This window comes from Astatotilapia calliptera, chromosome 13 (genome assembly GCF_964374335.1).
Source record: "Astatotilapia calliptera chromosome 13, fAstCal68.1, whole genome shotgun sequence".
In the NCBI taxonomy this organism is placed as follows: Eukaryota; Metazoa; Chordata; class Actinopteri; order Cichliformes; family Cichlidae; genus Astatotilapia; species Astatotilapia calliptera.
In genome coordinates, this window is record NC_137434.1 from 32,915,912 (window position 1) to 32,985,368 (window position 69,457).

The 69,457-nt window shown below is 44.6% G+C and overlaps 5 protein-coding genes and 1 long non-coding RNA gene across 12 annotated transcripts in view; 4 read left to right on the plus strand and 2 right to left on the minus strand.

The window, feature by feature from the left end:
* Nucleotides 1–9,022: 9,022 nt before the first annotated feature.
* On the plus strand, nt 9,023–34,070 carry nt5c2a (5'-nucleotidase, cytosolic IIa). 3 transcript variants are annotated; one of them, XM_026189538.2, is made up of 18 exons: nt 9,023–9,163; nt 9,657–9,778; nt 16,213–16,286; nt 17,570–17,687; nt 17,786–17,881; nt 18,634–18,725; nt 21,539–21,596; nt 21,743–21,836; nt 21,922–21,975; nt 22,090–22,173; nt 25,799–25,840; nt 25,926–26,033; nt 26,502–26,568; nt 27,107–27,277; nt 28,503–28,554; nt 28,987–29,047; nt 32,350–32,526; nt 32,767–34,070. In XM_026189538.2, the coding sequence occupies exons 2-18, from the start codon at nt 9,678–9,680 to the stop codon at nt 32,992–32,994; spliced, it is 1,677 nt and encodes a 558-aa protein (XP_026045323.2). In that variant the 5' UTR covers nt 9,023–9,163; nt 9,657–9,677; the 3' UTR covers nt 32,995–34,070. The 3 variants fall into 3 exon arrangements, with proteins under 3 accessions (XP_026045323.2, XP_080143784.1, XP_080143783.1); XM_080287658.1 differs by lacking the exon at nt 9,023–9,163 and adding an exon at nt 9,202–9,342; XM_080287657.1 differs by lacking the exon at nt 9,023–9,163 and having other exon boundaries at nt 9,469–9,778.
* A 2,643-nt stretch (nt 34,071–36,713) lies between these two features.
* On the minus strand, nt 36,714–39,414 carry borcs7 (BLOC-1 related complex subunit 7). 2 transcript variants are annotated; one of them, XM_026189540.2, is made up of 5 exons: nt 39,033–39,414; nt 37,420–37,482; nt 37,224–37,267; nt 37,113–37,133; nt 36,714–37,024 (listed from the first exon to the last, which is right to left on the minus strand). In XM_026189540.2, exons 1-5 carry the CDS (start codon nt 39,162–39,164, stop codon nt 36,973–36,975), a joined length of 312 nt encoding a protein of 103 aa, XP_026045325.1. In that variant the 5' UTR covers nt 39,165–39,414; the 3' UTR covers nt 36,714–36,972. The 2 variants fall into 2 exon arrangements, with proteins under 2 accessions (XP_026045325.1, XP_026045326.1); XM_026189541.2 differs by lacking the exon at nt 37,113–37,133.
* Nucleotides 39,415–43,237: 3,823 nt separating this feature from the next.
* On the plus strand, nt 43,238–48,677 carry cyp17a1 (cytochrome P450, family 17, subfamily A, polypeptide 1). The gene is made up of 8 exons (XM_026190832.2): nt 43,238–43,629; nt 43,713–43,851; nt 44,353–44,588; nt 44,881–44,967; nt 45,285–45,503; nt 46,046–46,215; nt 46,488–46,591; nt 47,326–48,677. Exons 1-8 carry the CDS (start codon nt 43,315–43,317, stop codon nt 47,604–47,606), a joined length of 1,551 nt encoding a protein of 516 aa, XP_026046617.1. The 5' UTR covers nt 43,238–43,314; the 3' UTR covers nt 47,607–48,677.
* Nucleotides 48,678–54,652: 5,975 nt separating this feature from the next.
* rnf166 (ring finger protein 166) lies at nt 54,653–65,448 on the minus strand. Of its 3 annotated transcripts, XM_026190402.2 has the most exons (7): nt 65,270–65,448; nt 61,834–61,990; nt 61,609–61,725; nt 61,385–61,497; nt 60,051–60,165; nt 59,273–59,380; nt 54,653–55,815 (listed from the first exon to the last, which is right to left on the minus strand). In XM_026190402.2, the coding sequence occupies exons 1-7, from the start codon at nt 65,446–65,448 to the stop codon at nt 55,750–55,752; spliced, it is 855 nt and encodes a 284-aa protein (XP_026046187.1). In that variant the 3' UTR covers nt 54,653–55,749. The 3 variants fall into 3 exon arrangements, with proteins under 3 accessions (XP_026046187.1, XP_026046188.1, XP_026046189.1); XM_026190403.2 differs by lacking the exon at nt 61,609–61,725; XM_026190404.2 differs by lacking the exon at nt 60,051–60,165.
* Nucleotides 65,449–66,398: 950 nt separating this feature from the next.
* On the plus strand, nt 66,399–66,957 carry LOC113035106 (uncharacterized). Its single transcript, XR_003274283.2, has 2 exons — nt 66,399–66,748; nt 66,856–66,957. It is a non-coding gene; the product is annotated as an uncharacterized LOC113035106 (long non-coding RNA).
* Nucleotides 66,958–68,067: 1,110 nt separating this feature from the next.
* ctu2 (cytosolic thiouridylase subunit 2 homolog (S. pombe)) overlaps nt 68,068–69,457 on the plus strand; it is an 11,742-nt gene continuing 10,352 nt past the window's right edge. For both annotated transcript variants that reach the window (XM_026190543.2, XM_080287659.1), the window contains exon 1: nt 68,068–68,267. In XM_026190543.2, the coding sequence (XP_026046328.1) occupies nt 68,212–68,267 (56 nt within the window). In that variant the 5' untranslated portion in view covers nt 68,068–68,211. The remainder of the gene's footprint in view (nt 68,268–69,457) is intronic.

Below are 69,457 nucleotides of genomic sequence, written 5' to 3' on the forward strand. Positions count from 1 at the left end.
CATGCTGTTTTAGTGCTTAAACAGAACTAAAAGTACACGTTAGGTGTGTTTGTAGGACAACACACATCCAGAACAGCATTACCACTTTTTGCTTTTGGCAGATTAGTCCTACATGAAAATCATTTTTAGAAGACAAATATAGAAGAAGACATAAAGTCTGCATTCATTTTTGACTCCTCCTGGAAACTTTTTTCATGACACGTGGAAATTCATTTAGTATTTTTAGCCCATTATTTATTTTATTTTATTTATTTCAGGTTTAGCTGGCCACACTGTCAGGTACTAAAACTACTTGAACAGTGTTAGCTAAGGGACTGTAGTTTTAGCTAAAACACACCTTTTCACCGTGGTAACCACTAAGATTACCACAGTGATTAGAAACTCATTTTCAACCCTTTCAGTACCAACTGTGACTCCTCCAGCTGACACACAACTTCACACCTCACCAACTGCTGAGTATTTAACATTCATTCAATTTTAGTTAACACTACACAGAACTTTAGGTTGAAAAGGTCAGTAAGGCTCCTGTTTCAAAAACACTGAAGTATTAAACAGTTGCCATAAATGTTAACCTGCTAGCACACATGGTAACATGAGCTATTACCTGACGATAGCAGCCATCTGTTGTAAGTAGCAGCTAAGAGACCGTAGAGAGATGAATAATTATGGCGGACTGAGCAGGTGGCAGATGTAATATTGAGTACATTGTGGACACACAGAGAACAGACGGTTGCTTGCTGCACACAGCAGCAGAGGAACTCCAGTTGAACCGAGCAGAGAGTCCAGACTGTGGGAACGACACTCTGGGCGAGTAAATCTGGAGCAGACGAATCAGATGGCTTTCGGGCCTGAAGAGCTGAGTACGTGGAGGGGTGCAGACTAAGCAGAATGCAGCTGAATGCAGGATGAGAGAGAGGCTCCAGTCATTTTTGATTTTGTTGTAACCACCTGTGTGTTTATCATAACTAATACAACACTTTATCCAAAGTTCATTTTTAGCTTTTCCAAAATGCTCTTCTTCGATCATCAATCAATTTCAATTTATTTATAAGCACATTTAAAAACAACAGGTTGACCAAAGTGCTGTACAAAGTAGAACAAACAAACAAAAAGAAAACCTCAGCCACAATAATTAATTTGAATCCATAATTGAATTATGTAGCCGTGTTAGATACCGTGCTCTTTGTTTAGGTTTTACTTTCACAAACTGTAATGACATTACCCAAATATTTTGTAAAATCAATAAAACCATTAAACTTCATTTTCATTACTTATTTCATCCAATCGAACTCATAATTGGAAAAGAGAAATGTTGAAATTTAACAAGTTACCTTTTGCACTTCTTTGCCATTACTTCTGTTGTTTTAGGACAGGGTCAGATCTTCCCCGTGTGTGTGTGTAGATTGCTTTCCTGGGTTTAGAGTCTCAGCATTACTATAACGACCCCGGTAAGCACAAATTAGAAGGACATTTTTAGTAAACTAGGAAAACCCTCCAGCAAAGCTTTTGCAAGCAGTTGACATGGGAACATTTTTTATTTAAAAAGTCAGACATGCTAGGAGGATTAATACTAACAATCTACCAAGAAATCAAAGTCTCTCAAATTTCACTAGCAATTAAATTCCTTGAGAAAAGCATTAAAGCAGCTGTGTTTGCCTCTGTATGTGAAAAATACAAAAACACTTCAGAAAGGACCGTAAGTCATAAAAACTACTGATGCAGTGAATAATAACCAAAACGGGATGACAGGCACATGCTCCAAGCTGTGCTAGGCATGTGACACTTATCTAAACCAGAGAGACTGCAAACATCAATCGAGACCAGATAACACTCGATAAGGACAACAGAGCTGTGTGAGGGAAAGCACAACAGACTAAATAAACTGTGAAAAGCAGTAAGACTCTCAATTCAGTATTTTAATTCCTAATTTGAAATTTGAGTTCATGCAAATTAAAAAATGAATGAAATGAAGTTTTTTTAATAAAATGTTGGGCTACTTTAACTCAACAAAGACACAAAGTCTCCAGAACTCCAGAAGCAAGAAATGTCAAACTAATTTTACACTGTGGACACAAACAGCCTGCTTTGATCTGAAGTGGGCCAAACTAGTGAAACTAGTGAAAAACAACAACAACTTTAGTGTTGAGAAGTAATGACACATTTAATGTCAGGGTGTGGTGTGTGGCAAGCAGAATAGGGCCCAAGTGCAGGACTCGCAGACAACAACATAATGAAATGAATCAAAGGTGACGGCTTTAATGCTGTCACTCTGAAACCTGAAAAGAAATACAAAAACACTGAAACTAAGATCTACGAACTGGGAAACTATTCATAGGATCATTGTAATACATAAAACAAATTTAACAAACTTTCAAGTCAATTTTATTTATACAGCAGCAAGTCACTCAGAGACAGGATATTTCTAACTTTAGAGATGCTGCACAAATGGAAGAAAGCGGTCTGACATATTTGTTTAATATGTGCGTTGAAGGACATGTCCTGGTCAAACATGACTCCAAGGTTGATAAGGTGGGGCCAGGTTTCACAATGAGCTCACCCGAAACTCTGGCTGATTGGGACCCACACCCAGTTTCACACCTTGGCTCAGGGGATTAGAGGATTATCAGGGGGTCCTTTTGTCCCTCTTTGGGGGGAAACTCCCACTGAGTTTATATCTGGGACTCTCCACCATTTGACCTTAGAAATGAAGAAGCTTCTCGGATGAGAGGTGAAACGTCTTCAAGTAACTTAAAGAAGTCCAGACGCTTTTCTTTGCAAGCTCCTTTGATTGTAGCCAATGCAATTTACCCAACAGTCGCTTACTCGCTTTCTTGTTATGATGGAAACGACTGCTTTTCACTTGGCTTGTAGGATCTGCTTTTATCTGATTTTATGTACTAATGGTTTATCTCTAGGTAAGCTAATTTCAAACTGATATTACTTTTGCCTGGAATAATAAAAGGGAACACTGTTTAACACAGTCGTTTGACACACGTAAGTTCTGCCACACAATCATCTCCATCACAGCACAGTTTTAGGTAAAATTCATCAAACATCACTATCTGTATTTATATGTTTCTACATTCACCATGTTGCCAAACGTATTCGCTTGTTGTCCTTCAAACGCGTTTGAGCTTGAGTGACATCCCATTCTTAACCAACAGGGTTTCATATGATGCTGGTCCACCTTTTGCAGCTTGAACCCTTCTAGGAAGCTTTTCCACGAGGATTAGTGTGTGTGTTTATGGAAATATTTGACCACTCTTCCAGAAGCACATTTTGTGAGCTCAGACACTGGATGACCTGACTTGCAGTCTCCAGCCCTAATTCATCCCAAAGATGTGCTGTCGGGTTGAGGGGGGGACTCTGCAGGCCTCTGCAGTTCTTCCACTACAGGCTCGGTCATCCCTGTGATCTTTATGACCTTGCTTTGTGCAATGGTGGTCACTGGAACAGGAAGAAGCCGTCACCAAACTGTTCCCACAAAGTGAGGCGCATCAAGCGTTAATAGCAGGTTTCACAGGAACTAATGGCCTGAGCTCAACTCACTAAAAATGACACCAGACCATAATCACCTCTCCACCAAACTTTACACTTGGCACAGTGCAGTTAGACATGCGCCTTTCTCTCAGCAACTGTCAAACCCAGACTCATCTATCGGCTTTCCAGTCAAAGAAGCATCATTACTCACTCCAGAGAACATGTCTCCACTTCTGCATCCAACATTTTGCATCATTCTTGGTGATTCAAGGCTTGGATGCAGATGATTGGCCATGAAAACTCATTCCACGAGGCTCTCTGTGCACTGTTCAGAAGCTAAGTTTGGAGGTCTGTAGTGATTGACTCTGCAGAAAGTTGGCAACCTCTGCAGACTATGCACCTCAGCATCCACTGACCCTGCTGTGGCTGAGTTGTTGACATCCAGTGTGTTATAATACCACTAACAATTGTCTGCTGAATATTTAGTAATAAGGAAATTTCACGATTAGACTTGTTGCACAGGTGGCATTGTCACGGCGGGGTACGCCGATGTGTTGTGAGCAGGACCCAGAAGCAGATACTGAGAGAAGAGTTGCAGGTGAACAAAAGGCGAGGCTTTATTTTGGCTGAAAGCAGCAAAAACCATGAAAACTAGACAAACTATGAAGAAAAGTGTGAATGCAATGAGAAACTATGAAAACTGTGGCAAGAATAACAGACGACCTGACAATGAAACACAAAAAACAGAGGACTTAAATACACAGGAGGTGATCAGGGGAAGTGGGAACACATGGGGAAACAGCTGACACACGTGGATGTACATGGCTGACAACTATACTTAAGTACGCTGATGTATTTAAAAGATTCTCATTTGGTAGTCAGAGGCTCAAAGGTACAGTGGACACGTGTGACCTTCGTCACTCATCCAAGTGACGAAACGTTTCTCCCACAAAACGCTACGTCCAGATGAACACAATCAACATGTAGCCTCGGGGGGCTGGCCAGGCAGACACAGGGAGCATGACAGATGTCTTTAATGATGGTGACATTGTCGACATGTCATCTGATGTACACGAGTACAGTAGTTTTGTGAATTTAAGGAGCTTGGAAAAAAAGGTGACTGGTATTCTTCTAGGTCCTGAGATGAAAACTGATTCCAGTTTGTGCACTGGAAGCGGTCCTATAGGTGTGAAGTTGCTTTTCAGGACGTTTGCTGTTTGCTGGATTGGAGTTAGAAAGGTGACAGGTGCTCTAAAGGTTTGAGCTCCAGATGTTTTTTTTAGGTGACCGTGGCTCAGGGGGTTGGGAATCGCAGGTTCAATCCCGGTTCGATCCCTGGGCTCTCTGTCCTGGTCATTGTGTCCTTGGGCAAGACACTTCACCTACTGGTGTTGGCCAGAGGGGCCGATGGCGCGATATGGCAGCCTGGCTTCTGTCAGTCTGCCCCAGGGCAGCTGTGGCTACACCTGTAGCTGCCTCCACCAGTGTGTGAATGTGAGAGTGAATGAATAGTGGCATTGTAAAGCGCTTTGGGTGCCTTGAAAAGCGCTATATAAATCCACTCCATTATTATTATTATTTTTGAATAGCCCCAAGTCTCATAAGATAATTGTTTAGCTTTACTCATGCATCTGCTTATGACAGGCCTGGTCACACGTGACACACTCCCATCTGTGTCTGACCAAACTACCCGAATCATATCAGCACAGCCGATCATCCCTCTGGTACGTCCAACCTAATATCAGCATCTGAGCTCATGGTTCAACAAACTGAACTGAACAGTGTTTGTGCTGCTGATCTAGTGATGATTAGTTAGCAAAACGTTCAACAATGGACAGAAGAAGTCTCCTTAAAAGCAAATGAGAATAGGTGAGGTGGAGAAGGACCTGCCTTTGTTTGTTGTTGCAGCAGACACAGGGCATGAGATGTGTCTCGGATACAAACTCAGCTCAGTGAATCGGAGGCCTTCAGTGCTTTTAAACAGATTATTGTTACAGGTCACACACACGTCCATTTTGTCATGTTTGCCTAATCAAAATATTCATCACTCATAACAAAGTTGTTAAGAACATCAGGGGGACAAGCGATCACTAAAGGGTAAGGTTGTTCAGGCTACGGGAGTCCTTGCATCTGCTGTTGTGGTGTGTAACATCACATCGCCTGCTAGTTTGATAGCTGCGTCTCTGTCATGGCTCCATGTGATGCTGTCCCCACCATCCTCCACTGTAGTCACAGCATAGGCCTTAGTTCCCTCAGACCATGTCCTGAGAGTCCTTCAGGTGCCTTTTTGCAAAACTCCTGGTGGGCTGTAATGTGCTTTTTACTGAGGAGTGACCAGGCCTGACTGGTGTTGCAGAAATAGATGTCTTTCTGGAAGGTTGTCCTCTTGCCACAGAGTAATGCTCATCAGAATTACTACCTGGTTCACTTTGCCCTTCCACCCTGATCCAGACCTACAGGCTCTTCTACTTCAGTCACTTGAGCTGGTCGTGTGGCCACTGAGGTTTGGCCATGAATAATCCTTTTGATTCCAAACGTCTTGCATTTACAGATGAAGAAGGCCACTGCGTCATACTGTAGAACTGTTTCTGTATCATTACCAAGATCTGTGCTTTGATAAGATCATATCTGATGTTGTGTTGGGCTCTTGAATAAAACTCCCACTCAAGCGATAACATGGAGCAACAACAATCTTTCTTTAATACAGCTTACTCTCGTGCTGTTTTACATGCCACACACTTCCCGTTGAGTGGGTAAGTACTGCCACCTAGTGGCGCATGATGTACATCAGTATCGATTACACCACATCCCCCTTACTGAAGTTAGGCTGGTACATTCGTTTGCTCTTCAAACAAAACATAACTGCATAATATTTTTTTTCAATACAGACATACCCCAGCATTTCAGGAAACATAAACTTTGGTATTTTCATAAACACTTTCTCTTACACTCTTAACACAAGTTAAACCTTGTCCTTTTAAACATGCTATTCTCAAAAATGAAACTTAGCGTTTCGAAATACAACTTTTCCCTTTCCAAACAATCAGCTTCACAGATCAAGTCTTTTCGGTTTAATCACTTCTCTACAGACCAGGTTCTAACCACACCTGCTGTATGGGGTGCGCTTGGCTCAGAAACAGCCTCTATAGGGGTGGACTGGATCTGTTTTGCGTCGATTTGAGTCTCTGTTTGGGGGATCGGCACAAGATGAACGCAGTTCCTTCTGATTGTCCCTTGGGGTCCACTGATGATGTACGATGTATGATGAGAAGTTGAGCCGGGCTGTAGCCATTCACCAGTGCTGTTGTTCTGCATGCCAGCAATGCCTTGTATGGATCGCTGGCTTTCTTGAGGAGATTTTTGATGGTCTGGACGCCTCTCTCCACCTCGCCGTTGCTCTGCGGGTACCTGGGACTACTGGTGACATGCTCAAAACAGTAGTCCTTTGCAAAGTCTTTCATTTCTTGACATGCAAATCGTGGGCCATTATCGGTAATCAATGCTTCAGGTATTCCATGGCGTGCAAATATTAACTTTAAATGCACAATCACATTGGCTGAACGAGTTGGGCTGAATTGAGCAATCTCGACATATCTCGAGAAATAATCTACTACCAACAGATAGTTTTTGTCTTTTAGTGTGAACAAATCAGCTCCTACGTTCTGCCATGGCCTCTCAGGTAAACGTGTGGGCACAAGAGGTTCCCTCACGTTGACTCTCTCCTGTATGCACAGCCTGCACTTAAGGACAAGTTCACGGATCTGATTACTTAAGCCTGGCCACCACACTGCTTGTCGGGCACGTTCTCAGCACTTAACTACCCCTTGGTGACCCTCGTGTATTTTGTCCAAAACTGCATTTCGCATGTTTGCAGGTATGACCAACCTTGTGCCTCGCAGTAGTAGTCCATTGTGTACACTCAAAACTGCTCTTTCTGACCAGTAGTGTTTTACCACTCCCTGCAGCTGGTTCCTGTCAGGCCAGCCCTCTGCACAGAACTTCAGACTGTAGCTGCTCGCGGAGATCTGCAAGGTATTTGCTGCTAGTAGGAAGGCCCTCCAGCACTGCATCCACGTAAATATTGGTGTCCTCCATAAGATCATTGTCTCTGGGCATCACGCTGCCTGCCAGCGGTACCCGTGACAGCTTGTCGGCTGTGGTGAGGCTTTTGCCTGGAATGTGCCTTATAGTGTAAGAATACCTCATCAGGCGCATGCGGAATCTCTGTATCCGCGGTGGAAGCAAATCCAAGGCTTGCCCTCCAAGTAGGCTCACAAGTGGCTTATGGTCGGTCTCAGGCTCAAAGTGTAGCCCTAGAATAAAGTCACTGAATCTTTCACAGGCCCAGGTGAGCGCCAGCGCTTCTTTTTCCAGCTGAGCGTAGCGCTGCTCTGTGGCTGTCAATGATCGTGAGGCACACGCGACTGGTGACCACACGTCATTGTCTTTCTGTAGCAAAACTGCCCCCAACCCGTATGAAGAGGCATCTGTGGAGATCTTTTGGGGTTTGTTTGGGTCGTAAAGCTGCAGTACTGGAGCGGATGACAGTTCTCCTTTTAAACTGCTAAACGTGTTTTGTTGCTCGTGCCCTCAGTACCACGTTTTTATTTGAAAGCAAGTCTTTCAGTGGTTTGTCTTTTTTTCAGAGAGGTTTGGGCTGAATTTCCCCAGCTGGTTCACCATTCCTAAGAAGCTCCTAAGCTCACTCACAGTGCTTGGCTCTTTCATATTCTGCGCCGCACTATATTTGTCAGGGTCAGGACTCATGCCTTCAGATGACACAATGAGTCCTAATAATTTCACTGCTCTTTTGCCAAACTCACATTTTGACATGTTCAGGGTGACGCCCGCCTTCTCTGCACGGACGAGGACAGCGTGGAGTCTCATGTCGTGCTCCTCTCTCGTGGATCCCCAGACAGGGATGTCGTCCATGTGGCACACGACTCCCGCGAGGCCGGCTGTCACTTCCGTCACCACCATGTTTTGGAAATGCTCCGGTGCACTGGAAATACCAAATGGCAAACGACTGAAATTGTACCTACCAAAAGGCGTAATAAACGTGGTGAGGAGAGCAGATTCTTTGGCCAGCGGTATTTGCCAAAAGCCCGTGTTAGCATCGAGCTTGGAGAAATACTGCGCACCTGTGAGCATGCCTAGTGTTTGGTCTACAGAGGGGAGGATCTTTCACGACACACTGACTCATTTAACGGTGTCATGTCCACGCAGATGCGAACTTTCGCTTTGTCCTTTTTGGGGGCTACGTCCATGCCGCAACACCAGTCTGTTGCTCTTCCACAGGACTGCGTGTTTGAGAGAAACAGATAAAAAAGAACAATGTTTTTTAAAATGCAGAAATGTTTAAGCAGGCTTTTCAAGGCTTAATATCCTGAAAGTAATTTTCTTTGATCATTTTAAAAAGGGCTCAAGTTGGTTCAGTGATTTATGAAAAAAGCAGAAAAACATTGTCGTTTGTGGATTTTACGGCAGATTTTGTGCGTGTACATTTCTGTCCACGGAGGTGTCGAGGCGGGCACACGGGCCAAGTATTCAGAAGCTCCAGGAGAGGGCGGTGAAGTCATTCGGTGCAAAAGGAAACTGCAATAACAACAGAGAAGACCAGGAAGCAGCTGCAAAGATTTGCGCATGCGCCATACACTGTACCAAGTTAAAACTAGAAACGACGGTGAGTTGTTTGTCATTCTCTGCATAAAGTGTAAAACTGCGTTTTAGCTTAACAGCGTCTGGTCTGTGAAGTTGTTGCGACTTGTGACTTTGTTCGAGGGCAGCTGGAGCTCTCAGTGCGTGGGCGCTCGGAGTGTGGTTACACGCCGTGCTGTCAGCTGCAGCATCGGAACTTACTCTGTAAGATGAAGCTGAACTTTACCGGAACCTGCCTTCTGCTCTTGTTTAAAATACGCATGTGCCGTTAACAGTCCAATCCACATGGCCTTAATAAACAGAGGAAGCCCCTAAACCCGAGTGGGTGATAGTGGAAAAGGGCTGTGTGAGAGGGTGTGGGTCATCATCAAAAAGTGAGATTTGAGGCGTTACGACGTTAAAGGACGTGAGGGGCCGTGGGTGTAACAGGGAGACGCCGAAGCGTCCTCGTTAATGCTCTCGGTGCGACGCAAAGAGCCAGCTGGGCTGTTTCAACGATTCGGTGTCTTTTCTTACAGAAACGTCAGTAACGGTTAAAGATGACGACCTCGTGGAGCGACCGTCTGCAGAACTTCGCTGCTCTTCCAGCCAACATGGACGGTGTGGCCATGAAGAAGTATCGTCGTGAAGCCCACCACAGGTAGATGGTAGTCTGTCCGCTGATGCTCATAAAATGTGCAGTTACACAGTGCTGCGTGAAAGTCTTGAGCCGCCTCTCCTTTAGCATAGTTTGCATGGAGAATGTGTGCAGTTGTAACAAGCTTGGAAGTCCACGTTGGAGTGAGCACCTGCATGCTTTCAGCTTTCCGGGCTTCGTTCCCGAGCTGTTCTCCTGATCCTGGCCGTCTTTGTTGTGTTCTGTCAGCATCACTCTGCTACAGGATGCTGTGTGTTGTTCTGTGCAGGTCTGCTTTTACCTCATTGTCCAGTGTTTTGGGACTGTGCTGAATGTATGTGTGAATTTTAAGATTGTTTGTGAGTGCTCTAAAGTTGCACACATTTGTTTGTGGAGCATATATTACACAACTGTAACCAGTATTCCAACCAGCGATGCTGGGGATGTTGATCACTTGCGAGTTATGAATGCAGAAAATCCACCCTCTGGCAACAGCTGCAGTTTTTAGCCGCCAACCTTCTGATTAGTTGATGATCTGCTGCCCCTCCTGAACTACAGCCACCCAACCCCAGGCCAGTTCTTGTATATATAGAATCCACAGCATGAACACAGTGTTTTAAACTATTCACAAAATGTGCTGACATCCACACATAAATTCAATACAGTTTGACTACATGTAAAAGTATTTTGCAAAGACCAGTTCTGCATTCCATGAGGGTACATCTGTCACCATCTTACAATATTGGGATTGTAGCCGTCCCCAACTCTCTGTGAATGGGACTCATGGCCATTGATTCAATTCAACTTTATTTACACAGCGCCAAATCACAACAACAGTCGCCTCAAGGAGCTTTATATCGTACAGTAGACCCTACTGTAATACATACAGAGGAAACCCAACAATCATATGACCCCCTATGAGCAGCACTTTGGCGACAGTGGGAAGGAAAAACTCCCTTTGAACAGGAAGAAACCTCCAGCAGAACCAGGTTCAGGGAGGGGCGGGGCCATCTGCTGTGATTGGTTGGGGTGAGAGAAGGAAGACAGGATAAAGACGTGCTGTGGAAGAGAGACAGAGGTTAATAACAAGTATGATTAAATGCAGAGAGGTCTGTTAATACATAGTGAGTGAAGAAGAAACACCCAGTGCATCATGGGAATCCCCGGCAGCCTACGTCTATTGCAGCGTGCATCGAGATATCGGGTCGTTAGTACGCTGCTGCCCTTTTTATGTGTTTCATGCAGCTTTAGTGCCTGCAGACCAACAGACCAGATTTAGAAGATGGCGCCTGTGTTTGGCTTTGCTGACCTTTGACTTTGTTATTTTTACTCTGTTGTGTCATGACTTTAGCCATTTTTCTCTGTACCCAAATATTCAAGTTCGTACTTGCATGTTTGCTCAGAAGGCTGTGGACTGGGAGGATGCAGTGTCATCATTCTTTAATGACATCACATCGGGTCACATGGGTTTTAGACCTGCCCCTTCTTCTTTTGTCCAGTTTCCTCAAATATTTTGAAGATGGACACAGTGTCAAGTTACACTAAGTTTTAGCTGACTGGCTGAAACGTTCCTGTGAGAATGCTGGATGGAGTGAAATGGGTGAAAAGTGTTGTTCAAAATCACATTTAAGAAATGATCAAGTTGGGCTCCTTGGAAATAAAACGTAACGAAACTAGCACCGGCTCAAGACTTTTGCACAGTACAGTATTTCAGATTGGATATGTGATCAAAAAAAAAATGGACGTACATTTAAGCAGCTTAAAGAAACATGGCACATGAATTTTACGAGTGTACGGTGTCTTGGATGGGAATCCATTAGAGTTTAGTGATTCTGATTCCCTGATCAATATCACGCTCTCTCATTGGGTTCTTATTGGCTCTGCTTGGAGAGCCGCCGCCATTTCTGCAGCATATCAAAGACTTGAGTTGCATGCTGCGTGGTCAAATGTTTGTGCACGTTGGAGGTCTTTCCCGTCTTTGTTGTGCTCGGTGTTGGGTTTATTACGCAGAACACTAAAACGTAATGCAGCACATTGTTTAATTACTCCCAGGAGAAATGAATCCATTACACTGTCTCCCTAAAATGACACGAAACACGTAACATAATTACCACTGAACAGTACAAACCCCCCCCCAATTTTTGCACATGTCAAGGAGCTTGTCAGGCTACATTTCACTGTGTGTTATACTTGTATAACTATGCATGTGACAAATAATAAAGAACCTTGAACCTAAGGCATGAACACAAAGCCAACAACAGTTTAAAGTGATCGTCACAGTGATTCTACATAAGAAACACGAACAGTAGAAACGAAGGTTGCAGCCTCATCCATTTGTTTCCCGTTCAAATTCAGGGCTGGTCGCTGGGCTGGGGCCACCGTCGCTCTCGGGTCCTTTTGTGTAATGGTCACATCCACACTGTGTCGCTGCTCTCTTCCTCTGGCACAAGAACTGAAATCAGCCGATTGTAACAGAGAGCACAGAGCAGCAGGGCGACAGCAGGGCCAGCCTGGCTCTTGTAATAAGGGGTTCTGTCTGACTTCAGGTTGTGCACTGCCCTACCAATCGTTACTCTGTCATTCATACCCAGTGCATACCATTCAGACATGTTCATGAAGAAAAAACACACCAGTGCTGTAACAGAGGCCTCGTCCTGTTGGCTGCGGTCAGCTGTGAGCTAATACAGGAAGGATCTAGTCTTTGCAAAAGAGGAAAAAAGGGAAACAGAAGTGGACGTCTTACAGAAATCTACGGCTGCAGCAGTTCTCTTGACTCATTCTTTAAATATCCAAAGCATCAAAGTGACAGTATTACTGCAGGGTCTACCTTACAATATAAAGCACCTTGAGGCGACTGTTGTATAAATAACATTGAATTGAATAGTTATGGTTAATTATTCAAATAAATAATGGTTGAGCATAATAACTATGATTTTTAAGGCCTTTAAAAATCATAATTATAACTTATACATATGGACTATTAACCTTACTGTAGATTCACAGTTCAATTACTGTCACCTCAGATTAAAAACATGCATATCGGTCTGATCAGTTTGTCATTATCCTGAGTCTCTGTCTCCTAGCACAGCTGCTGTAGCATCGGGGGTTTGCTAGAGTTGGTGTCGGTTTTGTTGAGGCGCTCTCAGCCAGGCAGGAACTCGGATGGAAAACGTACAAGTTCAAAGGAAAGTCCTTAATCAGCTCTTGTTTTCCACTTTATCATTTAGTCAAAGCTCAACCTGTGATATCACTCTGGCATGACCGAAGGATAAGAACAAGCAACCAAAATGAAATAAGACTGTTTCTTCTCATTCATTCTAACCAAACAAAACACTGACTCGTCTCAGATGTGTCACTTATAAAGCCACAGACCCGGGCTTTGTTATATTGCTACTCAGATGTATTCAGAACTGTATTAAAATGTCAGCTGTGCCTGTTTCTTGTATGTTCATAATTTTAAACGAATAGTAGGTAATGAAGGCAGATCTAATTACTTTTGTTAAGAGATAAAAAGACTGTCTGCAGTCAGAGAGCAGCAGGAGTGGTAATATTAGCACTTCTGTGGTAATACTGCGTGTATTTTCTATTACAAAGCTTTCCAAAGGATCTGGCTCAAAACCATCCTGCAATGAGGTATGCCGTCCTATTGTTACTGAAACTGTGAATGGTGACGACGTTACTTTTGAGTTGTGATGTCTGTGATGTGGTTTGACCTTCCATGAAGCTCTCAGCTCATGGAGCTCCATAATATTAATGATTGGGATTTCTCACTGTGAAGAGAGCAGCTCTCATTGTGGGTTCTTGGATTTGCATTTCTCTTCTTTCTCCATCTGCCCTTTTATCCTTTTATTCCATTATTATACATCAGATGAACTAAAATCCAAAATTACAGGTTATTGTCAGTTCCAAAATTGTCTTCTGTCGTTATTTCGCAGTGTGCCAAATGTTTTTAGCAGATGAAACGTCTCGACTGCAGAGAGGCCAGTTCTGTACTTTCTGCTGCCGTGCTGGTATAGCTGTACTTTGCAATTTAGCATTGTCATGTCTAAATATGCGACACCTGAAGAAGATGTCTACTTCAATAAATCACTTAAAGCACTTATCGAAGTAGACATCTTCTTCAGTAGACATCATCTTCGAAGTAGACATCTTCTTCAGGTGTCACTTAATCACTTAAAGCACTTTCTACTACAAGTAGAATCCAGTCACACATTGGTACGGCCCTTCATCTGTGCTTTTTTTAAAGATTTGTTTTGGCTTTATTGGACAGAGAAAGTTAAGACTGAGGAAGACATGAGGCAAAGGGCCGCAGGTCGAATTCGAAGCCGGCCGCGCTCAGCCATGCGGCATGTTCATCCAACTGAGCTAAACTGGTGCCCTGCTTAAGCACTTTTAACTTGAATCTACATGCGCACTAATAAATTGTGGGTTCAGTAGTTTTATTTCAGTAGATTTGCATGTTATTGCATTCTGTTTTCTCTTTATGTTTTCAATTTCCCCAAACTTTTGACGTTGGGTTTGAATCTCCATCCTTTAATCTTTACGTCTTTTATTCTTTCCGTATACACATTTATTTGGATTTGGATGCTGCTTCATGGAAAATGTTGTCAAGTCTTTCAGATTTTTCCCATTCCTGCTTGGATAATACCTGAAACATCCAATTTTCACGTTCCGCAAGTAGAAAAATCCAAGATTTCATTTGGGATTGTTGAAAATAGTTGATGGCAATGTGCATGAGTTTGGTTCTCTGTTGTGAGCTCCCACTGGCTCATCTATTAAACTGCAGTTTGTGGCTGGTTAGCTGAAGCCAGCCTGTGTGATATGAGTGGCTTCCATGTGCTAAAGTCATATGTTGCCTTTATACAACATGTTGGTGTTAGAACATTCTGGTAACAGTGTTACCAACAAACTGCAAATGGCAAAAATCAACTGGAAACACTGGATCTGGTACATCTGGATTTCTGCTGTAGCTCAGGTCACATTATCAGTTCAGTGAGGACGATATGAGCTCACACATTTGTCTGCTGTTTGGGTATTTGGTGACTAATCTGAGCTTTACATTACTTCCACTTCTCACACTGTAAAGCTCATCGCTGACATCGCTGGTCCAATCATCTTCCTGCTCGCCTTCTTCAGGCCAGTCAGCCTCTACTCTGCATGTTCACTGCTTACCCGTCATTCTCCCTTGCAGATGCCTTCATGCAACCAACTCCGTCCCGTTTCCGCCTCTCCCATGTTACTCAGGCTCATTCAAGCCTCCATCTTTATCTGCACCACCTGTGTGTAGACTCTGGGGGGTCCTGCCCTAATTCTTATAACCGCTGGGATTCCATTCTGTGATGGGCCATCAGTCTAATGGCCACATAGCTTCATTTTTACATCGTGGGAAACTCCCCCTACTGTCAGTGTAGAGAAGTTACATATTTACCAGTTTGTCTACATGATAAAGAAAAAGCAGCTGTGACAAAGACAGAAAACAGTCAGCACGACTCTTTGGACTTAAACTGTAAGAACCAGTTAATGGACTGGTTCTTGTTAATGGACTGGTTCTTATAACGCTTTTCTACTCTGAGCACTCGAACACAACCTGCCTCATTTACCCAGGAACGTTTTCTGTGCTCTTTCTATGTGACTGCTTTCTGGCTAACATTCATTCTCCTATGGATGCATCGGAAAGCCGGGTTATTATCTTGCCCAAGGATATTTGGCATGCAGACTGGCACAGATGGGAAATGAACCACCAACCGTCCAGTTAGTACTACCTGAGCTACAGCCACCACGCTAGCTCACTGCTCAGACTGTCCAGGTTTTTTTGGTTTGTTTTTTTTAACTGATTTCGTAAAAACAGAGGGGCAGAAATTTCTGCAGTTGAAAGTCAAAACGGAGACTTTTCTCTCGTGTAATTGTTCGTTGCATAATGACTTTGTGTAGTACGATTGGCAGTAAGGGATGTTTTCATTAGAAAGTAGTTGGGCATAGAAGAAATAATTGAATGGGTGAGTGAGGCTTGCAGTATAAAGTGCTTTAAATGCTCGAGTAGAGTATAAAAGTTTTTATATAAGAAATAGTCTGATGACATTTTTCTGACCCCTGACCTTGAGGCCGAGGTCACTGAGATTCAAACTCATCTCAGATTTGTGGTAGATACACGTATGATGTTAATTTGAAAGTCCTGCATCACATTACCTGCCCAGCAAGGTGACATCATCAGCCTTTTCCAGCTGATGGTAATAACAAGCGTGAGTTTTATCTGAGGGACTGAAGCTCGGCCTGCATCGTGCATTAAGACTTTGCACTGTTCTGTAGTTTCTGTCCTTGCAGACTGATTTGTTGACTGTTTACTGTGGTCTGGGTGTGTGTTGTGGGAAAAGTAAGCAGTGTTGTTTCATTTGAGTTTTAGATTTCATTACACTTTCATCTGCCGTGCAGTTGCTCACCGAACGATTCTCCTGTTTCAGAGTGTTTGTTAATCGAAGCCTGGCCATGGAAAAGATCAAGTGTTTTGGTTTTGATATGGATTACACTCTTGCAGGTGAGTGAGTCTTTTCTTTAATGTAAATTCCACTTATTTATTTTAGGTCATCCTCCTTAACTCCACATATATGTGTGCAGCGGTGGTATCCCAAACTGTTTGGACAAATATGTCGACCATCAACGATGGTGGGAGAGAATCAAAGAGAAACTGGCTTCTTCTGTGTTTATCTGTCTGACACACTCGACCCAACAAACAAATACAAAATTAAACAAAAAGTTAAAAATCAAAATGTCTCTTCCAGTGATCTTAAAAACGCTGTATTATAGCTATATTAATACTGAAACAAACAAGAAAAGAAGGTCAGATATTCCCTCCAAACAAAACGTAGAAATTCTTTGACAGAAAAACGAGCATGTTTTAGCCGCGTGAGTCACAGTATTAGCTGCGGTAAGCTGAGCACAGCAGGATGGTGGACACGTACATGCTCGTGCAAGTCAGCCGTGCTCGAGTCCTTTGCTGGCACCGTGCGTCTGCACCGCTTTGGTTACATCCTCAGGTTTCTCTCTTTCATCCAGTTTAAAGTCAAAGAATTCCCAAATTGGCGACTTTGTATTTTTTGGCAGCTAGTTCCTCCATGTTTGGACTTCTTCTGTGTTCTAAACAGTCCGTGCATGATCATGTTGCCCCGCCCATCAGAAAGTGGCCTGCGTGAATATATCGCCTATCGTCAGAAGAATATTACAGAATGTTATCAGCTGTAAACAAAAGCCCTCCCTGCACCTAAATCTGCTGTCAGAGAACACGACTGATTTAAAGCACCGAGCTGAAGGAACTTCCTAGATAATGCCATCATCTACGTCTACCTTAATTACGTGATTATTTAAATATTTAGACAAAACCTATGACGGTAGGAACCTGAAATGTTCCTTTTTTTGCATTTTCTGTATATCAGTCTGTGAAGTTAACTTTTAGAATTCACATTATAAAATAATAACAGAATATTAAGTGGAAATATCCACCCCCACCCAGCCACAGGAACCGCTACGTTTTATGTAGAGTTTAAATAAATATGATCCCTAAAAACGTTGCCAAAGCACAAATGTGTTTGTTTGAATTTATGGGCATCAAGCATGCAGTGTGCTCGTGGGAGATATGACCGCGATGCAGAAGAAGACCTTGCTAGCTTGTTGTTTAAACGATAGAAGGCACAGTTTGGCTTTGTTTGGACCGCTGTAGCAAGATACCAAAGACATGAATAAGACTCTTTCCATGGTGGAAACAATGACATCCGTTACTGGAAGGATTGTTGTGAACCTGAGCTTGTCTCTCTGCTTTTTTAGTGTATAAATCTCCTGAATATGAGTCCCTGGGCTTCGACTTGACAGTGGAGCGCCTGGTATCCATTGGATATCCACAGGAGCTGCTGAACTTTGTCTACGATCCCTCCTTCCCCACCAGGTAGGTTCACAGATCCCAGCTTTATTATTTCACTTCACCATTGCACCGAATGGTGAATGTCAAGTGTTTATGTTTTCACCTATTTCCGTGCTTCACAGAGGTCTGGTGTTCGACACAATGTATGGGAACCTGCTCAAAGTTGATGCCTATGGAAACATTCTGGTGTGTGTGCATGGGTTCAACTTCTTGAAGGGGTAAGGTCCATTACTCCCACTTTGCTTTAAACTGGGCAATTATACAAACCTGTGTCTTTAAATTCAGCTTAGGTGATAAAAACTGTTGAAACTTGACTGTCCTGTCAAGCGCCGCTCAGAGGAAGTGCTGCATGCCGGTGTTTCTTCAGAGCACGAAACCTTTCGCTGGTGTTCACCAGTACGTTCACTGGTTAAGCCTGTTGGGGGGATTGTTGACGTTGTCGTTGTGCTTTCGAGGACGTGATTGTGGATCAGGTCAATATTTCTCTACTTCAGCAACCAATGAATTTTTCTGTGCTGAAGGTCAAAACTCAAATACAGGTGCTGTGGACATCTTCCAAGTACAGCTGAGGCAGGCAGGAGTTTGATTACAGATTCTAGTATGATGGTGCTGCTGAGCTAAAGCACCCAGAAGCCATTCAGTTCTTTAGCAGCTTAATTGTGGCTAAAACGCCGCTACACTGGTTTATCTGTGTGTCTGGCTCATGAGCTGCACATCTGGGTGAGCTACAGACCGAAGAACTGAGCACACTGGATTTAATCTGCCAGCAGTTTTCTACCTGTGACTGACTTCTTGGACTCATCCCTGTATTCCTGACATCTTCCCATGCTGTGTGCCACACTCGCATCATGTTAACAAGCATGCTGGTTTCAGTGTAGAGTTTGGACCGCTGCAGAGGGAGATAATAATGTTGTGAGGTTTGTATGCTTGTATTTATATTTGCTACTTCTTGGTTACTATTTCTGCTCAGACCTGACATCAGAGAGATGTACCCGAACAAATTCATCCAGCGTGGAGACACAGACCGCTTCTATATCCTCAACACTCTCTTTAACCTCCCCGGTAAGTAAGCAAAGCAACTCTGGAAGTTTTCTGATCTTAAAATTCAAACCTGAGCCTGATGCAGTCTGTACAAAAAGGATATAATAAAACAAAACATGCATGTCTGCAGAAAGACTACATGTGCTTTATCAACCTGGGAAAGGCCTTTAACTGTGGGCCAGCTGTCAGCCAGCTGTTGTATACCATTTACATACAGCTGTGGTGAGAGCTGGGTTTGCATTGGCAGCATTAATGGGGACTCTGTAGGTCGGGTTCATCGGTGGTAGCACGTTGGCGCTCCATGCTAAAGATGGGACTGCCTGTTTTAACCACAGGGAGCATCTGTTGTCAGTCTGTCAGAGGCAGTGTCGAAAATATAACACGTGTCGGGCTTGTGTGGAGAAGAGTAGAGGTATGACCGTCTATGGTGTCAGCTTCTTAGGCACAAACAAAATCCCGTTGACATGCTGGATTGAGCAAATATATTTAGCAATATCAGTAGATCGTCTAATCCAAAGAGAAGCAACCACAACGGAAATCTGGAGTTTTCTGATGGTGCTCAGGAAGTGATTTCATTAAGTGGATTTTTTGGTGTCACTCCATTTCTAATCTTTTTTTTTCTTTAGAATATTTTCTCATGAACAATCATTGCTTTGTCTAAAATATTATAATCCAAAGTTTCAATTTATATCCAATGATTGCTGTTTAATTTGAGCTTATATGGCAAATCTTTTTTTTAAATCTAAAGACTCATCATAGTGATAGTGTGAGGAAGCTCGCGCTGGAGCACTGACACCTGCTGGTCATTCGATGTACTGCATCATGTGCTCACATGTTTGTGATCCTCAGAATCACCTCAGGTCCAGTTCACACAAAAACAAATTCTTGCATCTTTAACAACCTAAATAAAAAGGTCGGTTTTAAAGCTTTCAGTACATGCAGATTTTTATAAATACCCCAATAAATTCATTGCAGTAAATGTTTATGTAATGATTCAAAAACAAATAAAAGCAAAGCAAAAATAACCAAAAACAGTTTGTTACACTTGTGCATAATGTTAGTGCAAGGACAAGGGCGTTTACTGTCACAAGTGACCTCAGGAATCAACCCTGCAGACTGAGGATCAGCTGTACACTGCTTGATCCAGTCTATGACGCGTGAGTCAAACCCAAACGTATGCAGAGCTGCTGATGGGATTTGCAGTTCTTTCTCTGTATGCAAAGAAAGATGTTCAGTAGCGTTGGCTGAGTGTACCTTTGATGCTGACATGAGTGAGAGTGAGCGGTGGCTGGATGGGAGGGTAGGATCTTCGCTTGTGTTAAGAAGCAGAGTTGATGTTTAGAGCGGCCTCCTCTCCATCTGTCGTGTTGTTTACACCTTTGTCTGTCTCTGACTCCTGTTGGGACTGCTGCTGCTCCTCCTGCACTAGTGTCAGCAACAGCGACCGTTGGTGACGGCTTTGTTTGAGATGGTGCAGCCGCTCACACGTCAGTAAATGTGATTTCATTTCTGTCTCTCACGTTTACTTTGCCCTTTTGTTTGTCCATCTTTATCAGCCTCTTGTTCCACATCAGACTCTGCTCAGTGTGTAACGACACCAGACCCGATGACAGTTTGATTAACTCACACGGTTGCTGTTACAAACACTGCAGCTCGCAGCGCCACACAAACACCACCACAGACAGACGGCTGTTTATGCTGTCGAGCGTGATTGCAGATGCCGAGCACGTGCGTCCGTCAGCATCCAACACTCCATTAGTTTAACCACACTGAGCTTTGTTGCAGGGAAGAAACGAGGCTACAGGCTGTTGACTGGTTACAGGCAGATATTACTTTGAACAGGACGCCCACATCCACAGCTCCCTCACACACTCAGCCAAAGAAAGAGGGATGGTCGTGTTAATTTATAGAAAACTGTAGACGTGAAACAACTAATACGAGTTCTAAATACGGCTGTGAGGAACATTATTAAACAGTATGTGAGTGAGTTTGGTCTTTGCTGGTGTCACCGCCCTCGCACCAGTGCACCACTCACCGCCCTCGCACCAGTGCACCACTCACCGCCCTCGCACCAGTGCACCACTCACGCCCTCGCACCAGTGCACCACTCACCGCCCTCGCACCAGTGCACCACTCACGCCCTCGCACCAGTGCACCACTCACCGCCCTCGCACCAGTGCACCACTCACGCCCTCGCACCAGTGCACCACTCACGCCCTCGCACCAGTGCACCACTCACCGCCCTCGCACCAGTGCACCACTCACGCCCTCGCACCAGTGCACCACTCACCGCCCTCGCACCAGTGCACCACTCACCGCCCTCGCACCAGTGCACCACTCACCGCCCTCGCACCAGTGCACCACTCACCACCCTCGCACCAGTGCACCACTCACCACCCTCGCACCAGTGCACCACTCACCGCCCTCGCCACGACTACTTGTTAGCTGGGCTTTTTTCCTGCAGCAGACTCGGGTTGTGTGCAGGATTTCAGCTCATGACTCAGGCAGTTCATAAACTCCAAGCCCAGAGCTCGTCGCTCAGGACAGCTCAGAGTAGAGATGCAGGTATTTATCCTGAATGTCTCCGGAGTGAGGTCATTAGGGCGTGTCCGCCTGGGAGGAGGCCCCAGGGCAGACCTGAGCCACACTGGAGTGATTACAGCTCCCGGCTGCCTTTGACGGCTGGGAGAACTAGAGCAGGGGGCTTTGCCTGGGTTGCTGCCTGTGACCCGTGCCCAGGTATCCTGCAGAAATGAACAATGACTGCTGTGTTTCTGCTGGTTTTGGTTTGTTTTTCCAATGAACGGGTGCAGACTCACTCTCCCTTTCCTCAGAAACCTACCTCTTTGCCTGCCTGGTGGATTTCTTCAATAACTGCTCCAGATACTCCAGGTACTGTAGGCTGAGTGATTCAGGCAGCGAGGGGCAGCCGCTCCTCTGATGATGATCTGTTAATGACTGATATTGCTGTAGTGTTTCATCTTCATAGTATTCTTTGAGAAACATGGAAACGCTGTAAACATAATGTGTCCCTGTAGCTGTGAGACTGGATTCAAAGACGGGGACCTCTTCATGTCCTACAAGAGCATGTTCCAGGATGTCCGAGATGCTGTGGACTGGGTTCACTTCAAGGTAGAGACTCCTGTGTCCTAGTTCCACGTCCTTCAGTCCCTGCTTGGTCCATGAATGTCCTCAGTAACCTGATTTACTGTCACAGGGCTCCTTGAAAGAAAAAACCGTTGAAAACCTGGAGAAGTACGTGGTGAAGGACGTAAGTGGAGCAGCTCCGATTCTACAGAGTGAAGCTGTGGTGGTGGTGACACATATTGTTGAGAAATGTATAAATGAAATGATTTTAATGATTCAGTTTTTGATGTGTTTGTAGCCGAAGCTTCCTCTGCTCCTGAGTCGCATGAATGAAGTCTCCAAAGTGTTTTTGGTCACCAACAGTGATTATAAGTACACACAGGTAAAGCTCACAACAATAAACAGCTGTTTTCATCTTCTTCTGTAGAAAACCTCAGAATGAAGAAGTCTGACGGCTGCATGAACAACATCATCGAATTAGTGCATCATTTATTAACTATTAAACTAGTCTTTTTTCCTTTAGAGTTTAACTATAGGTCAGGCTTATCTCCAACCTTTTAATCTCAGAGATTAGTAGAAAAATCTCTACTACAGAGAAATCGATGCTGGATGACAAACACCAATTAGTTAAACCACAAGAATTGTATTCAGCCCGAAAACCTTAGAAACAGGGTGTCTAACCAGACACTTCCTGGGATTAGCTTTGTCTCCAGTAACTGTGAGGAAGCTCCCGCTGAAGCACTGACACCTGCTGGTCATTCGATGTACTGCAGCCCGACTATGAGGCGGCTTCGACCTGGATGCTCATCGTAAACAAACATGAGTGTCTGCTTTCTCTGTAATTAGAACCTCAGAGTGACGCTGAAAATGTTTTCAACTCTGAGCACGCTCGCTGCTGCTGCCATGGAGATGCTGCCACCACCAGTTTCCCTGCAGGATGTTTACCAGTGTTGGTGTTTGTCACTAAACTGGAGAAGCTTTTTGTCCCTTTCAGAGCTTTCAGTGCAGTTTGACTCCCAGCAGGCTGAGGGAAGAAGCCTTGTAGGCTGTGCCTAATACATGAAGCACTGCTAAGATGCTTCCAGCAGGTTCTCCCACCTCTGCAGAGGATTTGTTTTGTTAAAGTGATTTTTGGAGTCACCTTCTCGTCTAAGGACCTTCTTCTCCGGTTCATCAGTTTGACCGCAGAGCCAAACATCTTCAGCTTCACAGCTGTTGAAGCTGCTGTGGTCTTTAGATCCCCACAGTCTTTGACACTGTTTCCCTCTTCAGGGAGGGAGGGAGGAAGGAAGAGAGAGAGGGAGGAAGAGAGGGAGGGAGGGAGAGAGGGAGGGTGGAAGAGAGGGAGGGAGGGAGAGAGGGAGGGAGGGAGAGAGGGAGGGAGGGAGGAAGGAGGAAGAGAGGGAGGGTGGAAGAGAGGGAGGGTGGAAGAGAGGGAGGGAGGAAGAGAGAGAGGGAGGGAGAGAGGGAGGGAGGGGGGAGGGAGGAAGAGAGGGAGGGAGGAAGGGAGGGAGGGTGGAAGAGAGGGAGGGAGGAAGAGAGGGAGGGAGGGAGGAAGGAGGAAGAGAGGGAGGGTGGAAGAGAGGGAGGGAGGAAGAGAGGGAGGGAGGGAGAGAGGGAGGGAGGGGGGAGGGAGGAAGAGAGGGAGGGAGGAAGGGAGGGAGGGTGGAAGAGAGGGAGGGAGGGAGGGAGAGAGGGAGGGAGGGTGGAAGAGAGGGAGGGAGGGAGGGAGGGAGGAAGAGAGGGAGGGAGGAAGGGAGGGAGAGAGGAAGAGAGGGAGGGAGGAAGAGAGGGAGGGAGGGGGGAGGGAGGAAGAGAGGGAGAGAGGAAGGGAGGAAGAGAGGGAGGGTGGAAGAGAGGGAGGGAGGGAGGGAGAGAGGGAGGGAGGGAGAGAGAGAGGAAGAGAGGGAGGAAGGGGGGGGAGGAAGAGAGGAAGAGAGGGAGGGAGAGAGGAAGAGAGGGAGGAAGAGAGGGGGGGAGGAAGAGAGGAAGAGAGGGAGGGAGGGAGGAAGAGAGGGAGGGAGGGAGAGAGAGGAAGAGAGGGAGGAAGGGAGGGAGGGAGGAAGAGAGGGAGGGAGGGAGGAAGAGAGGGAGGGTGGAAGAGAGGGAGGAAGGGAGGGAGAGAGGGAGGGAGGGTGGAAGAGAGGGAGGAAGGGAGGGAGAGAGGGAGGGAGGGTGGAAGAGAGGGAGGGAGGGAGGGAGGGAGGAAGGGAGGGAGGGAGGGAGGAAGAGAGGGAGGAAGGGAGGGAGAGAGGGAGGGAGGGTGGAAGAGAGGGAGGGAGGGAGGGAGGGAGGAAGAGAGGGAGGGAGGAAGGGAGGGAGAGAGGAAGGGAGGGAGGGAGAGGGGGAGGGAGGGAGAGAGAGAGGAAGAGAGGGAGGGAGGAAGAGAGGGAGGGAGGAAGGGAGGGAGAGAGGAAGAGAGGGGGGGAGGGAGGAAGAGGGGGAGGGAGGGAGGAAGAGAGGGAGAGAGGGAGGGAGGAAGAGAGGGAGGGAGGGAGGGAGAGAGGGAGGAAGAGAGGAAGGGAGGGAGGGAGGAAGAGAGGGAGGGAGGGAGAGAGGAAGAGAGGGAGGGAGAGAGGGAGGGAGGGAGAGAGAGAGGGAGGAAGAGAGGGAGGGAGGAAGGGAGGGAGAGAGGAAGAGAGGGAGGGAGGGAGGAAGAGAGGGAGGGAGGGAGGGAGGAAGAGAGGAAGAGAGGGAGGGAGGGGGGAGGGAGGAAGAGAGGGAGGGAGGAAGGGAGGAAGAGAGGGAGGGTGGAAGAGAGGGAGGGAGGGAGGGAGAGAGGGAGGGAGGGAGAGAGAGAGGAAGAGAGGGAGGAAGGGGGGGGAGGGAGGAAGGAGGGAGGGAGAGAGGAAGAGAGGGAGGAAGAGAGGGGGGAGGAAGAGAGGAAGAGAGGGAGGGAGGGAGAGAGAGGAAGAGAGGGAGGAAGAGAGGGAGGGAGGGAGGAAGGGAGGGAGGAAGAGAGGGAGGAAGGGAGGGAGGGAGGAAGAGAGAGAGGGAGGAAGAGAGGGAGGGAGGGAGGAAGGAGGAAGAGAGGGAGAGAGGGAGGGAGGGTGGAAGAGAGGGAGGAAGGGAGGGAGAGAGGGAGGGAGGGTGGAAGAGAGGGAGGGAGAGAGGGAGGGAGGGTGGAAGAGAGGGAGGGAGGGAGGGAGGGAGGAAGAGAGGGAGGAAGAGAGGAAGGGAGGGAGGAAGGGAGGGAGAGAGGGAGGGAGGGAGGGAGGGAGGGAGGAAGGGAGGGAGAGAGGAAGAGAGGGAGGGAGAGGGGGAGGGAGGGAGAGAGAGAGGAAGAGAGGGAGGGAGGAAGAGAGGGAGGGAGGAAGGGAGGGAGAGAGGAAGAGAGGGGGGGAGGGAGGGAGGAAGGGGGGGAGGGAGGAAGAGAGGGAGAGAGGGAGGAAGAGAGGGAGGGAGGGAGGGAGAGAGGGAGGAAGAGAGGAAGGGAGGGAGGGAGGAAGAGAGGGAGGGAGGGAGAGAGGAAGAGAGGGAGGGAGAGAGAGAGGAAGAGAGGGAGGGAGGAAGGGAGGAAGAGAGGGAGGAAGAGAGGGGGGAGGGAGGGAGGGAGAGAGAGGAAGAGAGGGAGGGAGAGAGGGAGGGAGGGAGGGAGAGAGAGAGGAAGAGAGGGAGGGAGAGAGGGAGGGAGGGAGAGAGAGAGGGAGGGAGGGAGAGAGAGGAAGAGAGGGAGGGAGAGAGGGAGGGAGGGAGAGAGAGAGGGAGGGAGGGAGAGAGAGAGGAAGAGAGAGAGGAAGAGAGGGAGGGAGGAAGGGAGGAAGAGAGGGAGGGAGGAAGGGAGGAAGAGAGGGAGGAAGAGAGGGAGAGAGAGAGGAAGAGAGGGAGGGAGGAAGGGAGGAAGAGAGGGAGGGGGGAGGGAGGGAGGGAGGGTGGGAGGGGGGAGGGAGAAAAGAGGGAGGGAGGGAGAGAGGGAGGGAGGGAGAGAGGGGGGAGGGAGGGTCGTCATTGTGGTGTGAAAATGGAAAATTTCAAACATGATTGATGAAAAAACTCTTGTCTTACAGAAAATTATGAGCTACCTGTTTGACCTCCCTCATGGTCCGAAGGTAACACGGATGATTAAAGCTTACGTACACATTTGACCTACACGCTCAGACTGATGTGTTATTGTGTGTGTGGATGGCCTTGCAGCCGGGCACGCCCCACCAGTCCTGGCAGTCCTACTTCGACCTGATCCTGGTAGATGCCCGTAAGCCCGTCTTCTTCGGGGAAGGAACGGTGCTACGACAAGTCGACACTGTGAGTGTACTCGAGTGTAGCCGGCTGCGTTGTTGCCGTGTCTTTGATACGACTAGCATGATGACGAGTGCCGTTTCCAAAGTAACGTCCTGTGCTGTCACACGCTCGATGCATCTTCACCACACGACCGTTCCTGTGACGGTGCTGCAGTTAGAGCCACTCACCGGTGCCCGAGTGTACGCTTCCTCCCACACAGTTACACCAGCTGCTGAAATGTGGCTGATGACCTGCAGCTCACTCAGCACCAGGCCTGTGAAGACATGAGAGATGTGGTTTGGCCTGGGCTTCCTCTGTGAGCTTTGGGTTCTCATGTCAGGGGAAATTCTTCAAAGTACCTGTGATACTGAGCTTAACCCACAGATGATGTTCGCTGGCTGCCCGCTGATACTGAGCGAGAGCAGGAACTTTCATTTGCACAAAAGATAAGTTAGTAAATGCTGCTTATGTGACGTGTTGTCTTTCTTTCAGAGCACAGGACGGCTGAAGATCGGCACGTACACTGGACCTCTTCAGCACGGCATCGTTTACTCTGGAGGTAAATTTCAAAAACAGAGCTGTGCTGATGTTGGACAGGATCTGATGTTTAGATGTTCTGATCAGTCAGGACTTTGTCGTATTTACAGTCCTGACCTGTTTTTGAGTAAAGGGCTCGTTCCTTAATCCGTGACTCTCACCGCATGATGTAAGAGGTTCGTCTCTGAAACAAACAGAGGTGATGTGCAAACATGTGTGAGCCGAGTCACAGCTCCAAACCTGAAGCTGATGGTTGTTCCTGGAAAGCTTGCGCTTACAACAGCTCAGTTTAATCAGACCGATGCTTTGTTGTAGAGTCAGGTTCTGTCGCTGTGGTTCGATGGCTGTCCTCGCTGGTTTCCATCATGCATCCAGTGCTGTGAACATTTTTGTACCCTCCTTCTGACCGATCCCTCTGATGCTCTGTAACCATCTGCAAACGTTTCGCCTTTTTTGGCTCAAATTGTAAATAATTCACATTCCAGGTGAGAAATGTTTTGAAATGATTGATTATGGTCATTTTAAGAAGTGTTTTTTCTGTCCTTGTTTTTGTGTCTCAGGTTCTTCAGACATCGTCTGTGACCTGCTGGGCGCTAAAGGAAAGGACATCGTCTACATCGGAGACCACATTTTTGGCGACATTCTCAAATCTAAGAAGCGTCAGGGTTGGAGGACGTTCCTGGTGATACCTGAGCTGGCCCAGGAGCTGCATGTGTGGACTGACAAGAGCTGTGAGTCTGGGCTCACACGTGTGCACATGCACATAAGAATAAGCATGTTTATCCTGTGGGCTACAGGCAGCACAGACGGAGAACTGTGTGTGTTTGATTCTTTCTTTTGTTTAAATCCGACACCGTTGCAAAGCCAGTTTGTTTCTGCCGAGGTCGATGTTGCAAAGTGTTTGTAGAGTCAAAGATGAGACTGTGTAGAAACAAACTGCTCAGCTGCACCCGGGTCTCAAATTCACACATTCCCCGGTGCGTTGGTCACTCTGGCATGAACAAGTGTTCAGAGGGTGAAGGTCAGGAGTGTGGGCAGGCCGTTCCTCCTGCAGGTACAGATGAACTGCTGGGCGTGCGGGGGCAGAGGTGTGGTCACCTGGGATGACAGTTTGGTCCCAGACTATGGACACGTAGGTTTGCCACTGGCTCTTCTCTTCACATCCCTCTGCACTGAAATTGCCTCCAATCACGACAAACCTGTTTCCAGCGAGGGAGATGCTGCCGCCACCTGATGTTGCAGCAGTCGCTCCAGCATTCTCCACCTTTCAACCTACGATCCAGCTGCAGTAGGCAGAACTGAACTCATCACTGAACATAACGTTCTGCACATGTTCAGGTTTCAGTAAGTACGCAAACAGGCAGCGAGGCCAGAACTGCAGCTCTGTGCAGATCAGATACCAGCTGACCGGTGCAGCAGGCGCCTCAGCGCCCGGGTACCGGAGGTTTAAACTGTGACAGGAAAGATTTGGTATGTTCATGGGTTCAGCTCACACACTCGTCTGCTGTCCGGCCCACAGATGCATTGTGCTTCCAAATGTGGCTCCGTGCACGGAAACATTCCCACAGTTTGATTGATTTCCAAGGAGCGTTGCTGCAACAAAGAAATAATCACAGTTCCCGTGCTAAGTATGTATGAGTGCAAGCTTTTATACAGTTTGTTCATTTAAACAAAATAATTACTGTTAATATTTAATTCATGTTAAATGTTGAGTAGGCAGCTCGGCACCACCTCAGCCCATCAGTCGTGCGCGTGCCTTTGAAGCATCGATGAGGCCGTGAGGAATGAAGTATTCTGATGTTTCAAACTGTAGATTCAGTGCCTGTGTCCATCGTTGGTGTGTGGTCTGTGGAATAGCTCAGCTGTACTACGTTACCTGTCTGTGGAAGTGTGAACAGTAAAGATTTCACTGATAACTCTGTGAAGGAAATAAACTGACACTGTTTTGTTTTCTAGCCTTATTTGAAGAACTTCAGTCACTGGACTGTTTTCTGGCAGAGTTTTACAAGTAAGGTTCTTCTTTTGTCTGATAAGCAATTTAAAAACAACAAGAAAACATGTTGTGGGCTCGGATGGGCCTCAGAGTTATATCTGCAACACTGATATTTACAGCAATACAGAAAGAAATGTTGAGTGTTTTACCACCGATCACAGCAAACAAGTATATTGATGACAGATGAACAAAGTGTGAGTCTGAGGCTACAAGCTTCCAGCAGCATTGTCTTGTAGTAGCAGCGGCACAGCATAAAATGCAAAGTTAAATATAAGAACCAGTGTAGGTAGCCTGGGAGGTTGGGCAGGTATCGAGCACAGATGTAACAAACCTAAATATATTATATTGCCTTTAACCAGGAATCATTTCGAGCTGTTAACAGAAAGATCAGTGCAGAAGCTTCAACCTTCAGCTGTGGAAACTACATTTCAAATGACTTGTCCTCAGGCACATGGACAGCAGCAGCAACGAGAGGCCTGATATCAGCTCCCTGCAGAGACGCATTAAGGTACAACTTCCTCTGAGGCTGGCTCAGCACAGCATCACTTCTGTTATCAAATGCATCAAATGTAAGTCGGTTCTTTTTCTAAAGACATGTTAAAGAAATGCAGCGTTTACAGAAACACAGGTATAAAGGTTTTTGCACCTACAGTTAATGTCCAGTAAAGTGAAGTGTATGAACAGTGACAGCATTGTTAGAATTTCCCTCTGTACGCTTCCCCACTGGATTTGTAATCCACCAGACGGAGGCATCAGTCTCAGCTCATTCACAGCAGCAGTCGCCTCAAGGTGCTTTATGTTGTAAGGTCGACCCTACAATAACACATACAGAGAAAAACCCAACAATCATGTGACCCCCTGTGAGCAGCACTTTGGCGACAGTGGGAAGGAAAAACTCCCTTTTACCAGGAAGAAACCTCCAGCAGAACCAGGCTCAGGGAGGGGCGGGGCCATCTGCTGTGATTGGTTGGGGTGAGAGAAGGAAGACGGCATGCTGTGGAGGAAGCGCATCACTCAGTAGAGCTGGCCTGCTGGTCTTTAAAGCACAATGTTCCCTGGCTTGGCACGCTGTGTGTAGCTACGGTTGAGCATCGTAGTCTGGGCTGGCAGGTGAACTGAAGCGGTCTGTCAGTGGGATGGCCATGGGCCGGACCTGTTCCACAATCAGTCTCCTCAGTGTGTGGTGTGTGTCATTTAGGGTCATTTAAACGTGACCTTTTTTTGGCACAGGCACGAGGCATGACCTCTTTCACAGCACGGGAACCCTTTGTAGATTCATGCTCGCCCTGAAGATGTGATGCGACTGTGGAGTGGAGGTGTGGATCTATACAGCGTTCCACAAAGTTCCATAGTTTCCCAGTTCTCAATCAAAGTTTTCCTGTGGAACGCCCCCTGAACTAGGATTTAAAATCGGACAGGAGTTACAATCTAGTGAATCAGACACAGAAACAGGTGTCAAACTAAACCTGTGTATGTATGCAGAGCACTGAGCAGGCTCTGCTGCAGCCATGTTCTTAGGTGCAAAGACAGCAAGTATTATGGGATGTTGCTAGTGATACATGAATAGCTCTACCTTCATAAGAATCCTGTTTTTTCCTTGTTTTGCCAACTTTCCTGTTGGAACACACTTGAGTTGTGCACTATGGTGCAGAGTGCAGTTGGAGAAGGACACATTAAAAGGACTTTAACAAGAAGAAGAGGGACTGTGAGGTGGGGGAGGGAGAGAAGTGTTTATATGTATGCATGTATATACAGTGGATGCTAAAGTATTGGGCCCCTTGAACTTTCCCACATTTTGTCACATTACAGCCACAAACATGAATCAGTTTTATTGGACTTCCAGGTGAAAGACCAACACAAAGTGGTGCACACGTGAGAAGTGGAACGAAAATCAGACATGATTCCAAACATTTTTTACAAATAAATAACAGCAAAGTGGTGTGTGTGTGTGTGTGTGCGTAATTATTCAGCCCCCTGAGTCAATACTTTGTAGAACCACCTTTTGCTGCAGTTCCAGCTGCCAGTCTTTTAGGGTCTGTCTCTACCAGCTTTGCACATCTACAGACTGAAATCTTTGCCCATTCTTCTTTGAAACAGCTCCAGCTCAGTCAGATTAGATGGACAGCGTTTGTGAACAGCAGTTTCAGATCTTGCCACAGATTCTCGACTGGATTTAGATCTGGACTTTGACTGGGCCGTTCTAACACATGGATATGTTTTGTTTTAAATCATCCCATTGTTGCCCTGGCTTCATGTTTAGGGTCGTTGTCCTGCTGGAAGCTGAAGCTCCGCCCCAGTCTCAAGTCTTTTGCAGACTCCAAGAGGTTTTCTTCCAAGACTGTCCTGTATTTGGCTCCATCCATCTTCCCATCAACTCTGACCAGCTTCCCTGTCCCTGCTGAAGAGAAGCCCCCCCAGAGCATGATGCTGCCACCACCATGTCTGACAGTGGGGATGGTGTGTTCAGAGTGATGTGCAGTGTTAGTTTTCCACACATAGCGTTTTGCATTTTGGTCTCATCTGACCAGAGCAGCTTCTTCCACATGTTTGCTGTGTCCCCCACATGGCTTGTGGCAAACTGCAAACTGGACTTCTTATGGTTTTCTGTTAACAATGGCTTTCTTCTTGCCACTCTTCCATAAAGGCCAACTTTGTGCAGTGCACGACTAATAGTTGTCCTATGGACAGATTCCCCCACCTGAGCTGTAGATCTCTGCAGCTCGTCCAGAGTCACCATGGGCCTCTTGGCTGCATTTCTGATCAGCGCTCTGCTTGTTCTGCTGTGAGTTTAGGTGGACGGCCTTGTCTTGGTAGGTTTACAGTTGTGCCATACTCCTTCTATTTCTGAATGATGGCTTGAACAGAGCTCCGTGGGATGTTCAAGGCTTGGGAAATCTTTTTGTAGCCTAAGCCTGCGTTAAATTTAAATAACTTTATCCCTGACCTGTCTGCTGTGTTCTTTGGGAGCAACAACACCATGAAGTCCAATGTTCTCTTAGACAACCTCTGAGGCCGTCACAGAGCAGCTGTGCAGCTGTTCTGCAAAGAAGAATGGGCAAAGATTTCAGTCTGTAGATGTGCAAAGCTGGTAGAGACAGACCCTAAAAGACTGGCAGCTGGAACTGCAGCAAAAGCTGGTTCTACAAAGTATTGACTCAGGGGCTGAATAATTACACACACCCCACTTTGCAGTTATTTATTTGTAAAACATGTTTGGAATCATGTCTGATTTTCGTTCCACTTCTCACGTGTGCACCACTTTGTGTTGGTCTTTCACCTGGAATTACAATAACATTGATTCATGTTTGTGGCTGTAATGTGACAAAATGTGGGAAAGTTCAAGGGGGCCGAATACTTTTGCAAGCCACTGGATATACATAACTTAAGTGACCAATCACAATAGGTTTGGTCTCCAAACTAGACATCACTGAAAGACAGGAGGACGAGCTGCAGAGCTGAATATGCTTCGATTTTTATTAGAAGTGATCCAGATGGGAAGGATTAGAAACCAGTATGAGAGGGACAGGCTGAGGGGTTGAGCTGGTATGGACGTACGCAGAGGAGGATGCTCTCCTGTGGTGAACTCTAAAGAGAGCAGCCAATAGAATAAGCAGGAGGTTATCATAGAGTAACCAACATATTACTGTACTGTTACCAACTGGTGTTGTCTTGGGCATCACACCACCTGCTCCATAATGCTGGGATGAGGAACTGTGTATCCTACTGGTTTGATGCTAACAGCAGCTGGGACCTTTGACTCTGCAGCACCAGCGAGTCTGACGTGACTGTGCATGTTTGTGACCTTTTCAGAAAGTGACTCATGACATGGACATGTGTTACGGCATGATGGGAAGTCTGTTTCGGAGCGGATCCCGGCAGACTCTGTTCGCCTCCCAGGTGATGCGCTACGCTGACCTGTACGCTGCCTCCTTCATCAACCTGCTCTACTACCCCTTCAGCTACCTGTTCAGAGCTGCACACGTGCTGGTGAGAAACCTACACCCGTAGTTGTGAATGCAGTAAGTCGAAAAGCTCTCAGGAGTTTCAGATTCACACGAAGGTCTATCGGTGGGTTCAGTTCAGTACGTTAGACATTTAATACTTAGGCAACCATTTATGTCGAGTATAAAGACCCCCCCGTGCCCACCCACACCCCATGGGGGTCGTTGTTAGAGACGAGAAAGTGATTCTTGATTTCTGTCACTCACTGAACCGTGTCCCTCCCAGATGCCTCATGAATCCACAGTGGAACACACACACGTCAACATCATGGACATGGAGTCGCCGCTGGCCACAAGAGACCGCCACGACGTCGACTTTAAGGAGATCGAGTGCAAAAGACACCAGCTGACCCGATCCATCAGTGAGATCCAGCCGCCGCATTTCTTTCCTCAGGCCCCGCAGGAGATTACCCACTGCCACGATGAGGATGATGACGAGGAAGAGGAGGAGTAGGGGAGGGCCGTGAACCTTTCCCCAGAAGAGCCTGTTTCCATTTTTACGTTTGTCTTTACTTTGATTCGTAGCTGCAGCGAGCGAGTGCTCACAGAGAGGGACTCTCAGTCCGCGCTCTGCTTTTATCTGGGCTTATACGTGCTGTGCTCCATGCTGCGCAATATCAACGGTTGGTTCTCACATGTACCGATTGTGCACCGAGAGTTTGTGCCACGCTGCAGTCACGGCGGACTTCTGCTGTGACTGTGGGAGAATATCAGAAGTTCAAACTGGGTTTGTTGTTGCTGAATATCACGGTCTTCCACTGATGTTAATCTGTGACCAGTCTGAAAGGGCTCTCATTGGTTCAGCTGTCAACATGTTGCAGATGTGCTGTTCCTGGAGTGGGCTGAGATCAAAGTGCCTCAGTGTTATTACAGATGCTGTTCAGTGTACACGCGCTTTTCTTTTCTCATGTTTTTATGCTGCTGCCTTGATTTTAAAGAAACTACAAATATGTCCGACCAATAAAGCTGCAGCGAGGGCCTTAAAGGTTGTAATTTGGCTGTATGCTGGAGTTTTCAGGGGCAGCGTTCCTGCATTGGTACAGATGTGCCAGAGGGAGCAAGACTGGTGCCGACAAACGGGGCTCGCAAAGTATCAGGTAAGATACTTAGATCTGACTGCCAGAAGAGGGAGACAGGCAGCATGTTCAGGGTCGCCAACAGGGTCAGGCTGCTTCGGCTGCTGCTAACGAGCGACTGCAGTGATCGTGCTGCAGGCTGAGACGGGTATTCGTCCTCTGCTCTTCTTTTCTCCTTCCTGTGGGTCAGTTTGAGTGACGGTCCTGTGAGGTCTGAGCTAAAATCAAAGGATGCTTTTTGAACCTGGATGTGCCCAGGAGGACTTTCATAGGACGGACTCATCATAATCCATGAAGCTGAAAGCATGTTTTTATGTTTTATTCAAATTTCATATGTCAGCAACAGAGAGTGCAAATGCTTTTTTTATTTTGAATTATGCTGGGGGGGAATGATAACATGCATTGTTCTGCAGTTGACACGCTTTTTCATGGCTGCAATAAAATATATTCCATTGCTGCTGCGTTTTGATTTTGCTGTTAAATTTGCACTTAGAACAGAATAATCCTTTAATTGTGCCACAAGGGGAAATCTGGTTGTAACAGCAGCCACAAAGACACACACACAAACAAACAGCACACAAACATGCACATTTCTTTTACATTTTTACATCAAGGACAGCAGTTACCAGAGTACTGCACTGTTATTACATTAAATAACTACAGATAAGAGGCCGACCTGGTTGTCGTGTGAATTGGTTGATAAAATAGTGAAAGTTACAGCACTGATGTAAACATCTGTTTGTTGGGAGCAGTTCTGATTGTGCAGTCTGACAGCTGCAGGGAGGAAGGAGCTGCAGAAACGCTCCTTCATGCATCGAGGACGCAGCAGTCTGTCTCTGCAGCAACATCTACATGCATGTAAATGTTGGGAGACTCTGTCCATCAGAGATGTTATTTTGGCCAGAGTCCTCCTGTCTCCCAGCACCTGCACTGGGTCCAGGGTGCATCCCAGCACAGAGCTGGCCTTCCTGATGACTTTATCCAGCCTCTTCCTGTCAGCTGCCGATAAACTGCTGCTCCAACATACAACAAGTGTTCCTGTAGCTCCTGATAAGCCTGGTTGATGATAAGAGGTCAGCTGTGCTGTGTTATCAGACTTTATCTTTTCTACTAATGTTTCTCCTCAGTAAAGTTTTCCTTGGTTAATTTCATTGTAACTGGTTCCAGTTGTCCCTTAATGGGACGGGTCACTGCAAACAGCTTTTACATTTTTGTTCTGATTGTGACAAACGTGTGAATCTCGTGCTGCGACCTTTTCACTCATTCAATCTGAACACGCTCTGACACTTAGGGAAGGTTTGGAGCCAGTGTGAGACAGAATGATGAGATTTCTTCTGCACCGCTGATCTTCATCCCACCTTTAAACGTCCCCATCAAAGGTTTAAGACCACCTAAAAATGGCAAAAAATGATATTTTTCATGGTTGGATCTCAACAAGCTTCAACAAGAAGAAATGGAGGGAGACAAAACGTTTTTTCAAGCATTTATTAAAAACAAAGCTTAAACTGAAACGGGCTGTTTTGCAGCTGATCAAGGACCACACCTCCAGAAAAACATAAACCCCCTAAAACAGCTGTGCAGCAGTATATACACATCTGTGCTGGAGGCCCCGGGGCCGACCCAGGACACACTGGAGAGATTGCATGATGGTGGATGTGTGGTCTGTTGTTGATGGTGAATAATAATGACTGAAACACAAATCAAGCTGTTGCTATGGAAAAGTGCAAACTGTATTTTCACAGAACTATACATGAACTATGAGAGTGTGTGAAACTCAGACAACCTTGTGATTGTCTGGAACCAGTAACGACACTGAAGTCTCGAGCTGATAACAGCATTGAGGCTGTGGGGACGGTTCCCACAGGACATCCTGTTGGCCTGAGCTCGTTACAGACATCTGACAGAATGTACTAGAGAAGGTCACGATGATACTGAGGCCCCCGGGGTGAGATACTCAGAGCTGGAGTGAATAAGACTTGTAGAAGGAAGACCTTTGAATGCTTGAATAAAATGGTACGACCTAAGTTGATTTACTGTGAGCACATGATCTTTCAGGGAAATTCTTTTGTAACAGCAGCTGAAATGATCAGTCGTTCTTATTATTATTGGTGTTTTATATTCTTCTGCTTAGAGTGGCGGGGATGCTGGAGCCTGTCCCAGCTCCCTCACAGCGAGAGGCCGGTTACACTCCGGACCACAGCATCACACCACAAACAGTTTCTGTAGTTTTGCAACAACCTGCACACAGACTGTACTGATGGCCCCGCTACGTGCCTAGCCTTGGATTTCGCCTCCTCAGCAGCCTTGTTGAAGTCTGGTTGAACACGTGTGAACTCAGGAGCAGGGCTACAGGGACACCGGCAGGGCTAAGAAGCTGTTTGGCCTTCAGCTGCTGATAAATTTGTCCTTTTGCTCCGTGTCATCAGTCAGGGATGATGAAGAGCCAGCGTAAGAGAAAAACGTCCCTCAAATCTGAGGACTGTTTTGATAAAGGCTTTGCCCATAATTTCATTTTGTTCCGTTGAGGTTGCCAGACTACAGCCTGGTATGTGGATAAAACACTACGTTTAAACTTTAGTTTAATATCCTATCAGATGAAAACGTGGCCACAAATATCCCTTCCTGTTCAAGAACGGGCACAAAAGTGCTGAAGCTGCAGGTGACTGCAGGTCCCGATGACTTGGCTTCACTTCAGCCTTTTATTCGATTTTGACTATTTTGTACGAGCGCTGCGTTCTGCGGTGCAAGCAGAATCATCTGCAGCTCAACCTGATAAAGCAAACGACTGTGGACCAGCTGAGGTCCTTTAACATGTGTAGGGTGACACCCTGTTGAGGCCAGTGCGTCCTGGATGCTGTGACATGCTGGAGCAGCAGGTTGAGGGTCGCAGATGCCAGCACACTCAATGCACTGATCCACAAAGCAGGTGATGCTGTGGGTGTGGAGCCGGACTCTCTAAAGGTGCTGTTGAAGAGGTGGATGTTGTCCAAGATGAGGAGATGCTGAAAAGTATCTCCCACCCACTCGGTGACGCGCTGGCCGGTCACAGGAGCAGCTCAGCGTCATGTTTCTCCTTAATGCAAGACAATGGACCAGCTCATTTAGTACTTTTATTCAGGTCTTTGATGTTATTGTCACACAGCCGTCCCACAGGTGTACATATAGTCCAGTATGACAGAAGCATGTGTGCTGTTTGATGTGACTTTAATGAACACAACATTTATGTCAAGTATCCCACGGTGGTTCACTGACGCAGAGACGCGCCTCCCTTCAAATGTTATCTCGTTTGAACTAAAAGTCCAACAGTGTCCTGAGACGCCGTCTGCAGACCGTGTAAACACAGCATGTCCTCTCCGTTACTTCAACAGGTGTCTCAGCTGGTCCTGCAGGTTTTTCGAGTGCTCCACACTGGAGGACAGAGGAACAGAACCAAGCTTACTGCTGAGAAATGCTCCAGCTGTTTCTCTGAGGCATAAACAGCTGTGGTCACACTTACTTCTTCTGAATGGCCTCCTGCCTTAGACAGAGACAGACAGAGAGACTTTACAGCAACCAGTTTAAGCAAAGCCAACAGGTTTCATACATGAAAGAGACGAGTGCTACTTACTGGTACTGTAAATGTGTGGTGATAATGGACATTTTTCTCAGGCTCTGCAAGAGATGAAGAGAGAGAGCAAGAGCACAGACACAGTTTTGGACCTCAGCGAGTGTAAAATTGTTTTTGAGGATTTTCTTTCTCCAATAATGAAGCACATCTCATGTGATCGTGGAGATTTCCTCTGACCTATCAGAAGACTACTCACGTCCTCAGAGTGCAGGATAGCATCCTCCTGAATCACCATGCTTCTTGCTGCTTGACCGAGAAGCTGGAAGAGACATCCGCGGCAACGCAATCGTTACGATTATTCAATCAGTACTTCAACTGAGCAAACAAACCTCTATCACCATAGTAACATCTCACAGCTGTTTGTCACAGAAATATCGGGACAGCCGTCTGCAGTTGGAAACCCTGCGACAGACGGGCAGCGCGTCCAGGGTACGCAGCCTGTTGCCCTGTGACAGCTGAGCTTTGCTAAAGCAACCGTGGAAAACTCCACACCCACAGCACATTTAACAGAAAATCCTGAAAACAGGGAAACTCCTCAGGAAAAGGACAGCAGGGTTTTGTTCACTAGGCAAAAGTCTGTTTATTCCACATTACATGGTATTCTGGGATTTGTATCTCCTCCTGGGATCAAACTGGGATCAGGCAAACACTCAGACCCACTGGGTCGTGTTAGCGTTGGACCAGAAGAGTCAGCAAAACAAAACGAAATTAAACCAGACGCCAGCTGTGCAGACGCACACTAACAATCAGGACTTACACATTTTTAACAAAAACTTCACTTCTCTGGCTTTTAGAAACAGATCTGTTAGGAAGCTTCGTTGAACTTAACTCTTAACTTCACAACAAAACAAGATTCACACGTCCGTGTGTTCGATGAATATCACAAACCTGACTTCCTACAATTATCATGAAGCTGCTTTAAAACAAACCTGCCCAAGTACCTGGAGGAGTTACTGAGATAAGTACACTGTGGCAACGTGCACACACAGACCTGCCACCAGTCGGGATTTCTCCCCACAGTCCAAAGACATGCGTGTGACGTGTAAACACTACGTTCACACGGTGCTTTCACATGAGTCATCTGCTTTATGTTCTTTCATTACAGATGTTTGTAGTAACAGACGCATCACATTTAGAACTGAAAACACGGAGTTCATACAGGACAGTAAATGTCTCTGCAGCTCAAAACTCACAAAGCTGCAAACTACCAGCAACAGAAGACCGTGAGTGAGCGAGTGAAGCACTGCAGCAGGTCAGTGCCCGAAGCATCAGGATGGCCCCAAACTTCTTCCCTCAGCCCATTTGGACTAATGTCACAGTGATATGTTCATGATCCCAGCAACATCTGCTGCTTCCTGCTTTAACTGTTAAACCTAATAATCCTCAACTTTCTACATATGTTCCGCTTTTAATCAGCAGGATTTTCAGTACAATACACACACGTGCGTTTAAATGAAGTCAGGGCACCACGTGTCGAATTTGCCAGAACAACAACTGTCAGCTGTTCACATCTGAAACACCTGGCGCCATAAGACAACTCCAGCTGTCAGAGCAGCCGTCGTGTCCTGTTTGATTAATAAACAATGATCAGCTACAGTAACGCATATATTACAGCAGCGCTCGTCTTTTGGTGGGTTTTATTTTCTTTGTCAAATATTGAACATAACAGGCTGAATCCTTCCAGCATACACACTGATCTAGTTCCTGTAGTGTTTCCGTTAGCTAACAATGGGCTTTCCATTAGCTAGTTGCTCAAAGCAGACGCTAAAAATCACTAAACTTGAGTTAAAATCACTTGCGTGGCGATACCTCCTGACTGCGGGATCCTTTTAGCACTTGACGTGTCAACGCGATAACATCCCCGCTGCAGGAGCCCACTTTATCGGATAACAAGCCTTTGACAGACTGTCCGAACCGCGGCTGGGAATCAGCTGAAGCCATTTTCCTATGTTGGCTAGCGATGGTGCGCGGGAAAGGACAAACTACACAGCAACGAGTTCAGTAGATTAGATAGGGCTCCGGTGCAGACGCGCAGTCTGGCTGTGTGCAAATAAACTCCGCGTGTTTCTTTCTCACTTGCATGCAGTAAAATCACTTTTACTCCATTCTGTTCATCTAGCTTATTATTGACACGTTTCAGATGCGTGACGCTGATTAAAGTTGTACATAGGGTTGCCAACTCCCTGGAAAATAAATAAGGGACACCTCGTGGCCAGGGCCGGGCGACCCAGTTGTCTTCATCCTTCCCAGTGTGGTGAATTTTCTAGCTCTTTTTTTGTGTGTGAAATTATTTTTTTAACCATTTGACTTGAATTTGATTTAAGTAGATGCATATTCTATTCTTTGTGATATCAACACATGTGAAACAAATGATCATTTAGCCATTTATTTTTAGCTCAAAATGACAACATTAACACAGTAAAACAGGTCTCTTTCTTAAACAGAAGCCTGTCATGCTTAACTTTTGAGAATATAAGTAAATCTTTCTTTAAAAGAACTCTGTCCTGCTTAACTTAAAATAATAGAAAATAATAGAAAGAAAAATATTCTTGTAACAGTGCACATTTAGTACAATCGGCTTCAGCTGAGGTATTATTTCAGCTTTTCTAATCAGCTGCTCCTGTTTGTAAACCCGCTTGTTCCCATGATTACGCATCTTAACTCATCATTATTCATCTATGTATTACTTTTATGTATTAGTCATCTATTTGTTGTAATCATCTATCCTTGCAGTTGTTCATTACACAAAATAAATTCTATTATCACACTTCTGGCCACATAGCGCTGATATTCACTGCACATGCCCATATTAACGTTTTCCAGCCAGGTGTTTTCCTTTTCCCATTCTTCCCTTTCTCTGAGGGGAACAAACATTGCTGCTCTAATGCTGGGCTCACACTGTGCGGTTTTTGGCCCATTTTGAGCCGATTTTTGAGTGATCGGACCGATTTTGGCCTTCATCGTGCGTCGTGTAGTATACGTGGGGTAACGAGAAGTGATTAACACCTCACGACCAGCTCCCGATCATCAATCGCTCGTGAGGTTCTCACCACAGCCGCTCACACTGCTCGCGCGCAAACACGTAAACGTCGGTGAAAAAGACGCAGCAGCACGGCTGTGCAGCGTGTGATCTGGACACAAGCGATGGAGGCACAACTTGTAGAACTTTGGAAAGCTCATCCGAGCCTTTTCGATGTGGCATCACAAAATGATCACGACCACAACAACCGTGAAAATAGTTGGATTTACACTGCTGCTCAATCACAGCTGCCTGATCAATGTTTTTCATTAGCAATTTAGCAAAGTTGATGGTGGTGGTGTGTCTGTGTGAGTGAAAGACAGAGAGAGAGGGAGAGCGACAGATTTTCTGTTATAACCTTCATGTTATGGAGGCACAGTGTGAGCACTCAGGTCGCATCAGAGCATCGGCCGTATAGTGTGAGACCTGCATCGTGACCTACCAACTTCTAACCCCTGCGAGTCAATCGTGCAGTTTGAGCAGGAGCTGAATAACGTGACTGAAAAAATCGCACAGTGTCTGCTCAGCTTTAGGTGTACTGTCGTCCGAGACTTGCACCGCAGTGTCGGCGTTTGTTTCCCTGTTGGCCATGCTTCTTGTTGTGGTCATCTGTTGTCTTCCGGTATTTTCTCCGTAAGCGACCTTTCCTCGACCAATGAGATGAGCGGTAATCTGAATTGTCATACTCGAATTGTCATAAGTGTGCTGTCAGCTCATTGGTCACAAAGCAGGAGAGGGGCTGGGAATTATGTTTTCAAACAAAGCGTTAATTCCATTAAAAGTTATAGACTACTTTTGATTCTCACTGTATTACGGGACAAAGTGCGTCCCTTATTAGCTCAATACGGGACGTGTACTTTTGTTTCGAAATACGGGACGATTCCGTTTTTTAAGGGACGGTTGGCAACCCTAGTTGTACAACATCCAGATTTAAAATGAAACTGTGGTCACATCATATCTTACAGCAAATCAAACTAGGAATGCTACAAAGCAACACATACTCCACCACAAATTAACTTCGTGCATTCGGCGTTTTCCTGCGTGGTTCCCATGCCTTTAATAGCTAACTGGGTCTTCTTTATGATGTCCTGCACAGTTATACACGCTTTTACATGCGCGTACTCGCTCATTAAACTGACGTAATACTCACTCTACTAAGTAACTAAGTCCTTTCACACTGTTTCCTGTGTGTGCCTTTGTCTTGTTTTCTATATATTTCCTTTGTTTGCTATTTATTGATTTTACTTTTTCACTCCTGCACAGTTGGTGTGGAGCTCCTGTAATTTCTTTGTACGTGTACAAAGTCAATAAATGGCTATTCTATTCTATTCTGTTCTATTCTGTTCTGTTCTGTTCTATTCTGTTCTATTCTATTCTGTTCTATTCTGTTCTGTTCTATTCTGTTCTGTTCTATTCTGTTCTATTCTGTTCTGTTCTGTTCTGTTCTATTCTGTTCTGTTCTATTCTATTCTGTTCTATTCTGTTCTGTTCTATTCTATTCTGTTCTATTCTGTTCTATTCTGTTCTGTTCTGTTCTATTCTATTCTGTTCTGTTCTATTCTGTTCTATTCTGTTCTGTTCTATTCTGTTCTATTCAATTCTGTTCTATTCTGTTCTGTTCTGTTCTATTCTATTCTGTTCTATTCTGTTCTGTTCTATTCTGTTCTGTTCTATTCTGTTCTGTTCTGTTCTGTTCTGTTCTATTCTATTCTATTCTATTCTGTTCTATTCTGTTCTATTCTATTCTGTTCTATTCTGTTCTGTTCTATTCTATTCTGTTCTATTCTGTTCTGTTCTATTCTATTCTGTTCTATTCTGTTCTGTTCTATTCTATTCTATTCTGTTCTATTCTGTTCTATTCTATTCTGTTCTATTCTGTTCTGTTCTATTCTGTTCTATTCTGTTCTGTTCTGTTCTGTTCTATTCTGTTCTGTTCTATTCTATTCTGTTCTATTCTGTTCTGTTCTATTCTATTCTGTTCTATTCTGTTCTGTTCTATTCTATTCTGTTCTATTCTGTTCTGTTCTATTCTATTCTGTTCTATTCTGTTCTGTTCTATTCTATTCTATTCTGTTCTATTCTGTTCTATTCTATTCTGTTCTATTCTGTTCTGTTCTATTCTGTTCTATTCAATTCTGTTCTATTCTGTTCTGTTCTGTTCTATTCTATTCTGTTCTATTCTGTTCTGTTCTATTCTGTTCTGTTCTATTCTGTTCTGTTCTGTTCTGTTCTGTTCTATTCTATTCTATTCTATTCTGTTCTATTCTGTTCTATTCTATTCTGTTCTATTCTGTTCTGTTCTATTCTATTCTGTTCTATTCTGTTCTGTTCTATTCTATTCTGTTCTATTCTGTTCTGTTCTATTCTATTCTATTCTGTTCTATTCTGTTCTATTCTATTCTGTTCTATTCTGTTCTGTTCTATTCTGTTCTATTCTGTTCTGTTCTGTTCTGTTCTATTCTGTTCTGTTCTATTCTATTCTGTTCTATTCTGTTCTGTTCTATTCTATTCTGTTCTATTCTGTTCTGTTCTATTCTATTCTGTTCTATTCTGTTCTGTTCTATTCTATTCTGTTCTATTCTGTTCTGTTCTATTCTATTCTATTCTGTTCTATTCTGTTCTATTCTATTCTGTTCTATTCTGTTCTGTTCTATTCTGTTCTATTCTGTTCTGTTCTATTCTGTTCTATTCTGTTCTGTTCTGTTCTGTTCTATTCTGTTCTGTTCTATTCTATTCTGTTCTATTCTGTTCTGTTCTATTCTGTTCTGTTCTATTCTATTCTGTTCTATTCTGTTCTATTCTATTCTATTCTGTTCTATTCTGTTCTATTCTGTTCTATTCTATTATATTCTGTCCTGTTCTGTTCTTTTCTACACTTTTACAGCATCTTGTGTAGTTCTAGAAAGACTGAGTGTCATCTTATCTTGTTTGAGTTGTCACAGTCCTACAGATTCAAGGACCTGGCCTTGAAGTTGCTGCATAAAAGCAGCGCTCCGCAGTGGTTGGGAAACCTTGAACAGATATTTCCTGGGATGTTTCAGCTCTGTTGAACCAAGCGCCTCTGTCACTGATATGGCTTGGTTTTGGTATCTGTGTGTGTTCATGTTGGTGGGCCTCACTTTGTTAGCACTGCAGTTCAAGTTCAGGATGTCTGCACACGGTTCTAGGGAGCCGCCACACCTCCCTGCACTACCACTCATTGGCAGCCTGCTGAGCCTGCAGAGTGAATTACAACCACATGTGCTTTTCAAAGAACTGCAGGTAAAATACGGACAAACATACTCGCTGATGATGGGCTCCCACAGCGTGATTGTCGTCAACCATCATGTGCACGCCAAAGAAGTCTTGCTCAAGAAGGGAAAGACGTTTGCAGGAAGACCTAGAACTGTGGGTATAACTCTCTCCTAAATGTCCTGTTCTGTTTGGTTGTTTTTTGGATTGGTTTCCATCATGTCGTGTTTGTGATGAAGGTAACTACAGATATTCTGACTAAAGATGGGAAGGACATTGCATTTGGAGACTACAGTGCTACGTGGAAGTTCCACAGGAAGATAGTCCACGCAGCCCTGTGCATGTTTGGAGAAGGCTGTGCCTCTATTGAGAAGACCAGTGAGTACAGTTCACTCCTCTAGTTTGATACCACTCTCTCATGTGAGACTGCGTATGGCAGGCAGATCAGCAGCAATAAATCACAACAGGCAGACGCACTCATTTAAACGAACACACTCGAGGACTTTTTTTACTCTTCAAAGCATTTAAGCATAGATTTAAGTTAAAGAGAAATATCTAATGCAATGATCAGTCAGCAGGTGGAAAGGACCTGTTTTTACAAAGTGATTGGTCGTTCTACTCTCATTCTACTCTCATTCTACTCTAGCACAATGAAAATAATAAAGAGAAACAATAACGTTTATTTATATAGAGCTCACAACAAAAGTTTGGCAACAGTAGGAAACTGTGTGTGTGTGTGTGTGTGTGTGTGTGTGTGTGTGTGTGTGTGTGTGTGTGTGTGTGTACAGAGAGATTTCAAATGCTCCAAATGCAGTAATATCTGCTGTAGTGTTTCTAAGTATGATAAATATGTAAGGTAATGAACTTTGTCTTGCCCAGTTTGTGCAGAGGCCCAGTCTCTGTGCTCCGTGCTGTCAGAGGCAGCAGACGTGGGGCTGGCCCTGGATCTTTCTCCTGAGCTGACTCGCGCCGTCACCAATGTTATCTGCTCTCTCTGCTTCAACTCGTCCTACTGCCGAGGCGACCCAGAGTTTGAGAATATGCTGCAGTACAGCCAGGGCATTGTGGACACTGTGGCCAAAGACAGCCTGGTGGACATTTTCCCCTGGCTGCAGGTAAGCAGCAAGAACTCAGAGCAGAAACAATCAGACCGCAGTGTAAATGTAGGCAATCAACAGAAAGATAAAGGCCGCCTCGTTGCGTTTCCTTAGTGGGATTACTGCCACTCTGGTGTTGCTTAGAATCTATGGTGAAAGAATGTGAAGAGTGTCTGATCCACACACATTTGCAGTGCATGTTTATAATGATGCTAGCACGATCGAGCTCTCGCAGCACATTGTGAGCGATGAGCAAGAAGGTGACAGTTGGACCGTGATGTTTATCAGGCTGTTTTTGTCTTTATCACAGATCTTTCCTAATGCAGACCTACGTCTCCTGAAACACTGTGTTTCCATGAGAGACAAACTTCTACAGAAGAAATTTGATGAACACAAGGTAACCCTTTAACCACGGGGCCATTAGTGTTTGAAATTTAAAGGTAGTGTACAGTACAAACTGCTCTCTTAGTCATGTGCCCCGTACCTTATACCACATACTTGGTTCCTTTCATTTGTACAAATGCATCGGCAACATTTGAGGCAGAAAAACCACAATGTTGTAGTAGAGCTGTGATCCTGTGCAGCTGTGAGATGGTGGACATTATCACACAGAGACATACTTGACTACAGCGGTCACACTAGGTTGCTTTGCTAAATAAATACAAAGCGTTCTGTACGCTGTATCCTGTACGCTGACATGCTGCTCCCTCACAGGTGAATTACAGCGACCACGTGCAGAGAGACCTGATAGACGCTCTGCTAAGAGCCAAGCGCAGTGCGGAGAACAACAACACATCAGAGATAAGTGCAGAGTCCGTGGGCCTGAGTGATGACCACATTCTCATGACAGTGGGAGACATCTTTGGCGCTGGCGTGGAAACCACTACCACTGTGCTCAAATGGGCCATAACGTACCTGATTCATCACCCAGAGGTAAGGCTCGATCAGCAGCAGTGTTTCCACGAGGCGCGTGGCGTGGCTTTCAAAGATGTCTGATGAAAACGACCCTTCTCCTCCTCTCTGTCTGTGGTCTAAAACATGTTTAAAACTCTGAATCTAATTAAGTTTAAGCATCTTTTTACAAACTATACCTATGCAACATCATCAACACACACAAAGTCATTAATAAAGTCAGTTGTTGTGAAGCTGCAAGAAAACCACAGCTGAATGAAGCATACAGACTCCAGGTGGCTGCAGCTGCAGATCAGGTTACTCACCTGCCCGGAGTGTGAATGTGAAAGCACACATATGAAAACATGCCAAGTCTCACAACACGTAAGTGATGTTAATCTGAACTTGTGTAGTAGCATGCCACGCCCTTTATTCCCATTAATGTCCAACTTGCAGCAGCCAATGGGAATAATATTTTTATTGATTCTAATCAAATGCAACAGAGAAAAACGTGTGAATCCTGAGTGTGTGAAGCTGTTAAAGAGCATCTCCGATGCACAGTGACTCTACTGCTTCATGTTTAGGTGCAAAGACGTATCCAGGATGAGCTGGACAGGACGGTGGGTGACAGCCGCTCTCCTAAACTCACCGACCGAGGCAGTCTGCCCTATCTGGAGGCCACCATTAGGGAGTTATTACGGATTCGCCCCGTGGCACCTCTACTCATCCCCCACGTGGCTCTCTGTGACACCAGGTACAGCGATGCTCACTGAGTTCACCCATTTAATAAAGCCATGTTGACACACAGCAGAGGTGACTGCTGACTGCATCGATCTATTAAAATGACACACTTCTGTGAAAAGTGACCAGGCTGTTTATTAGGACAGGAAGCTTACTGCTCTGTACTGACAAGTAGGACTGATCTGGGATCTTCTGTTTCTGAATGAAGTCTTAAAAATACATTTACCTGATGCACAAACACCATTGTCAATCCCATGAGTGAACTGGGAGCTCTTGTCTCTGTAGCCTTGGAGATTTCACAGTGAGGAAGGGAACTCGAGTCATTATCAACCTGTGGGCTCTGCACCATGACGAGAAGGAGTGGAAGAACCCAGAGCGGTTTGACCCTGGTAAGAGCAAACATCTGTCCACAGTTTAATATCCAGTTATGGAAACTGATTTTATTCTCTGAGGCAAACGTCTGTTTGGTTTCTTCCCTCAGTCAAGGATGATTAATGGTGATAGAAAGGCAGACACTGTCTCTGGCTCCTATCATTGTTATGGCTTTTGGCTACTTAAGTTAATACACAATAACAGTGACATCAGGGTGCTTTGAATTGTATGTTAAAGACCCGACAAACACCCTGTTTTTGATGGTTTTTGGGTTGAAGAAGTCACCTGGATGAGTGACGAAACGTTTCTCCCACTAAAAAAACGGCCACGTCCAGATGAACAGAATCAACGTTTGGGGATTTACTTACCTGGATCATTGAGCATGCCATCCATCCATCCATTCGCTTCTGCTTATCCTTTTCAGGGTCGCGGGGGGCGCTGGAGCCTATCCCAGCTGCAGCATTGAGCATGCATCAAACGATAATTTTTGGACTTTCAAATTCTCCAAGGAATCTGAAAGTCCAAGGAGAAAGGACTCTAATAGCAGCAAGTCAGTGTCTCACCAGGAAACCCTCACCTTAGGGGATACCTGGAGTCTTGTTCCCGTTTGATTCACCGCCACTGTTTTAAGATCGAGACAAATACATGAAATCCTGAACCAACATATGTATACAGGCTGGATCTGACAGTTCTTTTAGTTTAGCTTCTGTGACCATCCCAGCTGGTGAAACCTGTTGTTGTTGCTCTGCAGGCCGGTTCTTGAATAGTGAAGGCACAGGACTGACGATCCCATCACCCAGCTACCTGCCCTTCGGTGCTGGGCTGAGAGTATGTCTAGGTGAGGCCTTGGCCAAGATGGAGCTCTTTCTCTTCCTGTCCTGGATCCTGCAGCGCTTCACTCTGACTGTCCCACCAGGCCATGATCTGCCAAGTCTGGAGGGAAAGTTCGGAGTGGTCCTGCAGCCGGCCAAGTACAAGGTGAATGCCACAATCAGACCAGACTGGGCAAGACATAAGTGCCAGGCAGAATAGTCCTATGGCTGTGAATACGTACGCACCATCAAGAAGGAAAGCAAGCTTGCAGCACTGTGACATGAAATCTTATTTTTCTGAAGTGTAACACAGTCTCCTGTAACAGCTCCAAACAGTCTCTTTATTTTTCTACTGTGAGGAGAACGTATCGGCCGGTGTCGCTAACTCTGCTGACATCAGGAGGCAGGATGCTTTCTCATTTTCAAATGTACAAGGTGACGTCTGTGATGAGATCATATAACACAGGATGTCCATTCACCCAAAATTTACTGCAAAAACTAACCCACAACACAAAGATGTAACCAGGTAATCTCAAAATGTAACCACTTTATTTTGATCCTGAGAACACAAATAAAGGTTTACACGGTAGAAATGTACTGCAGTGAAAGGAACAGGATGTCCCTTGTGGAGATACAGAAATTCTTTTATTGCTGCCGTATAACCTGCATCATTATAACTGCATTAATAACATTCTTTACAGCATCATTCCACTTAATAATATTTCTCACAGTATTGATACTGCATTACAGCTGTTTATTGAAGATGTCCATTTGAGGATCCTTTTATTATGATAACTTTTATTACAGGTACAGCCAGAAGTATTTTATGCACATTGCATATCTGTGCTTATTTCGAGTTGATGTTCGGTTCATTAGAGGTTTTAAGCTTCACTGGCGTGACTGTCCAGGTGATCCATGCTGAGGGAAACTAGAACATAGAAGGATGACTGCAATGCATGCTTACAGTACATATAATACATATAATCTAGGAATGTGTCCGGCCTGAGGCCTTAACTCATTTGAGTCAATAATTAGCCTCAGAGACCCTGAGGGCTTGAAGTTTACTACCTTGTATGGAAGGTGTTATAGAAAAGAGAAGTTCTATGTCTGCTTATAGCTATTAAAGATGTACGATTAACTGTGACTAATGTCTGGAACCTATTTTAATCTGTCATTGACGCCATGGGGGGGCGTGTACCCCACTGCTTTATAAGTGTCCACAACATGTATTTTGGTCAGAGGACATGTGCTGATGTTTTCTCCTGGTAAATAAACTCATCGTTTGATTGCACTTCTCTGGGGCCTCCGTGGTTTGTCTCACTGCTCTGCATTGATCGATTTCGCGACACCCCCATCAAATGTAAATTATGTTTACTCAATATAGTAAATATACTTGCATATACATATAAGTAGGAGAACTGCTTAAGGACAAGGATGTATACATAAACATATCCAGACCCAGCTCGCAGGAACCTGTGACAACAGTTTGTCTCCTGTTGCTCCGGCTTTTCTTTTAATTTGGTGTTGAGTCATAAACGAATCATCGTCCTGCATCTGCACCCTTCATCAGTGTGACTGCAATCACACCTGCAGCGTCACATCAAACGTTCCCATTTTATCCTTCTCACCTTACTACTCTACATTGTTGCTCTGTCCATTAAGGGCCATTCTGTTTTATTTAAAGAGCAAATATTGGGCCCATGTGGAAATGTATGCTCTAAAACAACCTCTTTCTATGTTTTTATGTCTCATACATGTAACTGCAAAAGCACTTCAAACCAGTTTGTCATACAAGAAAAATTTAATATGACACGAGAAACAAGTTAAAAGAATTACCCCACAAAATACTTCAATGTGGCATCACCAGGTTTTCACCCAACAAGAATCAGATGCTGCGTTTAGACTTTGGGCTTCAGGATGTATATCATACAAACCCTGGTGTCATGTTTCTTGAAGAACTGGATCATAAATGTGATGCAAATATAAAAATGTTGTTTTCTGGGAAGTTTCTTATAAAACATTTAGCATGATAAACTTAAACCCTGAGAAACAGCCAATGAAATGATGGCAAAGAGCCTCAGATCTGTTTACATCCTCTTCACATTTCAGTCAAAATGTATGAAAAACTGATCAGCATTTGTTTGGCTCATGGTTAGGCCGTGAATGCACAGCCCGAATTCATATAGCATAACAATTAGAGTGCAAACATGTAGCTCGGACGCTAAGAGAACACCAAACGTTCTGGGCTCAGAATGAGGTGGAAGAAGGTTCTTTCTAAAGCCTCGTTAGACTTACAGCTAACATCACTGGACCTACATTACTGTCTTTGAAATGCCAAAACTCTAACAGCAATGTTTTGTTCATTTAAAAAACCACATCACAGATCAAACGTTATGTAGTGAAGAAATGAGAACAGATAATATAGGATACGTAAAAACAGGAAAACAAACAACAGTCAGAAACTCGGGGAATCCTGTGTGAGCTGTGTGAAAGAACCTGATGTGCAAGTAACAAGTACAAGTACAAGTACAGTAACGCGTTACTGTAATCTGATTACTTTTTTCAAGTAATGAGTAAAGTAAGGGATTACTATTGCAAAAACGGTAATTAGATTACCGTTACTTTCCCGTAGGAACGCTGCGTTACTGCGTTACTAAAACCGTGATTTTTTGTGAGAATGTCTCACGACAGTGACGTAAGCGAGTGCGCCGTTCGTGACGACAGCTGTGTGCAGATCAACAATGGATAATATATCGAGTGCAGAGAGAGTATGAGCGTGCAGCGTTTAAAGCGTGGAAGTACTGACCTTACTTTGAGTTTGATTCCATAAAAAGTGACAAAAACATTAGTGTCCGCTGTGCGTGGGAAGAAAACTTCTTTTTACAGCGAAAAAAACCCCTAAACTTCCAACAAGCACCGAGTAGCTACGACGTAATGGGAAACTCAGAGAAACTCGCGGATTCTTCCACTGACCGCGGCACACCTGCACCAGGGTAAACCTCCGCCTACCCCACTCCTGCTTTACAGGTGAAAATAGAGCAACAGGACCGCTGAGTCTTTGACTTTATTTATTTTCTGCTGTGTTTTACTTGCATCTATTTGAAAGACTGAGTGTAAACACACAAAATATTTTATTTTATGAGCTGGAATGTGCAGAAAATAGGTTTAAATGTTAAACTAATTTATTCAAGTCAGAGAATGTTGCAGATAATTAAATGTTTGCTTGATGCATAAAGTTAAAAGATTAAAACTAATAAAACAAGTTTTAAAAAGAGACTTTTCCATTTGATGACATTTTGTATGATGGATTATGCAGAAAAAGTAGAATTGGGCTGAAAGATCTATCACTTTATCACCTCTTCAGGTTGTAAATTGGGTTTTTAAAAAGTAACTAAGTAACTAAGCAATTAATTACTTTTGAAAATAAGTAATCAGTAAAGTAACTGGATTACTTTCTGGGGGAAGTAATCAGTAATTAGTTACTGATTACTTTTTTCAAGTAACTTGACCAACACTGGCTGTGTGTCATTTGTGGGCGGCTCTTGTACAGCTCTGTATGTTAATGTGTCTTTTGGGCGTGTCTTGTAGGCGGGGCTTCTGTGTGCCTTGTGGGCGGGTGTTCTACAGCTGTATGTGTTTGGTCATCACAGATGTCTTATTCCCCAAAGTACCCAGACTGTTGCTTATCGTTTTATGTGTTGGGTTTCATCACACGCTCTTCTAAGATTTTCTGACACCAGCAGCACAGACACTTCTTGTCCTAATGTAGCTAACACCAGCTCCGCCCTACACGGCTAGGACACCTCAGAGCATCTGTTGGTTGCCCAATAGAAAGCCTCCATTTTGATGTAAAATAGGTCTAAATATTCCCAACTGATCATTCAGGTTACTCTTCAGTACTAACAGATCCTGTTCTGCCTTCACACAGGTTGTTAAAGTGGGCAGAAAGAGGACAGCTCTCAATGGAGCAATTTCAAAGATTGTTGCTGGGCACCTCAAAATCAAAAGATGACAACTATAACAGGAAGTAAAGTGTGATGTTTGTTCAAGGACAAACGGGTAATTCCAACCATTCAGTGCCATTTGAGTCCTCATGACAGAACCGAGTATATTTTGTATAAAAGTGGGCCTTTGCTCATGTCTAAAAGCTCGTCCTACACTATTCCCCCCCCCACAACGTAATCATATGTATCCAAGCTTAGTTACTTTTACAATAATCACTGATTTTTTAGTACAAGTAAAGTTAATAAGCCATGTTCCCAATCATCTTTGTTCAAACCCTTTTGCAAGAAATGTCTCTTCATGACTTTAATCATTTTATTAAAAAATTGATCATTTTAAATAAAATTTTAAAATGAATATGAAACTTTTCCAACCTTTAGGGGAAATATAACTTTATTGAACATTAAGGATGACTGGGGCATAAAGTCTCTAATGAATGTAAATAAAACCATCGATCAGGTGACTCTGAGGCTTCGTTGTGCTCTTCTGTTTTCTGTCTTGTAGTTTAACGTCTGTACGCGTCGTTCTGGTGGAGGTCTCTCTTCTTGTTAGCAGGACGTTCTTCCCTCTCACAGCATTAATTTATCAACAGTCTTATGTAATTAAGGGTTGCAGTATTCATCTTACAATGTAAATCACACTGGAAAAACTACGGTTAAGAAGTGAATTTTATTCAAATCAAACAGTGTGTGCCACATTCAGCCATGTCCAAACCTGACATGACAAATGCATTAAAATCTCAAACTAAAATAAACTGAGACAATGAGTTGATACTGTTACGAAAATATAAACGAATCCTGATGCAGATGTTCCTCTGGATCCAGGTGCTGTTACAATAACAAAATAATGTTAACAAGGTAAATATTTGTGTAACTCTAAATCCTAAATGATGGAGAGGAGACAGATGTGGACAATCCTGGTGACAGCATCTACACACACTGTCCACATAGCCTTTTATCATCTGTTACCATCACAGCAAAGACACTCGGTGGTCCGACACAGGTGATGCACAAACCTGCTTCATTGTCTAAACACACGTATTACACTTTAATCTCCAAGTTCAAACAATAATGTCAGATTTGGACTATAACACCCGTCTCTCTCCAACAGTTTGTATCTGATATGGTTTCACGTACAGAGGGGTGACATTTATATTTACAAAGAGCATAAAGTCTGTCCTGTAACAGGATCAGTGATCCCGACAGTAGACTGAAGGACGCTGTGCTTCCAAAGATCTTCTCATATTTGCTGTTCTGCAGAAATCTGATCTAACATGTTGGAACAAAACATCCCAAACTGTGTGTTTCATCACTGTTAATGGTGATCCTGTGATCCTGGAAAAGACCGAGCCATCAAGTTACAAATGTTTTATTACAGGTTAAAGGTCATCACTCAGGACAGCTGTGTGTGGATAAACTGTTGACAAACAGGCAAAAATAATGGAGTTTTTCCCATTAAGTCTTATCTCAGTGTGTTACTGAATGTATATTAAACCAGGCTCCCTGAACACTCCCAACATTAAAACACTGGGTGCAGGTACTTTGGGATGTACCGCTCACCCAGGGAGTCCCACCTGGCTTCACAGCAGGACAACAACGACAATATTCCAGCAAACAGTTCCCAACCCGATCATCTGAAAGCAGGGTCGTGTTGCAAGGAAGCAGCTGGACCTGCACAGGATTCAGCAGACGGCTGGAAAGTCCGATTTAACGCTCCGTTTCTCTGTAGATAATTTGAATAAACTGGGGTTGCTCTTTAAGTGAGACCACAAAATGTAATGTTACAGGTTCCCAAAACTAACAAAGCACTCTTATCACAATCACAAGGAAAACCAGAAAGAACAGGAAACAAACGACTGATTGGAGTGTGAATGACCACGTGACCTTCTGTGGACCCTCTGATCTTCTCTAAGTTCACCTGTGGGTCAAACAGGACTCCAGCATGAATATATGCTGGTTTCACTGCAGCGCTGCATGTCTGCAGAGGGACTGCCATCTATTGGTTAAACTAGGTCATTACAATATTGTTATTTGTGTTAATGGCAGCTCAACTTCGTGAACTCACCTCATCACCCAGCGAGGCTGCAGACACATGCCTGAGCCACGTCAGTGGTTTCAAACAGTTTCCAAAAGTAAATCATTTTGTCCTCGTCAGTCTCAGCAGATCATCATGAAAACATTTCTCATGGTAAGAGTTGAAACACAGACAGCAGTAAAGTGGAGGGTCCACTTTCATCCAGACAGTCAGACGAGCGCAAATATTCCCAGGATTAAACAAAAGGAGCCATCGAAGGTGAGCATGTGTGATCAGAATGTTAAACTGTGATGGTCTCTGCAGCTCGCTCCTGTTATCTGCAGTGAAGCCTTCACTGAAATGGATGAGCTACAAATATAGCTGGATAATAATTCTCACAAGGCGCACATGTCAGGCACACACACATTATGAAATCATACAAACGTATGGCGTCTCCCATTGTGCATTATGTTTTTGAACATTTCATAAAGTAAATCCGTCGGGTATCTCAAACGGGACAAAAAACCACTTTTATCATGTCTCCCTGTGTTGATCTTCATTGTGCAGCACCTTTGTCAACATTCGTTGTTTTAAATGTGCCATAAAAATACATTTGACTTTGACTATGACGGCAGAGCTCACAGCAGAATACGTGTGTAATATTTAACAGATGTCTGACCTGTTCCAGCGACTCATCAGAACTTTGATTTTTGCTGCTGTTACAGGGACAAAGTGCCTGAAACCCTGGAGAGAAACACTAAAAAACATCTGTTTGTGCATCCGTGCAGCTTCTTCTGCTAATTCAATTCACACTTGTTGCCAGATAGTGTGAGAAATGAAGAAGATTCATCAAACTGCAAAGAATTTTGGGAGGCCACCAGAGATGCAGATACATCGGTATTTAAAGGAAAAAGCTGAACACCACGTAATAAACAGGCTGCAGAAAACCTTCCCAGCTGTGTGTTGGTGCAACCAAACAAAATTTGAAATCACAGCCAGTGTAGCCTGTGGTGCACCGTGCGTGCAAGACTTATAAAAGCACCATTCATCTTTTTCAGGTTAATTCAGCTAGACACCAACCCACAGTCCAACACAGCTCTGTAGCTGTCAGTTAGTTCTGCACAGCCAGGCTTCCTGGTTAAAAGCCAGGATAGAGAGCGGCGGTGGATAACTCGGGCTTTCAGTTTCACGTGGCAACAGGAAACACCGTCAGAGGAACATGCAATAGAGGAAAGTACAAAGAAGGCAATGTTGTAGAAACCTCGTGAATCATTACTTTTATTTCGTGCTCCCAGCAGGAACATGTTTATTCTGGAGACACTCCACCACGTTCAAACGCAGATACATCTTAAAATCTCGACATTCATGTCTGACATCGTCCAGCTGAGTCTGTGGACATTACATCACGTGTGGGCTGATCACAGTTCATTTTACTCGCCGACGACTGTTGTGTTCAGGTTGCTATGGTGACCTAATGGCAGCCACGTTCAAAACAATGAAAACAGTTCATTAAACCTCAGCATCGGCTGCTCACTGACGCTCCTCTGCTCGCAGGTCAGACCTGCTCAAAGATTTCATCAGCTGTCAAACGAAACCTGACAAAAGTGCAGGAAACAACAGGAAGGTTGTGCTGCGGCCGTGTTACATGCAGAGGAAACACAGACGTGTCCAAAGCTGCAGAAACACGTTGGCTGCATCAGGTTCAACAGAGCGTCAAACTCGCACCTTTCTAAACTCGCCTCGTTCACACCATCAAGCACTTTCTTCTGTGTAAGTGCTTTCTGTCTGACACGGACGGATGCATCGGGGAGCAACGGGGGCCAGGCCCTTGCCCGAGGGTATTTGGCATGCAGACTGGAGCAGACGGGGATCGAACCACCAACCTTCCAGTTAGTAGGTGACCTGCTCTGCCAGGAGGGACACGGGGTGGCTGTGCTGAGCAGATAACCAGCAGATCAGCACTCAGTGGCTTCCCAGCAGCTTACCACAGAATTTGAACTCTGCTGGGTTCACTGGCTCTCTGAGATCTAACCTCGAGCAGCAGCCAGTCAGAAGCCTGACCTTTCTGAGGGTTTGACATCAGCAGTATGTGTCGTCTTCAGGAAGGTAGTGATCCTTATTGCAGCTGTGAAGTGAAGCTGACGATGGGCGGAGCACAAAGATGCAGACTGGAATTTATTTAAAAAACAAACATGTTTCAGGATGTGTATGGAGCTGTGGTCTGTGGTGGAGCTCCTGTACACACTCCATGAACCAGGCTAGCTCAGCTGTGTCTGCTGGGTGGATGATAGCCTCGACCTCCCAGAAGGATCAACAGAAGTACAGAGGGGGCAGTGGTGTGAGCTCGGTCAGTTTTCAGTCAGTGATAGTGCCAAAGCTGCTTGCAGCGCTGCCTCTTCATCGATGCTGTAGTCCTGACCAAATACAGAAAGCACTGATTACTGTACGAATGTATCTGCCAGTCTAACAAGCTTTTGTTTAGACGCTCTGTGATTCAGATCGTTGAACTGTCAGGATTTACAGCCTTACAGTCTGAATTTCTCCAGACACTTTTCTTCATTTTGTTTTCTTATAAATGATCATGTTTTACTTTTCTTTCAGTCAGAGTTTCTGTCCAGCTGCACACACTCTGCAGCAGCAGCAGCTTCACTTCAGTTTGATCACAAGGTGCCAATTTACTTTATTAATACAGCCCCGAATCAACGCAGCAGTTGCCTCAGGGCGCTTTAGGTGCCATCCACCGATTGGTCAAAGAGTACGGGGCCATGTACACATACGTACACGTACTTTGGCAGCCCCGCCCTATAACTTGGTTTGTCACTTCATGACTGCATACTGTGGTTAAAAGCACATGTTTCTGATAAAGTCGTCATACAGTCGTTATACAGTCGTTATAAAGTCGTTATACAGTCGTTATACAGTCGTCATAAAGTCGTCATACAGTCGTCATACAGTCGTTATACAGTCGTCATAAAGTCGTCATACAGTCGTCATACAGTCGTTATACAGTCGTCATAAAGTCGTTATAAAGTCGTCATACAGTCGTTATACAGTCGTCATAAAGTCGTCATACAGTCGTTATAAAGTCGTCATACAGTCGTTATACAGTCGTTATAAAGTCGTCATACAGTCGTCATACAGTCGTCATAAAGTCGTTATACAGTCGTCATACAGTCGTTATACAGTCGTTATAAAGTCGTCATAAAGTCGTCATACAGTCGTTATACAGTCGTCATAAAGTCGTTATAAAGTCGTCATACAGTCGTCATACAGTCGTTATAAAGTCGTCATACAGTCGTTATAAAGTCGTCATACAGTCGTCATACAGTCGTCATACAGTCGTTATAAAGTCGTTATAAAGTCGTCATACAGTTGTCATACAGTCGTCATAAAGTCGTTATACAGTCGTTATAAAGTCGTTATACAGTCGTCATACAGTCGTCATACAGTCGTTATAAAGTCGTTATACAGTCGTCATACAGTTGTTATACAGTCGTTATAAAGTCGTCATACAGTCGTCATACAGTCGTCATACAGTCGTTATAAAGTCGTTATAAAGTCGTCATACAGTCGTTATAAAGTCGTCATACAGTCGTTATACAGTCGTTATAAAGTCGTCATACAGTCGTCATACAGTCGTCATAAAGTCGTCATACAGTCGTCATACAGTCGTTATACAGTCGTTATAAAGTCGTCATAAAGTCGTCATACAGTCGTTATACAGTCGTCATAAAGTCGTTATAAAGTCGTCATACAGTCGTCATACAGTCGTTATAAAGTCGTCATAAAGTCGTTATAAAGTCGTCATACAGTCGTTATACAGTCGTCATAAAGTCGTCATACAGTCGTTATAAAGTCGTCATAAAGTCGTTATAAAGTCGTCATACAGTCGTCATACAGTCGTTATACAGTCGTCATAAAGTCGTTATAAAGTCGTCATACAGTCGTTATACAGTCGTCATAAAGTCGTTATAAAGTCGTCATACAGTCGTTATACAGTCGTCATAAAGTCGTCATACAGTCGTTATAAAGTCGTCATACAGTCGTTATACAGTCGTTATAAAGTCGTTATAAAGTCGTCATACAGTCGTTATACAGTCGTCATAAAGTCGTTATAAAGTCGTCATACAGTCGTCATACAGTCGTTATACAGTCGTCATAAAGTCGTTATAAAGTCGTCATACAGTCGTTATACAGTCGTCATAAAGTCGTCATACAGTCGTTATAAAGTCGTCATACAGTCGTTATACAGTCGTTATAAAGTCGTCATACAGTCGTCATAAAGTCGTTATACAGTCGTCATACAGTCGTTATACAGTCGTTATAAAGTCGTCATAAAGTCGTCATACAGTCGTTATACAGTCGTCATAAAGTCGTTATAAAGTCGTCATACAGTCGTCATACAGTCGTTATAAAGTCGTCATACAGTCGTTATAAAGTCGTCATACAGTCGTCATACAGTCGTCATACAGTCGTTATAAAGTCGTTATAAAGTCGTCATACAGTTGTCATACAGTCGTCATAAAGTCGTTATACAGTCGTTATACAGTCGTCATACAGTCGTCATACAGTCGTTATAAAGTCGTTATACAGTCGTCATACAGTTGTTATACAGTCGTTATAAAGTCGTCATACAGTCGTCATACAGTCGTCATACAGTCGTTATAAAGTCGTTATAAAGTCGTCATACAGTTGTCATACAGTCGTCATAAAGTCGTTATACAGTCGTTATAAAGTCGTTATACAGTCGTCATACAGTCGTTATACAGTCGTTATAAAGTCGTTATACAGTCGTCATACAGTCGTTATACAGTCGTTATAAAGTCGTTATAAAGTCGTCATACAGTTGTCATACAGTCGTCATAAAGTCGTTATACAGTCGTTATAAAGTCGTTATACAGTCGTCATACAGTCGTTATACAGTCGTTATAAAGTCGTTATACAGTCGTCATACAGTTGTTATACAGTCGTTATAAAGTCGTTATACAGTCGTTATACAGTCGTCATAAAGTCGTCATACAGTCGTTATACAGTCGTCATAAAGTCGTTATAAAGTCGTCATACAGTCGTCATACAGTCGTCATACAGTCGTTATACAGTCGTTATAAAGTCGTTATAAAGTCGTCATACAGTCGTTATACAGTCGTTATAAAGTCGTTATACAGTCGTCATACAGTCGTTATAAAGTCGTTATACAGTCGTTATAAAGTCGTTATACAGTCGTTATACAGTCGTCATACAGTCGTTATACAGTCGTCATACAGTCGTTATAAAGTCGTTATACAGTCGTTATACAGTCGTTATAAAGTCGTTATACAGTCGTTATAAAGTCGTCATACAGTCGTCATACAGTCGTCATACAGTCGTCATACAGTCGTCATACAGTCGTTATAAAGTCGTTATACAGTCGTTATACAGTCGTTATAAAGTCGTTATAAAGTCGTTATACAGTCGTTATAAAGTCGTCATACAGTCGTCATACAGTCGTCATACAGTCGTCATACAGTCGTTATACAGTCGTTATAAAGTCGTCATAAAGTCGTCATAAAGTCGTTATACAGTCGTTATAAAGTCGTTATACAGTCGTTATACAGTTGTTATACAGTTGTTATATAGTCGTTATAAAGTCGTTATGCAGTCGTTATATAGTCGTTATATAGTCGTTATACAGTCGTTATACAGTCGTTATATAGTCGTTATAAAGTCGTTATACAGTCGTTATATAGTTGAGGATAACGTAGTGAAACTGAATTATCATGTTTCCAAACTGCTCGCAAACACACATCAGAATTTCTGTCCTTGTTTGTTTGCACAAAGAATCTTTTCTTTTAAAAAATCATTTCTAAAGAACAATGGTTCCTCTGGACTTACAACAAACGTGTCATATGAGAACTTGTGTCTGTGGAGAAGATGCTGAAGAAAGTTGGAGCTCTTGTAGCTGGGGTCTCCCCACGGCATGGCTGAGCACACTGGACACACCTGGAGGGACGAGCACACAGCCATTAAAGGACACACACATCACAGGTGCAGCAGGCAGGAAGCTGTGGATATAAAACAACTAGATGAGTGTGTGTGGGCTTTCTCATAGAAACCTGTGCAAACTGGCATCTCTATATAAGGCTTCTCTGGTCTGACCGAGCTTCCAGCTTTTCTTTGGACTACAGGCCGTGTTTACTGCATCTACTGCACAAACACAGTTAGTTTAGCGCCTCTGCAAACACAGAGAAACCTGCTTGGTGAGAAGCAGCAGTTCTAACTACTGCACCATCACGCTGCCTGCACAGGGCTGAGGTGAGGAGGGAATCCAGCCGAACAAAGGAGATGAGCCACACGACACGTGTTAACAGGAAATTAGTGAGTGTGGTAGTCTGGAAATCTGTGTTCTGTACTGCTTACACCTTACAGCCATTAACACCTCAGTAACTTCAGGAGGAATTCAGTGGGAGCAGGAACAGAACTGTAACTCCGAGGCAAAATGGAAAAGACTTTTCCAAGATTTCCTAAAGATTCCCGGAGACGTTTGTGCGGCTGTTTCACGGACAGATTAAAGGCAACTCTGTTCCTGACACCCAGAAATAATCTAGATGGTGCTGATGTTATCCTGATACAAACACAGTTTGACAGTCTGGTGCAGTCGTCACTATCTCACCACTTTGTTTGGGTCATTACGATGGTTTTCCATACAGTGCTTCACCAGTTCCTGCTGGTCCAGGTTTCTGGCCCCACAGAACGGACACACAAATGTTGACCGGTTTGGAATATTGCTGCATATAAAAGGACACACACACACACAAATTATCACAAGGCTGGGCCGACGTGTGTGCATTTGTGTCACAGTGAAGCTGAACATGTACAGATGTATCCAGTCTCACAGGCAGCTACGCTGTTGGAAAATGTGTCCAACAAATTTGAACTTGTATTTGGAAAAAGTCACAAACGTGACATTTACACAAATACACTGAGAGCTGCAAACTCACTCACACTACAGGTCTGTGATCACAGCCTCTCAAATCAGGAAGGCTCAGCTGTGGGTCACACATGTGCACTTTGGCAACACTTCACTGTGTGACCAAACTGCACTTGTGCTGCAGACAGCAGCACTGCTAAATAAAATAGAGGCACTTTGAACTCTAACAGCAGAGCAGTGTGTCCCACTCTGAGACACACCTTGATGGCCACTGAATCACTATCACGTTCCACAGCATTGAGTTAACACAGGAAGTTTGTGTCAACTTCAGTTGTGTTATTGGCTGTAAATAAAACAGACGTGACACAAAGGTTCAGGTGCATGTTTTACATTTCCAAACAAAAACATGAATGAATTGAACACACACAGTGGGCTCGAGAAGGAAAGTACTGATTAATCTTTTAGCGACAGCAGCAGTGTCTCTGATACTATCGACATTTGGATCGAGCCGCACACCTCTGGAGGCTGTTACACACCGAATGTGTTGCAATAAAAACATGAAACCATAAACGTTTCCAGATCCAGACTTGCTGTGTGATGTAGTGCAGTGTAAAGCTGCACTGTGAAGAGAATGAAGTGGACATGAAACGATGATAACGCTGATACAGGACTGAACTGAGAGTCCTTCCAGCTGACACGCGCAGGCAGCAGCAGGGAGGACGTCTCGGCCGAGCAGTGGAAGCTGAATCGTGGCCACGATTCAGGATGTTAGTGGGGCACTGAGAGCTGACTGACCCAGAGCAGCAGCTAGCTGAGTGTCTCAGATAACACAGCATTAGTGCACACTGCTATTTACACTACCAGTGTGCAGTATGACTGTGCTTGCTGCCAAATGCAGGGTCTGATTGGTCACACTGGTTTCTTTGGATCTAAAAAATCCAAAATATTGAGCTTGGTTCTAAGAAGTGCCTCAAATCCATCCAGTGAAATGATGGTGTGAACGGCTGCATTCAGGTGAGGTGATTAAAGTATCATGTATCAGCTGTGCTGCATGAACATGGTTGCAGTGTGGGTACCTTGGTATAGGCTGGGAGGTGGGCACCACAGGAACAAACTTGGGACAGTTGGCCATCTGCTCCTGCACCTTGGAACAGGAAGCAATGTGGGACCTCATCTTTACTAGAGCCACCTGAAAGCACGCACACACCTGAGGTTATGACTGTACATGTATGTAAAGAGTCACAGTGACACTGCATGGAGGGGGGGCGTTTAGTCTGCTCTTCACTTCTATTCATCTTACTCTGATTCTCAGACTGTCGTCCATTTTTATAGTGACTTTCATTTCACCCATTATCACTTTTGACACGTTTATTTCCTTTTTCAGTTTCACAGTTGAATTTGCACAAATGGCCAAAGACTATAAATAAAAAAGAAAAGATTTACATTCACAGTGTGAATTGTGCAGCAAATAATATTTTTATAACACTGTGGGGGTCTGTTATCTGCTGGAGCAGTCATTATCTACCTTCTTGTTACAACCCCTACAGGGTGCTTTATATGAAGCCAGCTGCTTCTCCACACTGGAGGACCGCTCCACCTTCTTGGGGTCGAAGGGCACGCGACAGAGGGGGCAGAGAGGTGAGGTCACCTGGAGACAGGGCTGCAGACACTCCCCACAAAACCTGGAAAAGCAAACAGCAAAGGTAACATCTTTACTCAGGCCAGCAGAGCGCTGCTGGCTCCTCCACTGTCACTCTCGTTTAAATCCATCTTCAAAGGATTTCTTTCACAATTAGGCTGTTTTTAAGTTTCCTGGGTAATTACATAAAAGTCACATGTCTCTTATTCATCAATGCTTTGCAGTCTGACTAAAACAGAAAAAACATACAGAAGTTCCACTTGCAGTTCATTCAAAGCTGTTGTCAAATATTTAGCTGAGCTCAGGTGGCAGTAAAACTCAGAGGAACCCAAAGGAAACCATCCAAATTTGTGGCTCAAGCACTTAATGATCAGATGGGTGTTGCTATTCTTCTTTCTGTTTATTCATTTTCCTTCTTCCTTCCTGTACTTGACCAAGGACTGAACAAGTTAAACAAACCTGCACAGACAGCATGCTAACAGTCAACAAGAGCCCAGCTGAGTGAGTGCAGACCCCAGCACACAGAACTTCAACACATATCTATCAATTTAAATATACTTAAAAAAATCAAGACGTAGTCCTGTGTTTATGAGCTCATGAACAATAGTTTACATAAAAGACGGCTGCTATAAACATCTGATTTAAAGATACAAGCTCTTAAATAATCAGGCCCCATCTTATCTTAATGACCTTGTAGTACCATATCACCCTATTAGAGCGCTCCGCTCTCGCTCTGCAGGCCTACTTGTTGTTCCTAGAGTATTTAAAAGTAGAATGGGAGGCAGAGCCTTCAGTTTTCAGGCCCCTCTTCTGTGGAACCAGCTTCCAGTTTGGATTCGGGAGACAGACACTATCTCTACTTTCAAGATTAGGCTTCAAACTTTCCTTTTTGCTAAAGCATATAGTTAGGGCTGGACCAGGTGACCCTGAATCCTCCCTTAGTTATGCTGCAATAGACGTAGGCTGCCGGGGGATTCCCATGATGCTCTGGGTTTTTCTTCTTCACTCACTATGTATTAACAGACCTCTCTGCATTGAATCATATCTGTTATTAACCTCTGTCTCTCTTCCACAGCATGTCTTTATCCTGTCTTCCTTCTCTCACCCCAACCAATCACAGCAGATGGCCCCGCCCCTCCCTGAGCCTGGTTCTGCCGGAGGTTTCTTCCTGTTAAAAGGGAGTTTTTCCTTCCCACTGTCGCCAAAGTGCTGCTCATAGGGGGTCATATGATTGTTGGGTTTTTCTCTGTATCTATGAAGCGCCTTGAGGCGACTTATGTTGTGATTTGCTGTATAAATAAAACTCAAATGAACTGAATTGAACGAACATGATGCTGCACATTAAACAGTATACACAGTATTTAAAACGAGCTCAGTCTTAAACATATGAAGCACTAACATTAATTGATTGAACATGGGGACACATTTTTCTGCAGGATAATTATTTTTATTCTTCACAATAGAGTTTTTTGTGTACTGAGGTGATTCATAAATGGAAAGGTCTGTAAAATTCCTCCACTGCTTGTTATTTTCAGCTAATAATAAATGCTTGGTGAATGCTGTCACTGCATTCAGCTAGAACATCACGTCAGTAGTAACGGCACCCGGGTATTAACATTAAATCAGTGTGCAACTAAACAGTGTCGGAGTTTGTGGTTTTCTCTGGTCTTTCCCAGTCAGAGCAGCAGGGACACGTTCAGCTCTCACTTCTAAAAATCTGTCCAACTTTATTAAAACCTCCAAAATGTGACAATCCAGAGTTGGGACCAGGAAGCAGAGCAGTCTGCTATCTTCTTTGTGTTGGACTACAGCGAGTAGATGCAGACTCACCCGGCCTACAAACGCTCCACAGCATACAATCTGTGTTCGATTCAATTTAATGGATATTTAATATATTTTATTTAATGGAGGTATATAAACCAAACTACAGATATTTCACAGCCAGGACATCACAGAGTGTTAATGAGTCGACTATAATCGAAGACTAATATGCTGCACAGTGTATAACATGAGAGGAGCATCGCTGAGTCACTGCAGCAGGACAGCAGCAGTGAACCAGTCCTGATGTAAACAGGACTATATGATATTTATGCTGACACAACATAAATAAAATGAGCCTTGATTCTGTGTTTCTGTGTCGCTGCTGAAACGATTTCTGTCTCAGCACACTAAAGAGCTGACATCTCTTTACCAGCCTCTTCAAGGCTGGAAGAAACAGATTGCAAACCACCTTTACTGAGGTCAAGTGTGTCTCTAACACAGTTTATTCAAAAATAGAAACAGAGATGATGACAACCAGATGCCGAAGATCTAAAATTATTATTCAAAGCTGCAGAGAGTGATGCACATGATGGGACATCGTGCTGAAAGTTCAGCTTAGAAGGAGCGAAGAAAAGAAATCAACTTAATCAAAGAACTGAGAGCCAGCAAATGTGACAGGAAGGAAAAGGATTCAGAGCACTGGGTTTATCCAGAAAACTCCCACAAACACGAGTGTCAACACAGCATCAGCACGAAATGAGCTGAAGGAGTACTAGGACCAAGTCAAGAGAAGAAATATTGTTGACCATTCTGAGATTAAAGTCAGAAATGTGACCTAAAAGCTGAGTTTTTAAAAGCAGACGATCGTTGTTGTTCAGCGAGTCCTGTAATCTCCCCGTGTGGAACCAACACTCGTCGGTACACTTCAACCTTTGGAGACCGTTACTCTGAAATCTGGATTAGTGAAATATTTATCCATTCTTGTCTTAAACTGACAGGATGTTGCCATCATTTTAAAAATAGAAACGACTGGCATTTAGGTCCTGCATGTTAAACCCTTTTGTACGAGTGTGGAGGGGAACGTGAGAGAACAACACTGCACACTCCATCTGCTTTCAGCTGCTCTCTGCAGCAAGTAGCTGAACTGGTTTGAACCCAGTTCCTGGCACAACCCGAGGATGAGGCCAAGATTGAACTCTAGGTCTTCTGCTTGTTTGGCTCACCAGTGGGCCTACTGGTGTCACGCACAGTTATAGTTTAATATGACAGTCTTGTAGTGCTGACAATGGATAAGTTACCGTTTATAAACATTTTACTGTCATCTGAAAGTGTGCGCGTGCATGCACATATAAACTCCGTGCACGCACGCGCACGGATCGTCGTGTTCGGGCTCGGTGCCGTCAGAGGATGCTGATGGACACATAAACTTACTCAGGTCAGCTGCTGTAAAGACACACGTGTTCTTCGATAGAAGACCACAGCTGGACATGAAAGTGACCGTTCACGGTCATTTACGTCCACGCACGACAGCAGAAAGCAGAAGAACAAGCGGCTACTTTACGTGTGAGCACAGCTGGCGATGCTGACGGGTTTGTGGTAGACCTCCAGGCAGATGGGGCAGGAGAACTGGCTCTCGATGCTCTCCGCCGGGGCTGCCAGCGAGCCCGGGCCGCCGTTGGGCTGCTGCTGCTGGCGGAGCTGGGAGCTCGCCGACACAAAGCTCCTAAACATCGCCATCATGGAGCCGCAGACGACCTGAAATCGTCGACAACTGCTCGGTGCCCGAAAGAGGAAGCGGTCCAAGCACTCAGACAGCTGGTAGCTAGTGCTTCATGTCGGGAGTTTGAACTAACGTTCTGCAAACATGATGGCTTTGGCTCGACATAAAATCCTCCACTGAGCACAGCATCACCTTTCCGCGGCTGAGAAAGACACGCCGAACAAGTAAACAGTGGGAGTGTTGTTGGCGAGTGTGCGCACGATGCCGCGAGGATGAGCTGAACAAACAAAGTGAGCTAGGAAAGCAACGCGCAAGCAACGCGCAAGTAACGCGCAAGCAACGCGCAAGCAACGCGCAAGCAACGCGCAGCGCCACAGAGCCGCTCGCATACGCTGTCAGCTGCCAGCGGACGCGCGCGAGGCAGCCACAACAAACAGCCTGTGCGCGCGATGCTTTCTGGAAGCTGGAGTTCTTCTTCTTTGGTGTTTATTGGCGGCTGCTCGGTGCATTACCTCCAACAACTGGTCTGGCATGTGGATCGAGCCTATCATACAAATGCGTTTGTCTAAGATGAAGAGATATTCCCTGATAATTTCCCGAGTTATTTCTAAATCAGTTAAATCTAGTTTCAGTTCGATTCTGTTTGGGTTTTGAATCCGTTGTCTTCCTTCTTCCCGACAGTGTCATATAACGAGCTGCTTTGCCTCATCGCCACAGTGCTCACGCTTTCCAATGTTTGCCTGAAATGAAGAGTGTGCGCTTCGGCCCAGTGTGCCCAAATCTGAGACATGAAGTCATCCTCTCCTCCTCCCCCGTCTCCTCGTTTCTCCAGCTGTTTGATTTCGATGAATATATCTGGTCTACTTTCTGAATTGTAAACGTACTAATGACGAACTGGAATCTGAACAAATGACTGGTCTTAATGGTGTGGTGTCTTCAACCCAGTGGCTGATAAGGTTACAAGCATTTCTCCTGTGTGTAGCGAGTCCATCATTTATCAGTTTCCCTACTTTGATATTAAACTCAGGTCAAAGTAAAAGCTACTCTATACTCTTTACAGTTATACACAAATATATTTCTGTACTGTACGTGGGTTTAAAGTAAACTCCTCATCCTCATTTCTCTTTTCCACCAAAGTGAAATCTACTGTAGCATCTGGAGGTATCCACAGCTGTATTACTGCTAAAGGTTCTATTTAACTTGAGCTTGATTGCTTTTGGTTTCACAGTCCAACCAAAACTCCTCATGTTTTCTTAGACCCAGCAGGGTTTAACCATTCCCCGAGTTGGATGCGCCTCCATCACCATCTAAGCTTTCCCGGTAATTTAATGTCAGTTGCTCTTTTCTAATATTAAGTACTATAGACATGCATACTATATACTTCTCAGAATAATTATTTCCTATCCTTACTTGTGTTTGCCTTCCAGAGAGAAAATCCTTGTCTACATTCACCCTGCGATGCCATCTTCCTCATTTGGATGAATAAACCTTGTCTCCACATCGTACCCTGTGCTTTTTCAATTTCAAAAGTGTCTGTGTCATCTTTGCCTGGCGTGCAGATCTTTACCATTACTGCTTCTTTCCGTTTCCCAGATTTTATTGTAAATAATATTCTTTAGTCACAAAGTTGACTTCTCGTTAGATAACAAACCTGATCTTCGTGGTGACTCTGATTTGAGAGGTCCATTTATTGAATCGTTTACATCTGCGTGTTCTAATAACTCTCTATTCTCTGACGTTTCTCTTCCTGTTTTCCCTTCTACAGTAATATTATCTGAACTACGTATTTTAACAGATGTTTAGCCACCAGCTATGCTTTTCTGTCAAGCTCCAAGTGAGCGGCTCGTGTTTCCCCAGTTCCGCACCTGGCCGGGGTCCTGGCCACTCCCACTCACCTGTTCCTCATTCCGTGGCAATCAGTGTGGCCTACCTTAAAAGCTTATGAATCCGATTTAAACCATCTCTGGAGTCTTTCATTTAAAAAAACCCAAACCCCTAAAAGAATTGTGTTGTTGCCATTTATTTATAAAGGTAGTAATGTTATGTTACCAGGGGAACAACAGCCTGTGCAAGAAAGGTTACATTAAACTAACCATCAGCAGGGATAATGTGTGTTTTTAGTTTGAATATGTGCATAGTGCATTGTCATCTAATACGAGATTTCTGGTATGTGTAATGATTGCTTTTATCCATTTGCCTCTTTGAGGCTATGATAGCGGTTTTTCTGCAATGATTCTGGGTTTCATTGATATGTGAGGGTACATAAAAACAACACTTACAGTTGCAAAACATTTAAACCTCACTGAGAAAATCTAAAATACAAAGTCACCATATCAGATAGTTCATAGTTACAGTTTGGTACTTAGTTTTCTTGCTTATATTTCGAAATGTATATAAAAGGATAAGCCCATTTCTACTTATATTGTTTATACTTAAAGACAGGGACAACAAAACAATGTCTGCGCCATAACGGCAACACTGAGGTCACGCTGTAACACGTTTACATCACCTGAGTGACGTATACACCTGTGTCTGCAAGAAAACACTTTCCAGGATTTTAAACAAACAGCCTACTCTCCGCACCACTAGGTGGCGACATACCTCACGGTGTACCAAAGAAGCGTTTCCTACGTCATCAAACAGCGACACGATTCAGACACGAGCCTGTGGTGTGGAGGCAGTGGGTCAGTGCTGGTCTGCTGATGAAAAGAATCAGCTGCTGGAGCTTTCACTGATCTGGCAGTTGGAGCTCGCTTTGGCTGTTTTCTCTCCTAACGGCCGCGATGTGTCAGGTGGAGGAAGATTACCGGGGGGAGATGGAGCGCGCCGCCGCGCCCAGGTAGGCTGAGGTCTACAGTGCTGACAATAAGCATGTTTATGGATGATAAAAAGGCCCAGCGATGAAACGCAGATAAGCTTAGCTGGGATTTGATCGATATCATAACCGCATTAGTTTGGATATCACATGGAGGGGAATAAGAGTCCAGCAGCTGGGATGTCTGTGAATGTTGTAGCCAATTCATCTGCATCGTTGTGCAGTGCTAAGATCCGTAAAGCTGAGCTTTATCACATGCATTCATGAGAACAGCTTTAAATAATGAGTCTGCGATAATGCAGAGACAGAGCTGCTCATCAGTTCTGTCCGGAGCCGCTGGTTGAGTCTACGTCCAGATTTAAGCATCTTCTTCTTTGCTGATCCTTAGTTATTATTACCTCTAAGTATCTCACTTCATTTTAACCTGTACATTACAAATACATGTACTGGAACGTCCCTTAATAGCTTCAAGTTCACACTTGATAATATTGAGATCAGAGGAACACTTGTCCCAGAGCAGCAGGCCATCTGAGCCCAAAATCGTCGCTTCCCCAACCCGTACGAAAAGGTGTAAAAACATTCGTGTAATAAGTCAGGACGCCGTAAAAACTCCACCTGAACTCTGCACCGAACACCAGCCAGGTCATGGAACACCGCCCTTTAGTCACGGGCTGTGCAAACCGGCGTTTTGGGCCGTAGCTGAGCTCGCTGTGGTGGCATATCAGTGACACTGGGGACACTCATCCACTTAATTTAAACTCCATTCAGAGGAGGAGTGCAGCCCACTCCAGTTCATCCAGGTTCACTTTGTTTGCCTCTGTAGATGGAGGAGGTACAGTCTGTGTGCTAAGCCCACCGTGGAGTTTTGATGTTTTTTAAACATAAAGCGAACAAAAGGCAGAATGCTGTGACTGAATCAGCAGACCTCCTGTTCATCTGGACGTAGAGAAACGTTTCATCATCACCAGGTGACTCCTTCAGTCAGTCTGCAGGTTTCCAACCTTAGACTGACTGAAACTAGCTGGGAGGTCAGTTTATAATCATCCATCCACTTCCGCTGGAGCCAATCCCAGCTGTCATAGGGCGAGAGGCGGGGTGCACCCTGGACAGGTCGCCAGTCTGTCGCAGGACTAACGCACAGGGACAGACAACCATTCACATTCACACCTAATGGCAATTTGGATTATCCAATTAACCGATAATGGGAGGAAGCC

Bases quoted from the DNA above. Each gene is read 5' to 3' on its own strand.
- nt5c2a (XM_026189538.2), top strand. From the start codon at position 9,678: ATGACGACCTCGTGGAGCGACCGTCTGCAGAACTTCGCTGCTCTTCCA. The intron at 22,174-25,798 runs GTAAAGCTCACA...CTTGTCTTACAG, and splicing joins GTGATTATAAGTACACACAG to AAAATTATGAGCTACCTGTT. The intron at 25,841-25,925 runs GTAACACGGATG...ATGGCCTTGCAG, and splicing joins ACCTCCCTCATGGTCCGAAG to CCGGGCACGCCCCACCAGTC.
- borcs7 (XM_026189540.2), bottom strand. From the start codon at position 39,164: ATGGCTTCAGCTGATTCCCAGCCGCGGTTCGGACAGTCTGTCAAAGGC. The intron at 37,134-37,223 runs GTAAGTAGCACT...TCTCTGTCTAAG, and splicing joins ACCACACATTTACAGTACCA to GCAGGAGGCCATTCAGAAGA. The intron at 37,025-37,112 runs GTAAGTGTGACC...TCTGTCCTCCAG, and splicing joins CAGGAGGCCATTCAGAAGAA to TGTGGAGCACTCGAAAAACC.
- cyp17a1 (XM_026190832.2), top strand. From the start codon at position 43,315: ATGGCTTGGTTTTGGTATCTGTGTGTGTTCATGTTGGTGGGCCTCACT. The intron at 43,852-44,352 runs GTGAGTACAGTT...TGTCTTGCCCAG, and splicing joins TGCCTCTATTGAGAAGACCA to TTTGTGCAGAGGCCCAGTCT. The intron at 46,592-47,325 runs GTAAGAGCAAAC...GTTGCTCTGCAG, and splicing joins CCCAGAGCGGTTTGACCCTG to GCCGGTTCTTGAATAGTGAA.
- rnf166 (XM_026190402.2), bottom strand. From the start codon at position 65,448: ATGATGGCGATGTTTAGGAGCTTTGTGTCGGCGAGCTCCCAGCTCCGC. The intron at 60,166-61,384 runs GTACCCACACTG...TTTTATATGCAG, and splicing joins ACCTCCCAGCCTATACCAAG to CAATATTCCAAACCGGTCAA. The intron at 59,381-60,050 runs GTGAGATAGTGA...TCGTCCCTCCAG, and splicing joins GTAATGACCCAAACAAAGTG to GTGTGTCCAGTGTGCTCAGC.